The sequence below is a fragment of the Phalacrocorax aristotelis genome, chromosome 3 (genome assembly GCF_949628215.1).
Source record: "Phalacrocorax aristotelis chromosome 3, bGulAri2.1, whole genome shotgun sequence".
Classification (NCBI taxonomy): Eukaryota; Metazoa; Chordata; class Aves; order Suliformes; family Phalacrocoracidae; genus Phalacrocorax; species Phalacrocorax aristotelis.
The window spans coordinates 44,394,746-44,466,834 of record NC_134278.1 but is presented as its reverse complement, the minus strand read 5'-3'; the positions used below and the strand labels follow the sequence as shown (position 1 = coordinate 44,466,834).

The 72,089-nt window shown below is 40.2% G+C and overlaps 1 protein-coding gene across 2 annotated transcripts; it reads right to left on the bottom strand.

Moving 5' to 3' along the window:
* Positions 1-40,823: 40,823 nt before the first annotated feature.
* On the bottom strand, positions 40,824-69,824 carry FHL5 (four and a half LIM domains 5). Of its 2 annotated transcripts, none has more exons than XM_075087310.1 (7): positions 69,595-69,824; positions 64,481-64,677; positions 53,586-53,767; positions 51,244-51,418; positions 46,196-46,365; positions 43,901-44,087; positions 40,824-42,671 (listed from the first exon to the last, which is right to left on the bottom strand). In XM_075087310.1, exons 2-7 carry the CDS (start codon positions 64,524-64,526, stop codon positions 42,520-42,522), a joined length of 912 nt encoding a protein of 303 aa, XP_074943411.1. In that variant the 5' UTR covers positions 64,527-64,677; positions 69,595-69,824; the 3' UTR covers positions 40,824-42,519. The 2 variants fall into 2 exon arrangements, with proteins under 2 accessions (XP_074943411.1, XP_074943410.1); XM_075087309.1 differs by having other exon boundaries at positions 64,557-64,677.
* Positions 69,825-72,089: the final 2,265 nt, after the last annotated feature.

The following is a 72,089-nucleotide window of genomic DNA, read 5'->3' as shown; positions in this document are numbered from 1 at the left end:
ACTTCTGAGCAGAAATTGGCACTATAGATTCTGTCTGGGTGGGTGCTAATGATGAACAGATGGATGCTTTTTGCCACATTTTATCTTAAGCATTGAATAAAATGGTAATGACGTATCTGACTGCGCCAGTTTCTGTAACTGGAAGTCTCAGAAACAAAAAATGTTAAATCAGTGCATATCTCGTCCTAACTTATAAGCTATTCTGGTTTGCCTCTTGATGACTGAACTTTTCTGCTCTACATGCAACTCTAAATTTACTCATTATTAATATCACCACCTAGGCTGGACTTGGAAAGGACTAATTTTTCCTCTGCTTGAAACCCCAGGCATTACACTGGAGTGATTTATCTCCCTCAGATTAAACTGCATACTTTGGGTGAACACTGGGTTGTCACCAGCATCCCAGTCAAAGACGAAGCAGTCATGCTGTCCTGAAAGTTGGTGGGTCTTTGTGTTTTGGGGTTGGCTTTGTTTTGTGTGTTTTGGGTTTTTTTAATGTGGTTTTGTTTTTTTTTTAATAGCAAGTGAGAGTGCAGAACTTCCCAATGCATGAAAGAGAAAAGCAAACGCTACATTGATAAGGAAACATCAAGCAAAATTTGCAGGAAGGCTGAGCAACTTTTAAAGGAGGTGAAACTTTTCTCTGTTAAGATTGTTATGCATAAAAGAATTTTCCAATGCTTCATTTGCTTATTTTATTATAGAGTTGCCTTTTCATAAAGCAAATTAACAATAAAAAACCCTATAGAAATTCTTAGCCTGTTATAGTTTTTTTTTCTCAAAATTGTGTTCATTATTAAGTATGGCTGCCATCAATTTTTAATGATGTCTATTGCAATCTTTTACGATAATATTAATGAGATAGCCTTTAATGCTTGGTTTCCTGGATTGCCAGTACAGTCTTAGCACATACAGCGTGTCAGTGTCAGACAGATGATACAGATGATGCAAATTGTGCAAAAACTGTGAAGGTACAAAATTAGCTAACCTCTACTCTTGATATTTTTATCCTCCATGTGTCTCATTTTTTAAAGAGGTTACTAGTCTTGTTAGAATTAGCAATGACAGAGGGTGATACCATCACTGAAATAGAGGAGGTGAAAAATATCTGCTTATTTTAGCTATCTGACTATGTGTTTTTTCTTCTGAGGTCCATCTGCTACCACTGGCTCAGAAATCTGCTTTAGATACACTGCAATGCCCTTCCATCCCAGAAACTGCATAAATGCAGTACTGAATCACAGTCTTAAATCTAAGTGGGTGGAAAGCACATTTCATTACACCACAGCCTGAATTCTTCAGTTTCCTTTCCCTTGCTTCTGGGAAGCTTGAGGTTCTTTGCTATTCTAGCAGTGGGATTAGAGATAAACCTTAAAAACCCTTTTTCATTGAAGGGGACACTACAGGTTGCCTGGCTTTTGTTCTGGTCTCCGCTCACTTTAGACACAGCCATTCATCTCCAGCTTGCTTCAGCTGAGTGCAGAACTTGGCAGAAGTAAATTCCACCTCACTGTCTCACTGGCTTTTCATGTCTCACCGACGTTGGTTTCTCTGCCCACACTTCTCCCCCAGTTTGTCTGCATCACCTCTCTGACACCTCTTGTATCAACTCTGCCTACTCTTGCTGGCAAGGGTTGCAAAATCCTCTTGTCTTTGACACACTGTTCAGGGGCCTGGTACCCAGCTACAAGGCAGAAAGGCTGTGGCCAGCCTTGAGGCATCCATTCAAACTTCCAGGAGCCCACCGTCATTGTCTGGAGCTCAGTGTTTATCCCCTCAGGGTAAGGAAAAGGGTCGTTATCAAAAAAGTTTCTGTAGATAAGCAAGGGCCACAGACACCAGTATAGCCAGTCTCCTCCAGTGGGTAGCTGCATCAGTTATGCAAGCAGAAGGAGCTGCTATGACAGTGCTGGCACAGGAGCTGGGTGAACACCAGGATCAGCTTGCACTGACATCCCTTGGCCAAACGTGAGAGTCGCATCTTCGCAGATTCAGTGCCAGACTAACCACCTCTTCCTACCAGCAAAGGAACACCGATATAGCCAGGCTATCGACCTGTGATGCTGCAAGTGCCACATACCTCCCCATCCCTTTTTCCTAGTTTCCTGTTGTAACAATGTGGGCTCTACAACCTCTCTGCCTGGGTATCAGCTCCTCAGTTTGGAACATGCATCTGGATGCTTACCTGCAGTTTGGTGGATTTTCCCTAATGTCCTGGATGCCTGGATACCCTGAACATTACGCGTGCTGCCACAGAACCAGCCCATGGGCTCAGGGCGCCCTGAAGGGCCAGTATCCCTCTGTATCACCCAAAGGCAAGGTTACTCTATTGTCCTTGCTCCCAGAATTGAGATTGGCTGCTGTCACAGACAGCGCTATCCAAAGGCAGAGCCAGCAGCCTCTTCACGTTTTTGATCCCTGCCTTGCACATATGCCCTCAGAAATGTCCTTTCAGGACCTACAGTCTGGGCCACAGCAGAAGTCTGTGTGGGAGGGCTAAAGAAAATAAGCGCCTAAATATCATCTCCTCGATGAGTGTCTTTTATGAATTTCAGGTCTGGTTGGGGAGAGGGAACTTTGCTGGTGTCCAGAGGGGCTGTGGTGACCAAAACTAGTAAGAGTTTTAAAGGGATTTAGTCTAGTAAGAGATCAAGGGATCAAGTCTAGTAAGAGATTTAAAGGTATCTTGTAACTGAGAGAATTAGATTTCCTGTCAAAGACTTCTCATAGAGATTGCATTGGGACGGTAGATATGGTGTGCATCCTCAGAATGGGAAATGCACTCCTAGCTCTTGAGATAGGACATACTGATCTTTTTACAACTTAAATATCCTTTGTCTCTCTGTCCTCGTGTGTCCTACCTGGATTTATCCCAGCTGTGACCTCATACTGCTGTCCAGACACTTTCTGAGCAGAAAAAATGGTGTTCTTGGTGAGTTTCTTGCTGGCAACTGGTATAGCACTGGAAAATACATGAGTGTTACTCTGTGGCTCTCCTCAAGTAACAGGGAGCTGGGAACAAGCATGTGTGAAACCATGAAACTTGCTGGAGCCAGCTCAAGCCACGTGGGTGCTGAAGCCTCCCCTTTGTTTGAAGTGTTGGATCTAAATACCAGCCAGAATACGCCCCTGCTAAGTTAGAGCTATGCATGGGCTGGCTGGGCAGATGGCTACTACTAGCCCGTAAAACTTACCACATATGAGCGCTCTGGGCCCTCTTTTCAGTGGGATTTTTTTTCCTGGGTTTCTCTCTAGCATATCTCAATGCTTTTCAATATTTCTAAGCCTAATTTGAGTGCTTCTTCCTAAAAAAACTACAAATAGTGTATATAATCTGATAGATTGTGTAACAGATTTTCTGAAATAAAATGCTGATGCTGACTAAAGCCAGTCTAATCCTTTCTAGTGCATGTATTATTAACGAGGTTTACCCCAAACAAATTGTGCTTGCCCCTTTGCTTTTTCAGGTCAGGCAGCTAACTGGTTTCAGTAGAAACCAAAGGATAGTAGTTAAAAAAAAAAAAGATTGGCAACTTAAAGGCTGTATCCTCCCACAAACATTTAAAAACACTAAAACAATGAAAATAAACATGGCTTCTTCATGTAAGAAGTCCACTAGGAGGATGACCTGCCTGAAGGATTATTTGAAAGCATTGGGAAAAATCTTTTAAATATATGCCTCAGTTTGTCCAGCCTCTCTGAGAAGCAGGAGGGAGTGGTTGTGACAAAAGGCCACCAAACTCGTTATTTGCATTTCCCCTGGGCTTTCCTGAAAGTCAGAGCCATGTGCCCATGGCCTCCTTCAACTTATCTCCAACGCAGTCTTTTGTAGTTTTTTTTTTTTTGTTCCTCACTTTCCTGCAAAATGAGAGCAGGTGAAATTACAGATGCAGTACAGTAAGTCGAAAGATAAAATGTGAATCACTTTCTGTTATAAGTCTAACTCTGGCTGCTTCATCCCCATCCAATCAACAAATGATTGCCTTTTTTTTTCCTTTTCTTTTTCTTTTTTTAAGCCTTTTCTATCTGAAATCGGTGGGTAGAGTGGAGCCTTAGCCAGAGGAATATTTTTCTGGAAAAGTTTCAACATAATTGGACTATGTCTATTTTTCAGACAAGGGACTCTAAAGCACCCTAGGTGTTTCATTTTTTTAAATGCCTTGTGGTATTTTCTATAAAAATCTTATCTCAGAACCAGCTTGACCTAGAAATGTCAGTATATTGGAGATCCTTGCTAGTGTGGATTTTGGCAGTGCAGAGTGTCTCAGCAGGCTTTAACAACATTGCCAAAAGTCCTGTGGAGAAAATTAATCTCTAGCAGAGCCAAGTTGCTTCAGAAAATAAACCAGCGCTTAGATGATTTGCCATTGTGAAGCATCTTCAGCAATTATAAATAACCTGCCTTGCTCCCTCTCTCATGCCTTTCTGGCTGTGCACCTGACTCAAAATTATTTCCTATGTCTGGAAACCTATGCCACCATCATGTCTCTTGTATGGTGTGTGCGGTGGCTGGAGGTAAGACCATGAAGATTTTTGGTTAAGATAGGACAGGTTTCACTACAGAAAGGTTACAAAATTGGACAGACAGCTCTTAGCATTTCATTAACTTGCTACAGTAAAACTGAAAAGAAATCTAGGTCCCATTTGGCGTTGCTGGGCTTAGGGAGAAAGGTTGAGGCAGTCAGTAGTAAATAAATGGGGTATGTGGCAAGGCAACAGGTGGCTGTATCAGCAAGAATATACATGACCTTCTGTTGTTCGTCCAAGCTTCTGTTTCACAGCAAGCTCCAATCATTTTGAGTAAATAGAGCTATAAGCTACAGATAGACAAACAGGCATAAGAAGGAAATTATTCAGCAGGCAGAGGAAGCAAGCCTGCTCTCTTCAGCTTTTTTTCCCTCTGTTGGTCTCCATTGAGAAACTGAAAAGGCAGCCGCTGGGGAGTCCTGAGCTGCTAGCAATCCAAACTGATTATTTGATTTGCTTTCGCACAGTTGCAGTGCTGAATCTGTGTTCCAGCAGGAGCTGGGTTTATTTCAAGGCTTCTTTAGCCTTCACAGCCATTGGTTTTCTCCTAAGGCTTTAGTTTTCAAAATATGCTGTAATCTAACGTAGTGTAAATCTAAAGATTATCCACATTTAGAGAACTTTAAGCATTGGTGGGGGAGGGGAATGATACAGCAGTTTTTAGTTCATGCTAGTTTTTTTGCAGCTTTGAGTTGCAGAAATAATAATAGTGTTTAAAGGAGTCAGCAGGAGGCTGTATTAAGAACAACGCCTTTCACAGCTATGAATGTGCTGTCCATGTAGTGTTGTGTGTGATTCATTTAGATGCACCATGTGAAGCATTTTTTTCTTATTATATTTGTTACTGTTTGCAACTGTTCTTTGTGTCAGGGAAATCCACATATTTACTTTTCCTGAGGCCCTTATTTCTGTGGACCTCTAACACTGAGTTGAAGCAGACCAGGCTGATCTGACTGATGTTAATTTGACCTTTTTCTGCTCGTTTCTTACACTGCAATAGTTAGAGCACAACCCCGCCACACACGCCAAGCAAAGATATAGTAGAGAGCCACTTAGAAGGAAAATATTGCCTTCCCTTCCAAAAGACATCTTATCTCCTGAATTCCTACTCTTAAAAATCAAAATCAGAACAGGAAAAGTTATTGGCCTTATTTTCACTTATAATAGGTGCAAGGCCCCGGAATTCATACCAGAGGTCACTGATGTGACTGATGTGATCCCCACTAAAACTGATGCAAAAAGCTCAAGCCTCACTATTTTCTGAAATCTTTTTGAGGTACCTGATCCTGCCTCTGACTGTCCTCACGATACCTGAGCTTGGAGTCAATATGCAGATTGTCCGACATGCGGGATAAGCTGTATCACTTTCAACAGATCATCATGCCATTAAGGCAATGACTGACCAACACAACCCAGGGCAACCGGCAATAACTATAATGCTGGACTGTTGTTCATATAGATCTTTTGAAGATGAACAAAGAGCAGAACAGAAACTTGAAAAATAGGTAAAGTAAACAAAAGGGGGGAAAAGAAGCTAAGGAAATCATTGCTGCAAATACATGCAGTAGAAGACTGCCAGGCCAGCAGATCATTCCTCTTAGAATACAGAGACTGCCAAACAAGCTGTAAGAAGAAAAATGGAGGAGTCACCCTGACAGATGTTTAGCAATTGCAGCAGCATGTATAGTATAAATATTTGAATAGCACAAAATACAGTAGGGATATCACGTATGGACCAAACATTCTTCTACTTCCATATTTTCCTCATGGTCAGGGTACAGAAACCAGTGGTTCAGCTAAGTATTATTGTCGTTTTTTAGACAGATATGAGGGAATCTGAAAAATATTTCTAGGCTTTTCCTCTGAAAATGAAAATTTGTGGTTTTTTTTAATATACACTGGAATATTGTGAAAGGAATCAATGGTTAAGAAATGGGTCAGAAATGTTTTTCTTTTAATGTTTGAAACAGAAAAACATGAAAAATTTTCCATCCCTATCTGAATTATCAAGTTCTGCAATATTTGACAATCATCTAAGAAATTCAGAATGAAAATCCATAACAAATTTCAGTTATGAGTAATAAACTGAGAAAAATGTTGGTTGGCTCTTACTATTAAGATATGTGATAAAAGAAGTGAAGAAGAATAGAATAGCTCCTGGCAGTGCTAACAATAACATCCTCTTGACTCATAATGCCTGAAGGGGAGCCTCATGTTACGTGGTGGGCTTTGTAACAGGTTCACTCTTAATATATGCAGAATCTTGTTAGCTGGACTCAAGCTGTGTGTGGAGATGCCAAGCAGGGACTTTGAAAATCACAGGCAGCCGATTTGAGATGTCTATTCAAAGTGACCACGGTCTTCTCATGAAGGGCAGTCAGTGCTGAATTTTGCTGTCTCCTGGCCAAGGACAAACTAACATGTCACTTTTGGACCGTGTGGTGTTGGTGAAGATTACTGGTAATAAGGAAGGTGCTTTTCTTAATAATGCCAGATATGCCAGGACCCTAGAGAACAGCCTGTGCATTAAACGAGGATCGAAATGCCTAAATTAGAAGCTTAGTCACACAGCCTGTCAAATTAATTGGCGTAGAAAGACAGATGCCTCCAGAGAATGGTATAAATTTTAGTGCAAGCATATCCTAAAAATAGTCGTGAGGAATCCACACCTGAGTCTGCTGTGTGTAAGAGTGGCTTTCCTAAACTGGACAAAGGAAATCTGGTGAGGAATTTAAAAACACATGACAAGAAATTACTGCACATGCTGGGAAAAAGATAATAGCATATTCAGAACCTCCCACCCCCATTATTTCTGCCTTAAGTAAATACACAGATGCATAATAATTAAGAAATTTAAATAATATAGTAACTAATAATGCAGAATAATAAATTCACATAGAATAAATGCAAGCAAACAAATACTCAGACTGGAGCAAAGGAATAATTATTTTTTATTTTGAATTTAAGAAGTAATTAAGTATGACAGCTGTACCAGAAATGGGTGAACACCAGAGAATAAAAATGATATATATATATAAACAAGAGTTAAGGACATGCACACGCCTGCAGGTCTATGATCTTATTGGCATCACGGAGACGTGGTGGGTGGCTCCTATGGCTGGAGGGTTGGAATGGAAGGACACTGGCTCTTTAAGGAAGGACAGGCAGGAAAGCAAGCTCACTACCCTGGCCTTCAGGAGAGCAGACTTTGGCCTCTTCAGGGATCTGCGTGGTGGAGTACCATGGGATCAAGCCCTGGAGGGAAGACAGGCCCAAGGAAGCTGGTTAATATTCAAGGATGACCTCCTCCAAGCTCAGGAGCAATGCACCCCGACAAAGAGGAAGTCAGGCAGAAGTGCCAGGAGGCCTGCATGGATGAACAAGGTGCTCGTGGACAAACTCAAACACAAAAAGGAAGCCTACAGAGGGTGGAAGCAAGGACAGGTAGCCTGGGAGGAATACAGAGAAGTTGTCTGAGCAGCCGGGGATCAGCTTAGGAAAGCTAAAGCCCTGATAGAACTAAATCTGGCCAGGGACATCAAGGGCAACAAGAAAAGCTTCTGTAGGTACATCAGTGATAAATGGAAAACTAGGGCAAACGTGAGCCCTCTCCAGAAGGAAACAGGAGACCTGGTTACCTGGCACATGGAGAAGGCTGAGGAGGTACTCAATGACCTTTTTTGCCACAGTCTTCACCAGCAAGTGCTCAAGCCACACTGCTGAATTCACAGAAGGCAAAGGGAGGGACTGGGAGAATGAAGAACCGCCCACTGTAGGAGAAGACCCGGTTTGAGACCTTCTAAGGAACCTGAAGGTGCACAAGTCTGTGGGACCTGATGAGATGCACTTGCGGGTCCTGAGGGAACTGGTGGATGAAGTTGTTCAGCCACTACCTATCATATCTGAGAAGCCGTGGCAGTCTGGTGAAAATCGCACTGACTGGAAAAGGGGAATCATAATGCCCATTTTCAAGAAGGGGAAAAAGAAGACCCAGGGAACTACAGTCCAGTCAGTCTCACCTCTGTGCCTGTCAAGACCGTGGAGCAGATCCTGTGGAAGCTATGCTAAGGCACATGAAAAATAAGGAGGTGACTGGGGAAGTTCAACAGGGCCAACATGGCTTCACTCAGGGCAAATCGTGGCTCACAAGTCTGGTGCCCTTCTACGATGGTGGATAAGGGAAGAGCAACTGAGGTCATGTGCCTGGACTTGTGCAAAGCATTTGACACTGTCCCACACAACATCTTCGTCTTTACATTGGAGAGACATAGATTTGATGAGTGCTCCACTCAGTGAGTCAGGAACTGGCTGGATGGTCACACTCAAATAGTTGTGGTCAATGGCTCAATGCCCAAGTGGAGATCAGTGGCAGTGGCCTTCTTCAGGGGTTCGTATTGGACAAGCACTATTTAATATGTTTGTCGGTGACATGGACAGTGGGATTGAGTGCACCCTCAGCAAGGTTGCCAATGACACCAAGCTGTGCAGTGCAGTTGACATGCTGGAGGGAAGGTATCCCATCCAGAGGGACCTGGACAGGCTTGAGAGGTGGGCCCTTATGAACCTCATGAAGTTTAACAAGGCCAAGTGCAAGGTCCTGCACAAACACAGGCTGGGTGGAGAATGCATTGAGAGCAGCTCTGAGGAGAAGGACTTGGGGGTGTAGGCTGATGAGAAGCTCAACATCAATGACTGGAATAGAAATCAGTAACACAGGGCAGCAAAACATCTCCTAAGTTGTTAAATCCAGTCCTCTGCTATTGCGGGTAACCATCTTATATAGTTTCCTTCAGAAATGCAAGACTCTATAGCTGTTTTGTCTAAGAAGTTAAACTAGAAAATCTTAGGTTTAATGTTCTTGCAGAGGAATGGCATGGGGAGGCCTGCACTGCTAAGCTGAAAATGGAAAACAACAGGACTGCTAAACTCAGAGGAAAGTAAGCTATGCTGTGTGGCGAATGTGAGAGAAAGCAAGTTTTGATAAGTGTTATGCAACTCCAGCTGTTTCATTCACTGTATTAATTTAGTCATAGCTGCAGTATACAAGAGGTGTGTACAACCTGCAGAGGCACGTGTTTTAAATACTTGTGGATGGAAGAACCATGAGCATTTTTCACAGAGCTATATCAATTAATCCTCACTCACATCTCTGAAAATGCCTGCAGAGAAGCAAATACCACCCTGCAAAATTCCAGAAACAACACCAACTAAAGTTATAAAAAGTCAGTACACACTCGTTTTTAAAGTAACACCTTCTGGAGTGATCTTCTTCACAGGAGACTTCAGGTGATGAACTGCCTGTTAAATTTGACTGAGCTTGTAGGCATGAATCCTTTCTGAAATTTAGTAGGTAGGAAAAAGTATATAAGAGCTCTTTAACCTCAAACCAACAGGATATTCATCATCTCTGGATTAGTTTCTTTGTCTGCAAAGTGCAGGAAATTATATTAATGTTGATCTTCCAGGTCTGTTTCCCATTTGTGGTAAAGACTATTCGATGTCCCTGATGCTGGTGTGTTTGTCATTTGGTTCCTCTGGCAGGAGCAGCATCACAAATGGAGGACACCACCTCTTGCTGAAATCTCAGAGGACTTAACCTCTGCTCTGTCAAATCAGCTGTTCTCTTTTTCAGCACAGAACAGCCTGCATTCCTTCTTTAGGCCCACATTTCCCAGCTGGGGAGCATTTCTTCATGCAAAGTGTAAAGCAGAGAGAATGCATCAAGTGATCCTTCCTGTTTATATTCTCCCAGCTGTTGGTACCAAAAATTGAAAGACCACTCTCATTGGAGGCTATATCTGAAACATGGTCTTCAGTAGCACTAGACGAATCCAGTTTAACCACATGATGTGAACAAGCATTGTCTTCAGAGCATTTGCTTAATAGTTTCAGGTAGTGCCATCTGTATTCTGGATTATGGGATACAATGAATAATTGTTTCTGATTCACCCACTCTGTCTTGAAAGATAGTAATTTGTATCCTCTCTCAGTTGTGTCCTTTCAACTAAAGTGCCCTAATTCAGTCAGTATCTCCTTGTCAGGAATCTATTCCAAAGCTTTCAGGCAACCGTTTCCTATCTTCCATCATCTTCGACAGCCCTTCCTGCACCCTATCCTGTTGTTTTCAAGATGAAGTGACCAAAACCATATGCAGTGTTCAGGAGGAATTTACTAGATTGTTTTTCTTTTCTTCTCAATTCTTTCTATAATAATTCCTAATATCCTATTTTCCAAATGCTGCATTGTTTTTAGGAACATATCTCAAATGATTGATAGGTTTCCCTGATGAGCATTGATAACTTATTAGAGTTCATCGCTGTTTATTTATAATTAGAATTACAGAGAAACCACTCCAGCCTACATGCGCCTTTGTCAACTCCTCTAGTATTCATGTATATCCCTCCCAACCATAGTCTTCCTCATTGTTTAAACCGATCTTCTCTACATGGCTTAAGACATGGATTAAAATATCAGATGCACGTTATCTTTGGACAGATCCATTCATTCTGTAGTAAGGTTACAAGGTAGGATCATCAGAACACCAATACTTCTCCAGTACCCTTAGGTAATTCCCCAGAAAAAGGAAGATACATTTCCCAGTCCTTGAAAAAATAGTCTACAGCATCTACAACAGCATCATAGCAGATAGCTAGAATTAGTTTAGAGCATAATACACATAACCAATGTCTAATCCCTCAGAATCTTACTTGCTAATGCAGAAAAAAAGGGGGACACAGTTATTAGGCAGGACTTTGCAATAAGCATCCGTGTGGGCTAAGCTGAATGCTTAGATTTGTGTGCCAAATACAAATCCTGCAATTCAACAACTCAGCCCATTAAATGGTATTTTAAGCCGCCTCAGTAGCTCTTTAGATGGAGTTCAGCAAATGCCTGGTGTCTTTAACTTTTTTTTAGAGACTTTCAGTCTGGATGTACATATCCCAGTGATCTGTAATTTGCAAGTCATTAACACTGTTGAATTTATATGGGATTTTTGGGTGGTGTTTTTTTTTTTTATTATTTTTTTTGAGGAAGGAGTTGTTTTTCTCTCTGTAGGTCTTATCTGGGGCTTACTTTAGCTTTATGCAGAGCTCCTGTGTGCCTTGCAACAGCATCTTTAAACTGAGAACTGAACATTGATTTGAACATGGGCCAGCCCCTTGCCTTTGATTTTATGATAAAGCCCAAAACTTTTCAAGTCCAGTAAGGTCTGGAGTATGGAATCCAATGAAGAGCTCTCTAGGACATCCCCAGGATACATGTAGGAATTCAGAGCTCTGTTTTCAGGTTTTCCAATATATAATGTGTCTTTCCTGAATCACAGGAGGGTTTTGTGTATCTCATTCAACTTCTTACTGCCTGTGAACCACTTGCCTCTGTACAAATCAGTCCATTTTATGAGCAGATAGATACTGAACACTATTTGTGGCCCAAAAAACTGACTGGAGCAATGTTGTCAATATGGGTTTGATATTGCCAGACCTTCCATAGCTGCTTATCTTAGGAAGCTGTTTCACAGAATGCAGGTGAACAGTGTAAGCGTCATGAAGAATCATATGACAAAACACTGCGAACATAAATTGATAAATGATATAGATCATACTACTTTGGGTTTTTGATTTTCTTGTACACCCACAAAATACATGATTTGGAGGAAATGGTACGGTCTAACAGAATTGGGAAACAAGAGTTATTTTTTAAATAAAAAAATAATCTAATGCCATTAAAACAGAATCTGTGTTTATGTGCAAGTTTTGGCTTTGATAAGTAGGAGTGGATTTATGTCAACATAAGTGCTTTACATTCTCTTGCAACCCTCTTTTGAAAACATCATATGGTTTTGTTAATTACTTTGAAAGCAAATTGCTTGTTTGAAGACATCTGTCATAATATGCATAGGCAATACCTATACCTCTTAAAAAACAATCCTTGTCTGTCGGTGGTCTATGACCTGCAAACACTGAGGCAGGCTGTTGCAAAGATTTTGTTTTGTAGCTTGAAAAAGGCATTTCTTAGTATAGCATCTCACAACAATAATCCAGATACCTGGATCTGGAAGGTAGCTGACGAAAATTTCAAACTGATGCTTTTAAACTTAAGGCATCAGAGAAAACTGGGCATTCAAATGCCCATGGTGGCTTTTTCCTTTGTGAAAAAAGGTCGCAGAAATTTTTACAGCATTCTCATGAAACATGATCTGAGAATTTCCTTGGTGCAAGCCCCTGCGGGGGGAAGATACTGAACTGTCATTATTGCAGGTGCATCAGTGCAGCAGATACTAGCACCACAGTTCTGTGACCCTCAGGATGGGAAGAAAAGCAGGGTATGAGGCTGTCACATCAGGACAAGTTTTATAGCTATTTATGTGGCAACAGATGCAGACAAGCACCTGCCATGATGGTTAGGAGGAGTCAGGCAATTAACACCTTGACTTAAAAAAAAAAGATTTAGGCATATCTGAAAAGCTCAGTAGGTGCCTATCTCTATACTTTTAAACCTTTATAATCCAGCCCTTGGTCTGTGTGTTTCTTCCCTACCTGTGCAATGGGGATGATAACACCTCCCCACCTCAAAAGAGGGCTTTTAGACTGGCCTTTTCAGTCTTTAAGCTGGATAAACAGTGGAGCGTGACACTGCAATACAATATCAGCTGTTACATGTATCTGATTACAGCAGGATTTTCTCTAGGTCTGTTTCCTTTACTGAGATTTATGAGCAATCACTGACATTTAATTGAAACTGAGACTGTGAAGTTTGTGAAGTTTTTTGCAATACAAAATAACATTTTCCTTTGTATTTTATGTAAGTATATTGACATGTCTTCTGGCAGATAAGCACAATTCCCCTTATGAAAATATTTTTTTAACACTGAAGCAAGAACTGTGCTGGTTGTATGCCCCAGAAACATGCACTATTCTTCTTCTCACTAGATGGAGGTCCAGTGCCATGAAAACTGTAGCTTTCTTGATTCTTCCTGTTAGTGATGAGGTTGAAATGATTGCCAAAGCAATCTAGACAAAGCTTAACAGTGTATCTGTGTTCTCAATAGAGGACACAGACAAAGGCATGCATATTTATAAACGTGTTAAAGCCTATAATACCCTCTGGTGATAAAACATTTAGAAAAGGGAATGTAAGAAATGCCATAAAGTTGTAAAGATTTCAATGCAGATGTTTAGGTGCAATAAAGATTTTATAAAATCCAGTTGTACTGAATGGATTTTTTTTTTCTTTCAGAAGCAGAGCTATTTAATAGATCACATCTGCTAGGCTGATGCTGCGTTAAGCCTGACAGTAATTTGCTGTAACTAATCTGTTTTAATTAGGAAGAGTAAGGACTGCCATTTATTTTGCTTTTCAATTTTTTCAGTAATCATCTTGCAGTGCCAGTCCATTTAACACTCATCAGTCCTGGTACCAGAACTAAAGGAGGTAAGACCTTTCTTGAGTGGTACTTTCCAGCTGCACAAATGAATACTATTTAACCTTCCCCAGTCTTGCTGCGGCTCTGCCTTTCACTTCCCAGGAAGTCTGTAACCCTTTGACCTCTTTAAACGTACTTTTTTATTGTCATGTTAGACTTCTCTGAGAATAATTTCTAGGATAGAAAGTATAAAAACAGAATAAAGAATCAAGCAAATAGGTACTGAGTTGGAATTGCTACATTATTAGTTCTCAAGCTGATGTGCTCTTAAGGGCGGATGGGCCACTGCTTTAGGTGATGGGAGAAAGGGGTCCAATTTCTCCCTGTCCTCCAGACTTTATAAGAGACCAAATCATTTCAGCGCAATCATACATAGGATGTTAGTGTCTAAAATATCATTTAGGGCTGGCATTTAAGCAAGCCGAGTTCAAAATCTAGATCCTGATGATCATGTTTCTTAGCCTGGCAGTGACTGTAAAGTCTTACAAAATTCTTCATGTTTACAACTGTCAGTGCTTGCAGTATTTTCCGCGTGAATGCTGGGTGAAACATACCAAGTTCATACCCAATCCCTCAGAATTTTCACAAATTTTGGGTCCTTCAGTATTTTGCCTAATGCTCCAGCCTATTCTGGACTTGTTCATTTTTTTAAGATCTTTCAATCTCATCCCTGCAGAGGGTGCCGGTTATTGTGAATTTCCTTGTAATCAATCTACAGTGGGACTTAGATACATACACATAGGTGCTTAGTGACACTGGATTGGCCCTTGGTTACCAAGTCATTGATGTGGAGCAGGCAGACACAACACAGTACATTTGGAGATGTGTGTCTTCCTGGAGTGGCATCTGGAGTCAAGATGGGATACCATACAACACCTAAACAGCACTGTCTACCTATGTTTGGGCACCTAAATTGTTTTCCTTTGCACAATAAAGAAGATAATGTATTTGGCTGAGGGGCCTGGCATCTGAAAATTTATTGCAACAGTGCTAAATGCTTTTTTAGTCCTCTCCCATGGTGGGGGTAACTTTAGGAGTTACCTTATGTGTAAACTAGGGGCCACCATACTTCAGAGATATAAAAAACATGCAGTGTATGAGGTGCTGAGCTACCAAGGAAATATTGGCTGAGTAAATATTGTCATTAAAACAACCTTGGTAGGGAGCTCCACATCTCTGTCCAGGGCATTTCAAGCCCCACACAACCCCATGGGGCTTGCAGCAGACTCAGCACTCACTGCGGGATCAGGGCTCAAGTTATGAGCTGTGAAAAGTTTGTTCACTTTGGAAATTAATGAACATTTCATTTTGCTAAATTTGGGATGGGTAAGAAAAGCATTTAATAATAACAAGGAGCATGGATGCTTCAACTTATAATCCATTTAGGTCTGAATTCCTAAAAACCAAAAATATTGTTATATAATTTTCTCATTGATCCCTTTGCCAAGTCCCTTCCCACTGTTATTTTTGATGCTGGCTAATTTTAACCAGGTTTGCAAAAGTGTACCCAAGGATGTTTGTGTTCCTACTAGTCTAATGGAAATAAATATCAGGATAAAGGAGAAATTTATGACCCCTCTGAGGAAGGCACAGCTCAAACATTGTAATTCTCTTTCATAACAAACTCCTAGCTAATAAGGCATGCACATAACAGGTTGGCCTATCCACACAGACCCAGCTCCAGATGAGTCATAGTCACTGATTTCATTTTCCCAGTGGGTGTATTGTAAGTGGATGTGGACAAGCTGGGGTGAGAAGCAGGACAGGGGGAAGAGACATAATACAAATTCAAGTTTCCAGGCCTCTTCTGTTTCTCTGTTCATGGAACATTTTATTTTGTTACTGCTTTAGCCAATTACTCTCACATTTACTCATAAATTTTCTCCCTTACTGATTATACCGTATTTACTTATAAAAAGTGGTTATTTTCCATGATGTAAAATATACGTCTACTCTCAAAAATGCAGATCACACAGGAGCTACTTGACTATGAAGGCAGGCTTAGAGTTTTTCTAGGTAATAGCACGGTTATTCTTAGTGCTATACGAATTAACTTTGGCACATACACCTAAGAAAAGAGAAAACTTCTGAAGTTTTTCAGAGATAGTCAAGGTATCTTAGTTTTATGACCCATTTCCAGTTGCTAAGATTACATTTTTCAAAATTATCCTGGACCCACCCGTTATGTCTTTTTCCAGATTTATACTTTAGCCAATGAATATGAATTATAACATTATCTTTATTAAATAAATCAGTCATACCTTGCCAGTTATTAATTATAAAAGAATCAAAATTTATGAAAAGCAAAGTCTTAATTGTTTTTGACTCTGCTTAACAAACCACTTGCTCAAATATGAGAAATATGAAGTGGGGCAGCACATTATTGAGATTAATATTAAAAAAATCACCTTAAATAAGTGAAAAAAATTTCTGCACAGTACAGCAAGAGTTGATGATTTGAAACATGAGATTACAGGATTACTAATTTTCAAAATCCCTTTAAAATATACACCTAGTCTGAGCTGTCTGAAAATTGTTGGAACTGTCTCAAAACTCAGATAAAATGTATGATAAAAAATGGGAATTATTTTATCAAAGGTCATCTGAGATAAATACACCCACCTCCACAAATCTTTCTCTATAAAGACTGTTAATAAGCTTAAGAGGCTTTTTTTTTTACATAGGAAGGAGTCATTGTACAGGACACATGCAGAACTTACATTACCATCTCCTGTTGATATCTGGAGTCCAACACAAAAACCCAAGCACCTAGCTCCTATTGCTGGAAAGCAGCTGGACTTCATTTCTGGTTTTTATGGTGTGGGTCGCCAGACTCCTATGAAGCTAGAGGGAATTGCCAGAACAGTGAGTGGAATCCAGTGCTGAAATAGTACGGCAGCAATAATGGAGAAAACTGAGAGGTTTTTCTTCCTATAGTGGCACCCTGTCTCACACATAAAGGGGAAATCTGGGGTCTGGTCCCTAGGCCCAGGCAGTTTTGGAGTCCCAGATATTGGAATACCCCTTAGCACACTCTTTGACAGACTAAATTCTCTTAAATGAACATAATACATTTAGATGTATAAAAGAATGAAAGAAGACAAAGTTATTGGGAATTTAACATATAAAAATTGTTGTGCAATTGAAGTAACACTCTATATCCTGTGCTCCTTCAAACACCTACCAGGGAAATGTTAAAGTTGGAAAACCAGAAGAATTCAGCGTTCATACCCCTTACAATCCTGTGAGAGTTACAGTAAAAAACCTATGAAATGTCTCATTAAAAAAAAAAAAAAGTAGTTACATGATTCACATTTAAAGAATGTTTTCATTATACGTTCTGTCATGCTGCTTCCTACTCTTCCGTGGTTCACTTTAGGCCAGAAAGGTTTAATTTTCTCTGTTGACACAGAAAGGGAACTAGCCTGTCAATGAATGTGCAAGGTGAATCTCCAGGGAAGGAAATGCAATTATGTTGAGTAACATTGTTTTAGTTTATTTGTGATAGAGAGGCTTATGATGCCAAAGGTCTGCAGTATAGCTGCATAAAGAGTATGAATGATAAAAGAAACAGAAAATATAGCTGGAGTATATAATGAGCCTCTGTTTTTCCCCAGTTGCTATAGTAATGTTTGGCACCTTTGTTAGTTATTCCAGCACGCTTTCTTACGCTACGTCCCTGGGAGATTTGTCAGTTCAGGAAGATTGAGAACAATGAGCCTGCCTCGGATCTGGAGATAGACCTCATTAGTTCTGAGGATTAGACACAATACCTAGCACAGACACGGGTAAGCAGCATACAAGCATGGAGAGGAATCCCAGGATGCTTTTAATGAGGCCACCCAGCCTGGATATTGGGTTACTCTTTGGCACTCCAAAAACAGCCAGCTGTAAGGCTGGTGGATGACCCTACTGAAACTGCCAATCTAAAACCAGCTGTTCCTGTTTAAGCTTAGACTAAACCAGCTCAAAGACTTCTACGACTCTGGGGGAGTTGCACTGAAATTCAGAGGACCACAAAAGATGTTAAGTACGAAAAGGTTGCTTTTTGCTACCAAATCAAGTCTTTAGACCACTTTTACTCTGAGAAGTGCAACTTCCAAAGAACCTAAACAGGAGCAGCTCTTTGCAGGTATTTGTTTCCTTTTGTCTTTTCACTGTCAACTAAATTGTCAGTGTTTCTCTGCTGTTCTGGGAGGGATGAGAAGGAAGTGGCATGCAGCACTGCTGGTATTCTCCATCTTCCTGCCTAGCTTGTGGTGTAGATTTTTTTTCTTAATAACCAAGTGTTTGGCTGATTCAGCGAGACTGTCAGGTCTTTTACAAAAGATAAGGCGTGTTTCAGTTTCTCTGTGCTGTAAGGAAGCATCCCCCCAACGTGAATTAAATTGCTGGAGACTTCGAAAGCTGAATACTAAAAAAAGCTACAGTAGTAACAAAAAAGGTCTTTTAGTTCTTGCTGTTGTTTTTAACATTTTTAATCTCATGACCGAGACTTTTGGACTCTCTGCCATTGGCCATACTCCCTAAATTTATATTTTTTAACATTCCTTGGCAAGTTGACAGGAAGATCAGTGAGGGAAAAGGGATTTTGAAACCTCTCTGTCAGCGTTGTCTGCAGTTCACTCCTTCCTCCAAAAACTTTCGCTCCCTTGTAATGTTTTTTGTGTGTGTATACAAACCTGCCTGGAGCCCTAATAAATCTCTTGAGAGTGATGTATTTATAATAATTGCACTATAATTCTGAATTAATTAACACTGCACATGTGAAAAGGTGAGAATCTGCGAATTCACAAATGACAACTTGCAAATGGGTCTTTTTTGTTCTTGAGAAGGATGTGCTCAGTGAGTTGGAAGGTTATAAGTCTGGTAAACCCTTGATTGCTTTGGGTTTCTCTATTTGTGGCCTAACCAAAGGTTTAGGGAGCAGTTGAACAGAAACCAGAGATTTCAGTTAGGGCTTACATTCCTTCTCAAGTGTGGTTAATGGTAACTCTGTGCATAGAGAACTGTTTTTAAGACTATAAATTAGCAGAGAGCTGATGATTATAAACTTTGTCAGGAGCCATGACAACCCCTAAGATTTCAGGAATGCAAAACTGACTTTAACTTGGACCTGTCTACTTGGATCTCTCTATTTTGGATCTGTTTTATGTTGTGCTGGCCTTTTTCTCATGCACATTTTCTCATAAGAGGTAGTCAGTCAAGATATAAATACAAGTAAGGGTTTATGCAGTCTAACTGAAATGATTTTTTTTTTTATTCTTGCAATGTTTTCAGGATATGCTCCATGATATAGCTGTCTGATGACCAAAGGAGGTGTTAGTATTGGTAAAAGGAAAAAAAGGCAGGAATGTGGGGTTGGCCCTTCTGGTGGAGCAGCATAGACTTTAAAATCTAGTTACACAGGACCCCACAAGGAAAATGATTGATGAATGAAGACTGTTAGGAAGGAAACTAAGTAAAAGGTCACATGGGAGAAGCTTTCTTCACTATATGAGCATGATACAGACATTGCATGGGGAATCTGTTATATAGAGAGTTGTAAAATGAAGGGTCTCTTAGTAGCTATGTAAGGGAGGAGGGGAAGTTAGAGAAATGTTTTATAAGATAAAGCACTGGGGAGTGGACTGTAGTCCTGACTGCTCCAGATCAGCATTTTTTAACCTGGAAGTTGCTAGAAAAAGCTAGTGAGGTACAAAACACCTCCTGTCATCCTAGGCAGCACTTACAAACTGAGGTGGGACAGGTTTCTTGACTGACTGAAAGGAAGTAGTGCCTTGGAAGAAGTTGATCAAATCCCAGCGGATGCTTCAAAGTACTGAAGCTGAGATGTTCTGTCTGAACAGCTTTATTTTGTATGCTATGCGTTTTGGATCCCTCTTCCAAAATGAGTATCCATTAGTTTTGATAAGGGCATATTCCTGCAGAAGGGGATGGTAAATCAATTCAGGCCAAAGTGTCTTGCTGAGGTGGAATATGCTTACTGCATTCTAGAAAACTGGGGGAACTATCACCAATTTAGGGAGCCTTGTCAGTGTGGGTATCCCAATTACGGAGTGCTCAGTGCTTCTATCAGGATCCTCTAATGTGCTTTCCATTATCTAAAACTCAGACGTATTTGCAGGATTTTCAGATAATTATAAATACACAGATTTTAAAATATTCCCTACCTGCACCTCTGCCCTCTGCTCTCCATGCTTTTCATGTTTTCACCTGAACAAGTACCTCTGTTTCAAACTGGCACTGTTTACAGTCTTGGACTTATTTTTATCTTTAATCTGGTTATATTAGAAAGCTCTTCCTTTCAGCATTTGCTTTCTGAAGTTGCACAAGTGGAACAGATATTGTCTTTTTTCTATCTTTAAAAACCATTGCCAATTACCTGCACATCTGCAGTCCATACTGCCTATTACCAGAGCCTGCTTTCATCCTGACAGTCAACAGAGTGCAACGTAGCCCAAGGTAGAACACTTGCCTGTGAAGGAACCTAATTTACTCTCCAGAAAATGTGCAATAAATTCTAAGACTGTAACTAAGATGTACTTGGAATGCTGCTCAGGAAATATTTTTGTTAATAGTTTACTGATTTCATTAATAAAGATTTCCTGCTTAACTGCCTTCTTTGTGCTCGTATTATGATGGAGAAAGTCAGATTATCTTGTTGATCTGGCTGGAAATAAACTTTCTTTTAAAGTCAGTTGATGTGTCTTACAGCAGAACTGCATTACTTTACTGCCAGCTGCGGGGAGACAGCGAGAAAAAAAGGCCCAATAGGGAAGGGGAGAAGGCAACATAAACCACTCATAAAACTGTCCTTCATGCTCTTTAAACACTCCCTCTGATGCTGTCTGTCTGTCTGAAATAACCAGTTTGTAACAGAAGCTATTTATTATAACATTAATAATTTGTTCTTACCTACAAACCATGTAAAAAAGGCCACGCTCAGTGCAGCTCTATTAATTGTAGCTAGATCTCATAATCTGAAGGGGAGGCAAAATGAAGAGTTTAGTATGCATTCAAGAAGTGAAAGACCTGCTACAGAAGAGTGCTGTGGTTAAAGAAATCTAAAAAGCTGTGTCAAGTCTTGACTAAGCAACACCAGTGTGTCCTGTGTTTCAGGACAAAGCCTAACATGGTACAGGTCAAGTCCCTCCGCCTGCACCCAAGCTGAGTGATGAGTGTTGACCTATCTGACTCGAGTACATGGATTCCCTTCTGGTGTGGTTGAAAGTGCAGGAAGAAAGGGGAAGGGGAAGGTGAGAAGGAAGATGATGCACTTGTCTGAATGTCATCCTGACATGGGGCTGGGTACAGGTGTGCCTAAGGAGCTCACCCAAACAGAGAAGCTTAGGGTGCTGCCTGAATCTGCTCATTTAGGTAGAACTGCTCAGGTCCACAGGATAGTTTGGTGACTGGGCTAAACAGAGCCGTCTCAACAGATATGATTGCAGAAGAGGAGCGAGGGATTAAGGGAGGGATCTCATGTGCCTACATTTGATGCCCAACTTGTGCCTTCATTTCAGATGCCTAGTGGTGCAGTCCTCCTAGGGCACATACATAAGTTCTCCAAGTTGTTAATGAAGGAGACCTCTTGGAAGTTCTCCAGAGGCCAGCCGGGGACCTACAAATAATACTGGTGATTGCAACCTTAGATTGCCAATAAGAACTTGCTGTAAATGACTGTAAATTCTAGATCTGTACTAATGCATATTTGTTCTCAAGAACAAAAAAACCCCCAAGTTTTGGGGAGGTAGAACTCTATAATCAGACGCAGCTACTAAGCATGCAATCACTTACAACAGTTTTACAAACTCTTCCAAAATGTAATTTCTGCTTGTTGCACAGCCTGTTTAAAAAGAAACCCAGTTTGGCAATTGAATGTTTCACATGCGTTGAGATCAGTTAGCTCTGAAGTTTGTTAACACTTGTTTGGAATCTGGGTTGGATATGGCTTGGAGAGCATTGCAATAAGCTGCAGGAGAAATGAGGGATGGCCAGTTATGGAAAGTCATAGGAAGCTTAAGACCACCTGGGAGCAATTAAGCTGAAGCTGGAAGAAGATGCAGGAGGAGGGACAGAGAACTATTGTGGATAATCAGAGCCATCAAGGCTTTAGGTTGAACATATTCAGTTGAAATTATTTAGTATAGTCTGCTGTATTTGGTATAACTGGATTATTCTTTAAATTGTCTGAACTTTTTAGGAAGCCCATCTAATCTAGAAGGGTGTGCATTTGTTCAGTAGAGCTGAATAAAGTACAGAATGAGTTGTTTGACTGAAATGAGATTTTGTGTTCTATTTAGGCCTTTCCCTAGAAAGGTTGTGAAAGCAAAAGCCTTTTTTTTTTTTTTTTTTTTTTTTTCCCAAGCTAGTAGCGTTTGGATAGGGTAGAAATATGCAGGAATGATATTAACCCACTGCAGAATTAGAATCCAGTTAAGAAGTTGGGAAAACACTTACTGGCAGAAGCAAATGTTCTCATATACAAAAGGAAAAAATGAAAATAATTATTTTTCATTTTAGTTCAGTTGTGTTTGAAATGTATTTTTATTATTGTATTTTGTTGCAACTTTCATTAGGAGCTTTATAATAGAATTCCTGTACTTAAAATAGAAGAAATGTCATTGGAGGTTAAAAAGTACAACTTTCTGAATAAGTGGCTTGAAATTGGTTTTCATTAATTTTAATGTAAACTGAACATCAGTTGCCTCTTTAAGTCTTGCCTGAAGCTTGGTTATCCTTGTCTTACACATCTCCTTGAGTATATTAAACTTTTTAAAAAATTTTTCAGGCAATAGTCACCATTTTTCCACTATTGTTATTTTCCTATCGTTACCATTACCTGCTTTTTTTGTTTTGTTTTGTGTTGTTTCCCTGCATGCCAGAAAATCCTTAATTATATCAGACTTGGAAGGGGAAAAACATAGACCTCGGATTTTATGATAAATATACTACTGCACTGCCAGTTTTTTTCTTCACGTAATCTTTCTTTTCTTCTCGATGATAATGCCAGATCTCTAGATGCCAGATTGTAAGTTGGTCCTACTGGCTCTAGAAAAGGCCTTTTCTGCGCTATTAGCAGTAAACTGGCAGATTTCAGTTAGAGCATGTTCTGTTGCCTGTTTTAGAGCTTTTCTGCTTTTCTTCCAAGACACCTGGGCTATCGGCTTAATGAGAGGTACTGGACTTACTGTTCTAGTACACAGAAGATTAACCACAGGAAACTGTAAAAATTATTTTGGTGATGATGTAGTCCAGTCTTTCCTTTAATGAATACTCACGGCCACTGAAAATCCATTTTTCTCATCCACTTTCCAATACATTGCTTTATTTTGGCTCAGTTTATGTAATTCTTAGTGTTAGTTCCATCATCCACCAGGCTTCAGATGTTTATTTCTCTGCAGTTTTACATGGGATATAGTGATGGCTCCAAGCTGTAATTTAAGCAGTATGATCCAACCAGACAATGGGATTTTTCTTTTGCTCTAGTAAATACATGGGTTTGTTTACTCAATGCCACATAAACTGCATCCAAGTAAAACTTAATTAGATGCTCTGCCAGGAAAAATCTATGAGAAGAGAGGAATGGAGCACAGCTGGTTCTGTCAGCTGTTGCAGTCCTTAGACCTACAAAGGTAAGAGAAGCGCGTCTGGCTTGTTTCCACCAAGAGAGTAAATAGGTGAACAAACGTGTATCTTTCACTCGGGTTATCTTACCTAATAACACAGGAGGGAAGACAAGCTTATTTAGTGGTAAGTCAACCTGAACTTGAGTGCTGGGTCCAAATTCCTTGCATTTTCATTATATCAACAGATTTCTGATCACAGAATTTCTCCTATGCCAAGAACATGTAATTAAAAAAAAATTCTTAACACAAGTATATTTACTAAACCGGTTTTAATGTTTTTTTTTTAGTTGTCTTTGTTCATGCAGTCCTAAAAGGAATTGTATTCAGGGGTGCCCAAGTCTTGATCCTTCTACTTTACATATTTTTACTACATTTAGATCTTGATGACTTTATTTGAAAGAGCTGTTTATGTTGCAGACCTCCCCTTCCTCTTCTCCCCCAGTACTCACAAAGGCAGCTGCTACTTCAACTTGCTTTTTGCATGGGTAGACATTGGTTCTTGGTATGTGGTACCTGATCAGGTTTGTTGTGGAGTATGGAATAAGCTGGAATATCACCAGCTGAGAGGCAGCTGTGCTTTGTCACAAAGGCAATTTGTCACCTGAGAAATACTTCAACTTCCTGTCCCATCCCAATGTACCATTATCTTGCACACGAGTATTCTTTATTCATGACCTAAAGGAAAACGTTGTGTGCTTCAGCCAGTTCTTCCAGCACAATAGAAAGCAAATGGCTAAACTGCTTTGTCCTTTTTTTTTTTTATTACTCCAGAACTAGCATTAAAATCAAGAGACCTGTAAGTGCTGTTCAGCAATGAGAAAACGAGTAGTTAAAACTATGTCAGCTCTGGTGCGGTAGTGTAAATACAGTATTGACATGCTGGGCTGGTGTAGATCAGCCTCTGAGGCTGGCATAGCTGCAAAGCAAATGTCTCATATTGACAGACTGGCTGTCGCTGAGATTACCCTGTGGATGACATCTGAGAACATCCAATGCAAACATGTTACACTGGTCCAAAATGGATTTACTTTGTAGCTTGCTCCATTCTTTGGTCAATCCTATTGTACTTCCATCCCATTTTGGTTATCACAAGCCGCCTCTCAACTGAAGTTTAAGCCTATGGTAATGAATTGTTTTCTCCCATGTGTTTGTGCAACTGACTCACCCTACAGTGAGGTTTTACATGATTCTGCAATGGGACAAATATGTTAATGTATGCAGAACAGTGCTTCCAGTCCTGGCAGACTTCTGCTGTGTCCATAACGTCAATAAAGACGAACTTCTTGCATGCTATAAAGTACTCAAATACGACTATAAATGCTACAGCTTGCTGAGCTTGCTTTAAGTTGACTCTCTGCCTACTAATCAGACTATCAAAACCCAAAGAACTGCTCCCTTTGCCTTTCTGTAACAGTAATTTAAGAAGGTAAAATACCATTAAGTTCAATGAAGCATGGTTAACACTCAAACACACAGAAGTGAGAAGCCCATAAAAATGTGATCTTGCACTTAGCTATTATGTCTCATGGGTGTTTAGGTGGCTTGGAGATAATGATTAGGGAGGTAGAAATTGGATTTCTTTCAGCTTTTCTAAAAGAATGTCTAGCTGACATCCCTTTAGTGGCCAAATACTGTATTCACTTATAGTGGCAGCATAACAGTTGCTGAGATTTTCTATTTATGGCCATATGGATTTATAATGCCAAGCATGATTTATATCCTTGCATTTTGAATATTTAAGAGAAAATTAAGTTGACAAAGCCTATGAAAAAAACCTCAATCAAATTGTGTTTCTATGTTGGTAGAATAGCTCTGGAGGAGACAGAATGTTCCCAGAAGATGCTAAAACAAACATGCAAACAAATCTCTAAATTGGGACCAAGGCAAGAATTCAAGTGCTTTATTTTCTTTCTGAGACAGGCAGCTTAACTGTTTGCTTCAAAGATACAGATCAAATAAATCCAGAAAGTTACATTGCCTTGCTGAATCACTGTCTGAAAAGTTATTCTAAATATGTTGGAATACAAACTTGAGGTCCCATTCAGGGTAAGCTTTTCAGTGTAGTGTTAAAAAGGTGAGGCTAACTAATATATTAGTAGAAATATTAGTAGAAATAAACCAGAAAAGTTTAAACATGAGAGAAAGAAATTACTGTATTAATGGACATCACCTGGCATAGCTTCAGCTTTATCAGTGGTGTTAAGGAAATTTTTATTATTAAAGGGTGCAAGTACAGTTTTAGATTATGTTGGGTGAGTTAGCTTTGCAGCAGCAGACCTTGAAAATGAGGTAACTACATTGCACATGCATCTATACGTATGCGTGCAAGTATTTTGGAGACAAGAAACTGTAGATTAAGTTCATCACAGAAGCAGCTTTCATGGGCTGGTTTAGAGGTCAGAGTTAGAGCAAAAGGTTTAAAAAAAATACAGGGAAGCAATACACCAGCCTGCAAGGTCTAATATCATCTATAAAAGAGGGTCATAAGCCAGCTGCTAGCACATTCACACTTGTTGTATATGCCTAAAGCATATGTACAGTGATTAATCTGGGTCAGTCAGGCTGTCTGGCAGAAAACTGAGTGCAGCTGAGCTGACCACACAGAAGCCATTTCTCAAAACCTGGGCTTTGTGCACAGCTTCTTGAAGGTCATGTACTCCTGCCTTTCTCAATGGTTCCTCATGAAACAATCAGCCCCAAACTGACCTAATTAAATGTCTACCGTGGGAGACTGCTGCCTCTGAGATGTAGCCGGAACGAGCTACTAGAGGAAATGATTAATTCTGTGTGTAAGCAGAATGTTGTGTGACATTCACCGATTTGTCAAAGCTTTCCTGTAGTTACGTGTGGCTACGATCAGTGTTGGTGCTTCTTCCAGTAAAAACACTGGTCCTCTCAGATCACAGCATGGTCTCTTAGAACAGATCTCTCTACACTGTCCAGGATGCTTTCAGTTTAGCTGTGGTAACCACAAGCAGAAAGATGGACATTCAAATGGAAGGGTAATAATATCTTCAAACCCAAAACCTTGTCTGTCAATGCTCTTACAAGGAACTTCCACATAAAAAAAGATTTGTTGTAGTCTGGGACAAACAAAAAGCAAACCAAACATTTTCTGCCTATTTTTAAATGAAAATAAATATTACCAAAATGTTACAATTAATTTGATTAATTCTTGTTGATGTTTGGATGAATTATTTTTACAGGAAATAATCCTAGTTCTTGTACTTTCTTTTTAGGAACATATACAGTAGCCCTTGTTTATTTTAAAGGAAAGATTTACTAACAAGTTTTGAAACTTCTCAAGGGTTAGGTTAGGGTTAGGTTAATGGAGCACTGTCACCATCATTGCTGTGACAGTGTGTTTGGCTTGGTCTGGCTGACCAGAAGAAGTAAAGTAATTCTTCCCTTCACTTTCACTTACTCTTCTGGCAATTCCTAAATCAACAAATGGGGGATAAGAGAAGAGCTTAACTGGACATCTAATCTAACAGTTTATTTCCTGAGTCTCAATATCTATTATGATTATACAGACTCTGGGATGAAGCAATCTAAGTTCTGACCACTTTGTTCTGCCAATTCAGAGCATGTAAAGTCCTTTGTATTTGAGCTGTTTTGCTACTTACATGGCTATTGTCACTTATCAGAACAGACAAAGAAAAGCATACTTGTCTGGTAGGAAGAAAGAGAGGAGAAAAAAAAAGAGCTACCATTTCATTGACCTTGAGGTAGCTGTTGATGCAGTTGTTTGGTAGCATCCCCTGGAAAGCCATCTGTGGACACTGGTGTAGCCAAGCGTCACTGAACGCTTCTGTTGGGTGTGGGCTCTGCCCTGCTTTCCACTCCCAGGGCAAACTCTGCTTTTGGGAGGGCTTAACGTATTTCCTTCTTTTAGATGGATTTGAAGGAGTGTTGGTAGGAAGTAGGGATGAGTTTTGTGGGGTATTTTACTTTCCTTTTTGAAAGAACAAGATAACGACATGAAATTATTTTTTGTTTTGTACCTAGGAAATGTCTTTTTTCCATCAGCCTTTTGGGCTTGGGTTACAGGCACCTATCTCGTTCTTCTTTCTGAAATATTTTCTTCTGTCGTATCCTATTCATTTCATTATGCGATATTATAATTTTTTTTCTTTGTGTAGAGGGAAAGAGTTGGAGTTTTTCCATGCTGTTTCCAGTGTCTTCCTTTCTAGCGATGACACTTGCGCTCTGATTTGGGCCCCTTCCAGACCTTGGGCTTCCTCCTCTGCTCAGCCAAATGAAGCAAGGCGCAGCTCTCCAGCACAGCAGGAATCTCTTGCTCCACCACACACATGTTGGAGCGCTATCTTACTGTGCGTAGCAAGCATGGATAAAATATGGTTGGGCGCAACCTGCTGTCTCTGTGCACTACTGAGTTACTTTGTAGCTGATGAATTACAGGATCACTCTTGTTTTTATTTATTTCAGAGTTGTTAAGCGCATTCAATGCAGTAAGTCAGCCATGAAAATCTCCCCCATCCTGACTTGCTGGAAAACTCTGTTTAGAAAAGATTAATACTTCCCCCCATTCTGTCTGCTCCCAGCACCTTTTAGAATGTATTCCTCTGAGGACCAGGGTTACAAAAAGAAGACAACAAGTTGGAATGTGTTAGCAATACCATAATTTCAAAGGAAAATAAATCATGTTTATGAAGTGTGTCGGCTCTGTTGTGGGCATGATTTACAGTTATATACAGACAAATATATCACTGCAAACTCTGATAGTGCTTCTAAAGTATTGCCTAAATGGTTGTGTTGCACAGTAGTGTAAGACCCAAGAGTAAAGCAATAAACTCCCCCAAATCCTCACAAGTTTTATACAGTGTAATACCTTCTATGCAGCAGTTTTACATTAAATAAGATTTCACCTTTTGTACTCCTTTTAGCCAGGCAACGAGAACTTAGACAAAGTAATTTATGCTCCAGGTATGCAGTGAATAGGGAAGTCTTCCAGTGGGGTTCTTTTCGTTCTAGTGCAGCTTGTTGAATGCACCTTAGCAGGTTGTTATGAAGTATGGGCTTTTTAGAAAGAAGAATGTAGCATAACTGTGTCTAATCTGGGAAGTTTCATAACCAGCTGTAATTTAAAACTGTTGGCATGACTGGAGTCAAGAGGTTAGGAGTAAGGACCAATTACAGTAGAGTCATAAATATTATCTAGGAGAATAGAACTGTGTTATCAGTGGGTAGAAGAAATCTGAACCTTTTCAGTCATTTGAGTTAGGGGTGCATCTCCTATTACCACGTTCTGTGTCTTTTTTTCTTCTCTTGGAGGCATGATTAAAGTTCACATGAAGTTTACCTTTGCAGTTGCTACTCCCATAATGTTGTACACTTCTCTGCACTTGGAGTTAATTAATTGCATGTTTGTGACTGCTTCAGAACCACCATGAAACAGTGTTGATACCAAATACATCACCATTGTGTTTAATGTGGTTTCCCTCAGCCCCTGTGGTATGATGTACACATATATTTTCCTCAAAGGGGTGCTATAAGGATCATAAGATTGCTAACAGACACAAAGGCTGTGATGGTTGGAAGGGCTCTCCAGAAGTTCTTCAGTCCAACACCCTGATCAGAGCAGGACCAGGTAGATCAGGTTGCTCTAGGCCATGCCCAGTTGAGCTCTGAGCACCTTCAGGGATGAAGGCTCCCCGGCCTCTTCAGGGAAAGCCTGTGCCAGGCTTTGACCACCTTCATGGTAAACAAACAGGCAAATTCTTATAGGGACTCTGAGTTTCCCTCATTGCAACATTTCCCCTGCCTCTGATCCAGTCATTGTGCACTCTGAGAAAAGTCTGGCTCAGCCTCCTGTATGCCCTCCCGTTAGGTGGTTGTAGACAACAGTAAGATCTCGTCTGTCTCTTTGCAGGGCTGAACAAGCCCACCTCCACCAGCCTCTCCTCACCGGACAAGTGTTTCAGCCCCTGACTCACTGGCCCCCTGCCTGCTGAACTTGCTCCATTTCAGCAAGGTCTTTCTTGCACTGGGAATCCCAAAACTACACAGGCCTCTCTGCATGCAGTATCATGAGCGCTGAAGCAAAGGCAAACATGACATCCCTTGACCTGCTAGTAATGGTCTTCCTAACACAGCCCAAGACTTGGAAGGTGTACTGCTGGCTCATATTCAGCTCGTTGTCTGCTCAGGACCCCCAGGTCTCTTCCTACAAAGCCATAGTCTGGTCCCCAGGCCGTGCTGCTGCATGGTGTTGTTCCGGCCTATTCTGCACTTCCCATTGCTGATTTTCATGAGGTTCCTTTTGGCCCATTTCTCCAGCCCATATAGGCTCTCTGAATGGCAACTCAGCCCTCTAGCATATGAACTACTCCCTACAATTTGGTATGGTCCACAGCTTGCTGGTACGGCATTCTCTCCCATAACCTAGGTCATTAGCAAAGTTAAGCAATACTAGTTCTAGTAACTGTCTCAAAATATGTCTACATGATTAAGACAACTGTATTTTTGTGTTTTGTCTTATTCCCACTGTGCTTCTAAAGGTTTTGGGTTTTTTAATGTTGCTTGCTGAGGTTTTTATGAAGGTGGGACTTCTGTTCTACACAGAACACAGAATTGCAACTATGTGCCCATTTCTCCCCTTTTCCTACCTGCCCATGACTCTATAAATACATCGATCATTTTATTTAGCTGCTCTTCTTTACCTCTAAAATGTGGTTAATGTTTCCAAAGCACTGTGAAGTGCTGTACTGAAAAACTACCAAATATTATTAAATACAGATTTGTGCTTCTGCAATTTAAAAATAAAAGCCTAATGTCTCAGATACGAAAAAGGGAAAATCCCAGTTAAAGAATTGAGTTTATGAACATAACTCCAATTCTAAATGCATCGTTATCAGAAAAGCCTCTATTATCTTCTCTCTTATGATGGTCCTCACAAAGCATTCTCTCTCCCATCCCAGATGTTAAACTGATTCATTAGCATTTGTTCCTGATGGTCTTCAAAAACAAGGCCAGGCCAGCTAACCAGTACTGGCAGGCCTAATGTAGAACTTTTCTTGACCCTGAGTAGTCCTCATGGCATGCCACAAGTCTGCAGCTTTTGAGGATAGCCTCAAAATGTATTTTTTCCTTCCTGAGCAGAACATGCAAACAGAGCTTAGGTGTGCTGACAGACTGTCAGTAAGAGTTCAGTCTCAAAGAAACGTGCTACTACTCAGTATTAGCAGGACCTTACCTCCAGGCAAAGGAGGAACTCATGGCTCAGGATGGTTTGTATTTGATTTTGGCATTAAAGGTAGTGAACGCTACTTACCAAGTAGTAGTGGTATCTAGGATGAATTACTGGCTTGCAGACAATTGGTAGGGAAATGAGAAAAATAGTTTAGTTTTTCTCCTTTCCACAATGTCATGTAGTAAACTTTCAGGTAACTGGCAATGGCCTGAGATTATAGGTGGTCTTGGGCTGATGGACATGCTCTGACAGGCTGTCTGTCAAGTAACATGTAGCAACACTAAGCAAATCTGTTTGAAAAGAGCTGAGTTTCAACCCCAGAAAAGTAGAAAAGGCAAAAGTGTGTCACATTGAACGCTTGTTTCCAAGGAAGTGACAGTGTGTTGTGATGAACTTAATCCCAGCTAAAACCATGACAATGGTGAACTTAATGAGAGTTAGATACAGTTGTCTAGATGTAAATGACAGGCTCTATGAAAAGCCCTTTGCGAGGGGTACCATAGCTGATCTGACTGACACATAAAATTCAGATTCCTGTGGTAGAAGAGAAAACTACTGTACTGTACTGTACCAATTCTAATAGACCAGTCTATCAACAGCTTTCTTTAGTGAGTTTTGAATTTGTAAAGGCTAATGGCAAATGACCTGCATTTCTGTTTCTTGATGCTGAAAGGTGAGTTTCTGGTCATTCCTGAGGGCTGATGTGAAAAGCATAAAAGCCACTTGCTCTGGTTTTCCATTAAACCTGTCAGAGCAGCCACCTGTCTTTTGTGATCTGACAAAACAGGTTTTTGAGTTCACTGGAGAATGCACTCTGGAAGACTTGTACAGCACCAGCTTGATGTGCAGGACAGCGGGGGGCTGCTTTGTGATGAGGTCGAGACGGGTGCACTCACCTCTGAGCCATCTCATGTGGCTGGCACACACTGTGACAGACTACGTCTGTAACTTCAGTGGTAGATGGCTTGTTATCGACTCATTTGAAGACAGTAGGGGATGGATTGTGACCTGGTGGATTAGAAGTAACTTTCAGGCTTCTCTGTGTGCTGTATAACTGCAGAGAAGCTGTGCAAGCTGCTTGCATCCTGACTAGTCATACTTGCATGCAGTGAGGTAAGACAGGCTTATTGCTGTCCGACTGAGATCTTCTGTACATGAACGAAGAAGCTAGATCCCCTAAATATTGTGGGTGCAAAACCAGCTCTCCTGACTTCTTCCATGTCACTGAGGATGGAATTTGTAACTGAGAGTGTGGCCATAAGGTGGTGTAGCCAAAGCCTCTTTAAAATTTTGTCCTATTTCTACTGGGCACAGGACTAAAAAAAATTGACTTGCTTTTTACAGATTCACTCGAACAAAAAGAATTCACTTCTTTGTTTATGAAGGCTATGGGACAAGCAAGAAATAAATGCATACACACACTTACCTATCTCTCCAGTTAACAAGATAAGGAAATCTGTGTGGTAACACAAAATTTTTTCATCAAGTGAAAATAATCTTATCTAGCCTGGATTATAATGATAGACATCTGCACAGACTCTACTGTATGTGGCCTAAGTGATGCAAATACTATGTATGCTGAAAATATCTTGATGATTTATAGGGGTAAATGCATTTAAGGTTGTTACAGCAGTTTATTGCATTAAGTTGTCACTTAGGGACTGTTGTGACAATACAATAGATAATAAAATTATATATAAGATAGTTATATAGGAAAATAGGCTTTGCTTTTTAGATATTTATTTCCTTTCTGTTTTTTTTTTAGCCAGCTGACTGATTAACGTGGAACATCTTTAGATTTAACATCGTATTTCCATGACTAAACCACTGCATCATTTTAATATAAGGGAGTTTTGCTGTTAATATTGATTGACGCATTATCGTTATTTTCCTATATTTTGATCCCTTTCACTTTTCTGTTACTTTGCTTGCCACTCTTAGAACATGGTGTGCATGTTTAATATTTGATATTCAGAGAAATTATATATATACCTTTCGTTTGGTACTTCCAAGGGTTATTCTGGTAAATAAAGCTGGACCTAGCTACAATAGGGCTATTTATTTTCTGTGTCATTGTGATAGTTCTTACTGGATTTTTTTTTCAGTTAATACACCCTTCTTTCATTGCTTACACTGTACCCTTGTATTTGGGAAGTTTTCATGCAGCTGTTACTAGTTATATCCACCTTAGTACCCACCAGGGATATTGTTAAGGACAGTCTATTTCTATTTTATCCAATCATACAATAGAGTAAAAGTAATCCTTTTTAACCTAGCAGTTCCTCCAGGAATAGACCAATTGAGAGTTATTCTTGACTGTTTCCATTCTATGTAATTTTGAAATGAGAAGCAGAAAGTAGATATGTTTGAAAGGTTTCCCAGTTGCCTGATAAAATGTATGAATCACCACCTCCAGGGCACCTATGGGAACATGGTGCAAAAGGAGCTCTCAGGTCGTTTGATGAGAGGTAGACCACAGAAAACTTCTACCCCTAACAAGGGACCCACCACCCCTTGGCTTGACATTGTCCCAGCCTCTGGGTGTCCAGCAGCATCTCTGCAAACCCACTTCTCTACTACTCCTCAGGAGGCAGATGGTTCCCATTGGGGCCAGTATTTGAAATCATAATGTTATCCGTAGTGTCTATGAATGAACTAAATTTCCTGGTTCCCATGTTTACTGGTCTAAGAAGATGAAGCAAATTGCTCAGAATATTACAGCCAATATTACTGATTAATAAACCTGACTGTGTACCACCATGCTGGAACTGGTTCTGTGTTGGTTTTGGAGGGGATCTCTCAGCTGAATCTGTACCGTGATGTTCATAGTGCAGTCCTGAGAGGACAGAAGCTAACAATGCCTTTGCCCTATTGTATCAATGTCTACTGAAGCAGCCTTTCCTCTAGAAAAGCTGCATCCCAACAAACCAGTGTCTGACTCAGGATTAGTTGATATAGTCACATAGTGGCTGTTGTCATCTGCTGCAGCTGGAAATGGATGCTTCAGATTGCCCAGCTAAGCAACCTGCCTATGTATGATAGAGCTTTTCTCACATGCTTGAACCAATGAATATTTAATTATACTATGTAATATGAAAATTTATTCAGCAAGAAATGTGCACTTTTCTTGATTCCAGAATGCACAACTAACCAGTGCTTAGGACAGAACACTTTCTCGAGGAAGTTTAAATCTTTAATCCAAATTGGATAAAGAAGAGAGTTGAAGCTGGGTTTTTTCACAGCCATGCTCGCTGCTGAGGTCTCACATTTAGAAAAGTGGTAATGCACAAATGTCCTTCTGTCAAGATTTATTTGCTTGGTAGAGTGCTTAAGTATCTTAGTAGAGCTCTCACAACTTTAAATCCTGGGGTGGGGGAGACATTTGTTGCTTTCCTGTCCTTAATTAATTCTCCGGAAGTGAGTGGTGTGACTGAGCCTATAACCTTCCCAGCAATATTTTTTTTTGGATAAATGAGATGTTCCCCCACCTCAGCCCAATGGCTTCTGTGAATCCTGGTTTTTGATCAAATAGCCTCCCTGTGCCTCCTAAAAGGAAGCCTAATCTGATTCCTCAGGACAGTGAGGTTCTTGCAACATAGACTTTGTAAGACTAGATAAGGTGGCTGGAAAAAAACATCAGTATTGGAAGGTATGTTTTTTCATCACATCCATTGCAGATGGCAGGCTATTTAGCAGTCTTTACCATTACACTAACTGTCTGTTAGACATTTAGACATCATGCTTGAAAAGAGTGTGTGCTGTTCTGCTGTTGGTATATTCTTGTTTTAGACGGTAAAAAGAGGTGTAAGACAGTAAGGTGCCTACGAGTTACCTTCCCCTGGTGTGAGTTCTCTGGTACAACGTGCAAATCCCAGCTTGGTGAATGCTCCCACTGTAAGGCAGTAAATGTGGAGGGTAGATCAGGGACCTGACCTTGTTTCCTTCCCATGTGGAAACAATGGCATTTCTTTCTGTACCAGGAATGCAGCAGACTACCTAAGCTTCCCGGCAAAAGGAAGGCAAGGCAGGAATCCTGTTTATCCTAAATTCCTCTGTAATAGCTCTGGCAGGTCTAAGCTACTCTTCTTTAGCTATCAGACTGTAGCTGCAGCTGAATTTCCGCCCTTGACCTTTGCTTTTCATCACACAGAATGACTTTAATTTCAGTAATGAGAACGAATTAGATGCCCATAAAGAGCAGCATCACAGCCTTATGTTCTGACTGAGTCTTTCCTCCACAGTCAACAGCCCTGCGGTTTGCTTTCTGATGGGAAATCTCTGTCTCCCAGAAACAGTTCTGTGGAAATCAGTGGGGGTCACCTAGTGTGGGAGAGGGAGCTGGGTCCAGTGCATGTCCCCTCTCTGTCTGTCAGCAGCACATCAAGAGGAGGAGCAGGCAAGCGTTAAATGCAGAAAATAAGAATCGCTGCATTTCTGAGGCAGTGTGCTCTAAGCTGAGTCTGCAGAGCACATCCCTGCTTCAAAAGTGAGGGGAAATTTGTTTGGATTCATGCAACTATAAGGATTTCTGAAGTTTTGTGGTCGGTGGCAGGTTTGCAGGCCAGGAGGCCACCATGCCATGCTGTCTAGAAGGGCCGCTTGTGTGCTGTGGCCAGCCCTTCGCTCCCTCCTTGGCACAGGCAGAGGGCAGAAATCCCACTAAAGCCCTCATTTGAAAAGCCTTGAGCGCTTTGGCGGGCTGACAAAAATATTAAATGAAAAAGTGACTAATCCTGGCTAATTTGGGTTAGACTTTTCAGAGCTTGCCTCTGATCCTGGTGAGGAATCACTGGAATTAGAGCTGTCCCTGCAGCACCCTTACATCTCCTGTGTAGCACAGCCTTGAGGTAAAACAGCTCATAATGATTATTTTCCTAGTGAACCCATTCCCCAGCCTAACATGCTTGTAAGTGGTAGTCACTGAGCACATACTATCTGGACCACACATTTGCCCCGTGGGAAATATTCCTGCAATTTCCTAATGCAGAAGATATGTAACTGGGACAAGCAGATCTTTTGGGAGTGGCAGGAGACATCTCCATGAGAGAAAGTTTTCCTTTTTGTTGTCAATTATGTTCCTGGGCCAAAATCATGTGCAAGACCTGAACCCCTCATAGAAAAGATTCAGGGTTTTTTAGTATACAGCAATCATATATTTTTCTTGTGTTTTGTTTTGTGAAAAGTAAGATGACTTTTGACTGAAACCTTGGATTAAAGGGAAAAAGGAGAAGAGGAAAGCGGGAACTTGCCTGAGAAAGTTTGGCACAAAGCTTGGCTCAAAGCATTTAACTGAAAGTGTTTTATAGTCAAGTGGAACCATGCTTTAAATCGAAGATCTTGGTAAATAATAACAAATATTGCACACACACCCCACCCCCACCCCCCAAAAAAAAAATCAGTCAGAGTGGGTTTACTTTCCAGTGAGTTAAGAGCTAAGATTACAGTAAGGATTTTCTGGCAATTAAAGAAAAAAAAATCAAGTTAACAAGGAATAAGATGGCTATCGTGAGAAAGCCAGAAAATTCAAGAGTTAAAGGTTAAAGAAATCCAAATGTTTAAAAACATTGGAATGTGATGTTAGGGTCACCCAACTTGTCACTTTGCCAAGGCCTTATGAGAACAGACTGGCCCCCAACAGGAGACTGGTGTCCTGAGGTTGGTCCTCTGTCACAGACTCACGAAGTACATGCTAGACTACCGTTTCTGTTACAGATTTGTAACCAATTTTTCTATTATTTGAGATAAGTCCTATTCCTTTTATGGCCATCTGCTTTCATAGCCAGAAATTTCTACTCAGATTGCTGTCCTTCCAATGAAAATGTTTGACTAAGGGCTTGATTTGCTTTTTTTATAAGTAAATAGCTTGTTCTCAAGAAATAAGTAGTCCTTTTTTTTTCCTTTGGGAAACAAGAATAACAAAAAATGTAATTCAGCAGAACTGGATAAACTGTTTACATTATTTTGCACTGTATTTTTTTTTAATCCAGGAAAGCTGTGTTTGGATAGAAGAGATTATTTTTATTTATTTATGTATTTGATAATTAGGCTAGCAAAATCTTATGCAAAGTCTAAGGTGAAGACAGAGATGGTGAAATGAGGATCTTCATCCAACAGCAATGTGGATATGGCTACCTGCGGTAAGCCTTTGCTACAAAAGTGTTCTAAGCTGAGCACTGGGGTTCAAACGTGAGCGACTATCTAAGGCTGTTTGGATTTTGTTACCTCCTGCTAGGCCAATCCTGTAATTAATAAGTCACCCAGGAGATTCCTGAGGCTGTGCTGTTGTGCCAGACAGAGGTCCTTTCCCAGTAAACTGCTCTCCTGGTCACACGTGGAAATTATGGCAATGCACCTGAGGACTATGAGGACATGAGCTGTCAAGCGAGAGCTGAGAAGTGACTTGAGGGGGAGCTGAGATACTGGATTGAAACATCTGAAACCTCCAAAAATTGCTCAATTGTTTCTTGATTTTGCTAGGTAGTTTTCTGCTTGACTTAGTTGCTTAAACATATGAGGCTGTGCTCCTTTGCTTGCTCTGTATATGATCTTGTCCAAGTATTTTGGTGGTTACCTTCATACCTGTGCCCAGGCTACTGGTAGGAGCTGAGTGTTTCTTTGTTGTTTTAAAGTGATTCATTCTCAAAGCCTCCCACAGATATGCATGAAAGGGACTTGTGGCTCCCTTTTTTTCAGAGATGTGGTGGTAGCTCAGTCTCTTATATGCAGTAACCTATTAATTCAGTTAGTGCTAAAAAAAATCTGCAGTGAATCAGTGAGCGTCTACAGTCTTGAATATCTTACTAGAGAGGACAGTAAAAGATGTACAACAGAGACACAAGCTGATAAAAAAGGATACTGGATTATATCCAAGACAGATAGAGGGTTATTAACTTGGATGTAATGCTGTACAATGGTTGTTTTTCTGACATTGAATTAGTTTTCACTGAGCAAATCCAGGTTCTTATGTGCTGTATTTGCTAACCATTTTGGATGTCTGTGTGACTGTGCTGTAGAGATGTCTTATCTCTGTCTGGCCTCCCTACCTGGCCTCATCTTCAAGAAGCCCCAGTAAGGACTTGAGTGAGAAATGCAGGATGAAAGTCTACAGAAATGTTTAAATGGACACTATTGGACAAACGTTCTCTCTAGCAAGCTAACACAAGCTTTCGGATCAGGCCAAATCTGATATCTCTAGTCCCTCCACCACAGCTGTGTATTGCCAATTGGATAACATCCCCATGTTACAAAAACTGCAGCCATATCTGGTCTCCAAAGGTCTTATTGCCCCCCTTTAATGTCAAAGTACTTGTACCTGGTACTTCTGAATATGATGAACTGAAACTTCTGTTTGGAAATAGCAGTCTATAATCGTGCTAGGTGTTTTGTACTTTGGTTTAATTGCCAGGTTTCCTGTGACTCAGACCATTCAAGTTTTGGCAATTCGAGGGTGAATGAGCATGCACGCACACACACAATTTTTTTTTTTTTTTGAGATATTATTAACAAGAATGTAGAGCACTTATTGCAGCATTCCTCCTTGATTGGTAAACAAGTTTGTTCTGGTTATAGGTTTGAATCCCATCCAACATTTTTGTTTACAGAAATGATGTCCCAGTTTCCACTTAGCCCATTATTTAACATTACTTTCCTTCAGCTATTGATATATGTCATTGTATAAATGTCACTGTGTTTTTACTTGTCTTCCTAATACACTGCTCTACATCCATTCTATTAAATCAAGTGAGATTCATAAGAACTTTGACTAGGTGCTGAAATTGCTGGTCAACTTCATGGGGTATAAAAAGGTACCTCCCCTCTCGTGATGGGGCCCATGAAGTGCTTGAAACCACAGGTTCAGAAGGCCTTGCAAAGCCTTACTGTTCCCTTTCTAATGCTCCTGTGGTTGCACTGAGCCACTCTTACCATGAGGAAAGCCTGGGATGATATCCACCAGTAGAGTAAAAGAACCAGTTGAACTTGCATGTGCTGAGTTACTGCAGAAAAACTACACTATGATGTCATGCCCACTTCACTGACATGGCCAGACTATGCCCTAGCTCTTCCCCAGTCTAGGCTCACAGATTTTCTTTCCAGAAAACCAGGGAACAAGGAGAGAGAATGGAGGATGTCTGGGTTTCATCCTAGGCCTAAGTCATGAGTCTGGAGCGTGCACCTCCACTTGTGAAATGCTGGGAACTGATCCTGGGTTTCTGAGTTACTGCTGCTCTATGTTGCCTGGTACAACATTTACTGAAAACATGCCTGAATTTTAAAAGTCCAGGAAGAAGTCCAGAAAAAGGCTGATATCTTGTTCTCACTATATGACCTTGTCTCAGAGTGAAAAATGTGAAATGTGGCTAGAGAAGGGTCATTTGGTGCCAATACTGCAGGGCTTGTCTTTGTATTTTAAGAACTCCTCTGGGAGTTCTCTGGCAACTAGGCAGTGGTTGAAGAACCTAAACTTCAGCCCTAAGCATCGAGGGAGGTAACAGGGCACCCCCTTCACTCTTCAGAAATTAGTCCCAAATGGCAGCCTCCCTCCCAGTCCCCTGGGATAACTATGAGTACAGGGGACATGTGATCTGGGCATTAGACACATCACTGCACCTTAGGATATTGAGCTTGACCATAACAAAGGCAGTGTGGTTACCTTAGAGCAGGGCAGCTAAGGAAGACCTAGATATATTTTAAAATAAAACAGTACAACGTTAAAGAAAACACATGATGTTAAAGAAGCTTGACTTTAAATCTCTCAAACTTCCATCCTCTGAAGTTTATTAAATAAAATTGAATTGTACTGGAGTCTGTACCTTGACCACCCTGCAGCAAATCAAATGTTAGCAACAAAGACTGAAGCTGACCATCTGGTTCATTTTGCCCAGTGCTTTGCTAACCCAGGCAATCATGTTATATACACACCACTTAACACACTCAAGCGTCACTTTAAATGTTCCCCTTTTGGTTCCAGAAAGAGGCTTTCCTGGTGCATCGCTGCCCAACAGCAGCAGCCGTCCACGAATTTCCAGTTTCCAGTCCTGAGGAGTTTACTTGCCTTTGTTCTTGAACCAAATGTAGTCTCTTGTCTTATAGCAGCTGTCTAATCCCCTCCAAGATCTACAGTCCTCCACAGAAACACACTGTTCCTTCTTGCAGCCCTTCTCTGCACCTATTGAACTTGTCTTTCATCTACATGAGCATAGCTGACCCAAATTGTGCAGAGTGTTACTGTATTTATGTTTATACATTGGTAGCTGGTGATTGAGACTAGGAAGTATCAACCTGCTATCTAGCATAACTTTTATTCAAACTGTTTACAGCAGTCACATTTAGTTATTATTACTCTGAACTGAAAATGTTCAGTTTCAGATTTGACTGTAGTATATTTACTGTATTTACTGCAGGAGAAATAAATAATTCAGTTGGTATTTCTAAAAATATAATTAGTTGATGAATCAGAGAAGAATTTAATTTTCCTAAATGTTAACACTTGAAGATTGGGATTATTGTGATCAGTGTGTCTGACCTGTGACTCTGTCATGTCTTGGGACTCTGCCCAGTAATTCTTGTGTCAGTTTGTAATTAAGCTGGAAGATTGTTCAGACAAGACTGAATAAAGGGCCCAAACCACATTCTTGCAATCTGCTGAATGTTATTTCACACAACACAAACAACAGGTACACCCCACAGACAAGCCTGCATCTGGTGATTCATCATTTCATTTAAAAATTGAAGACAATTAACATTTACTAATGGGCTAATTTTTGATAACTCTGTGCACATTTTAAGAACATCATACATAACTGTGAACCACCGTATGAGTGTGTGTATATATATATTTAAGGCAATGAAACATATTTCTATTTATGGGAATCCAAGTCTCACTAAGAACCTGTATCAGCCATGTGAAATGTGAAAATAGAAAAGGAGGCAGCTGGGATAAAATGAAAAGACATAAACTAATCAAACTCCAGACTGCAATAAAAGCTTCCATGAAAGAAGAAACTCAAAACCAAAAATGAACACGATGTAGAGCAAAAGATCAATATTTTATTGACTGGAAAACAGACCGCTATGTACTTGTTGGTCAGTCATTATCCATATTGATTTTGTGCCACCACAGTTCAGCTCTGGCTTAGCTATGCACACATATTCTTTTTTTTGGTGTTTTTCTTTGTTTTTGTTTTTTTTCTCTATTTTGTCATTTTTCTACCTAAAGTACTGGTTGGCTTCAGTATGAATAGTCTGCTCAAGTCAGCCAAATAACACCATGCACTTAAGGTCAGAGTCTAAAGGAGACCGTATGACTTAACATCTTTAAGGACTAGAACAGTGCTGAGTGGTGCAGAATCTGCCTTCCTTAATATCACTGCACTGTTCACAACAGCCTGGTACAGACACTGTAACATGAATCAGGCCATTGTAACATATAGTGTGGAAGAAGTAAGAAGAGAAATGCTTGTAACTCAGCTCTAGATTACCTTTAATAATAGACACTTGAGTGCTGAAGCTCAAGCAAGCAGATACAACCTTCTCAAAGCCCACTAGAAACTAATAGAACTACAAGTGAGGACTTCCTAGCTTGCAATGACAACATTACCAATTCTTGACAGAATATTGGCAAATGCATGTGGCACATGACAAAATGAATCGGGTATTGGTTCTCAAGAGCTTATAGCCTGCTATAGACAAGCAGGCATTTACAAGTAAAGGGGTGGAATGTGGATCAAAGACCCGGCAGGGTGGAAACGGTAAGGCTATTAACAGTGTTTTTATTGCTGGCAAAAGTGCTCTGAGAGGAGGAAAGTGCAAGGTTAAAGGGACAAATACGGGTTGGCTTTTGTTTCTACTAATAAAAAAATAGATTTTTATGCATGTATACGAAGGTCTAGTGAAGACAACAGAGACAGAGTCTTAAAGTATAGTAGCTATGGGAAAGTGTACATTAGCACTATCCTATGTTGGGCAATCATTCCCTGTTACAGTAGCTCAAAATACAGGTTTATTTATGTTCTAAAGCAGTTATGCCTGAAAAATTAAGTACAGTTAACCAATTTTGGGAAAGGATCTGTCACGCAGATTTTTTGATGACTAAAGACCATGTTTCTGAGGAGCAATCTCACTAAGGGGAGGAAAATGACCTTTTTTCCCTTTATCTGGCCCTGGAATGGGCCTCTCCAACTCAGTGGCCCTCTGTGTAAAAGTAGTCCTTCCTCCCACTTTCTGCCTGCTTTGTCAGCAGCTTTTTTGCCCAAAGTATGGAGGAAGTTGATATTTACAAGTTGTTCTCATCAACCTTATGATCCAATAGAAAAACGCATGTGCCCAGCTTTCCACACCAAGGTCTGCACCTGTGAAGCCGTGCTAATGCCTCATCATTAGTCATATGCCATGCAGAATTTTCACAATCTTCCTTGGTTCATGGGAAATGAAGTGTAAATTTTTAAGCGTCTAACAGCAGAGTGCAGTGTGTTACAAGGAGAAACATGCTGTAGTTAGATTTAAAATATATACAAATCTTTTCTGCATTATTTTCTTAGCCAGTATGGGGCTGTTTAAATCTTTTTTACAGGCAGTTGAGAACTATGATAGAATTAAACTGCTGTTGGAAAGTTACTTGAATGACTAAATAACTGTTATACCTTTTAGATAATTTTCTTACTGCAGAGTAATGAAGTACATGGTTACAGAGCGAGCATAATGCATTTGTACAGCTCTCCACAGAACTACGAAGCAGAGCCACATTCATGACAAAGGACATCATCCTGCCAAGTGAGGAATCCTTGGCCCACCAGCGAGACAGAGCATTTTGCGCAGTTAAAGCATTCCCCGTGCCACTGGCGCTCTTCAAATGAGATAAATTTGGCACCTCCGAGAGCTGAAAGAGATTATGAGAAAGAAGATGTGAGTCCAGTATTTCTGGACGTGGTTCAGATTGTTTTCTGATGTGAGATCAGGTTATCATTCATACAGCAAACAAACAAACAAACAGAAATCCATAGTCTGAAATATCCTTTGTTGGCTGAATTGAAAAAAAAACCACTTTAAAATTAAATGCATGAAATTAAATATGTGAGAAATATTTTAAACAAAGCCACAAGTCGCTTGTTTTCATATCCCATTATGAACTCTGAACAGAATGGGTTAATCAGAATGTCCATTCAGGTTTGCTGATCTTCTTAACAAACTCTCACAAAAATTATTTGCAGTGTGTTGATACATATAGTTTCTATACAACACTGAGTGAAATTTAATTATTTCTACCTAAGTTTCTTCAGGATGGAGTCTTTTGTAAAACACAAGATCATGGAGTCCCTAGCACGAGTATGTGAAATAAAACATTGGTGTTTCGTTGGTTTGTTTTTTTTGTTGTTGTTGTTCTTGTTTGGTGTTGGGTTTTTCTTGTTTGTTTTTGTGTTTTTGTGGTTTTCTGTTTTGTAAAAGAGTGCCCATTTGGTTGGGTATTCATAGTTTTGTTTGTCCACTTACATGTGCAGCATGCACCTGTAAGAAGACCTCTTCAATAGCTGAGTTCACACATAATAGAATTACAATGCAGCAAATGCTTTCAGAAAACTTCAGCTATCATAGACTAGTGACCTATATGTCTAATTATAAATCACCTAAGTACACAAAGATGCACACAGTAGAGCTTTGTTGTGCTTGGCAAGTTTTCTAATTTGACAGGTATGCCTAACCAGCAGGCAGTTAATTTGTGTCCAGTTTGATCATATTTGCACTTACAAGCAAAGCTGAAGAAATTACAGACATGAGGGATTTGTGTGCGCTCTCCTGGGAAGACCCAAAAAGTGCCTTTTCATATATTCTTAAGGACGAATTTTAGGGCAGAAAGCACTAAATCCAGCAATGGAGGAATTCTTTTTGGCACATAAAAAAGCTCCTCAGCAGTCAGGGAACACATGTGATCAGCATGTCCTAGCACGACACATTACATGCGATGGAGAGAAGGTCCCTTTAGTAGTTAACTCCCTCAGTCCTTCATTATGCTGGGACTGGTTTTAATGCTGTTTTCTAAAGTAAAGGTCTGATTTGAGAGAAGCCTGATGGTTCATGGGTGCCTGGGCCCTTCTAGAAGATGAGACTCACCTGTGATAGGTTTCCTGCAGGCAGCACACTTCTTAGCGTACAGTTTGCTGAAACAGTCTACACAGTATGGATATTCATCTTTGGAAATAAACCTTTGTCCAGACAGCTGGGTTTTACAGCCAGCACACACAAAGCATTCTTTGTGCCAAGGCTGGTCATGGTAGGTCACTCCCCCAGAAGTTATTACCTAGTGTATTGACAAAAAGGACAGAGCAATGAAACAAAGATGTGAATCTTGAAGTATTATCCAGTTCTTCTCAAGTTATTCCACTTGTTTTCACTCTTCCCATATGGACAAGAGAAGAGAGTGTGGTCACGTCAACTGTTTTTCATCTGGAATATCAACTTGACTAACTGCAGTTGAGCTGAACATGCCACTGGTTTGTTATTCTGTTTTCTATCCTAGGATAACCTCATGGTTTATAATAAACAGGTTAGCTTGGTATGATTTTTTTCTGTTACATAAGTGAATTAAGGCCTAGCATCAGGCATGCTCCCAGAAGAGCAATTCTCAGTGATCGACTGTGAATGAGAGAACCAATGCTGAGATCACGGCTAATCTCCAGCTGGAACTGGCATTTTGCTGTCTCACAACTGAAACAGTATTTTAAGTAGGAAGAAAAGAGACAGTAAAGAAGCAGAAGTGAGACAGAAAGGAGATATACACCGCCAAAAGAAGAAAACGGTGTTTATCAGTGTCATCAAACTTCATATTCCCTGCAACTCACTCACAGCTCTTCACTGGTTATTTCTGAAGAGGGAAATTTCCAGTTGCTCTATGGCTTCCATATACATGGTAAAGAGCTGGTTTCATGGAAGCTGTGAAACACTGTATAGAGAAATTTCTGAAGAGGTAAAGAAGAGCTGTAAGATAGTGTTTCTACTGTCAAATCACATGCACACAGTGAATGAATGGATGAATGAATGAATACAGTTGGCACATGAGAAAAAGTTGGAGAATCTTAATTAAATAAAAAGAGTGGCACCATCAAATTTCCCTAGGGAATACAGTTTCAGAGAAATAAAGAATAATACTGGGTAACGTCAGACAGTAAAAAAAAATTAAATCATTCCTGATCCCCTTAGCATTCCAGTATTGGGCTACTTCTAACTCTCATTTGCTTTTTCCATTAAAATCTCAAAATCTCTGGCACAAAATTCAAGAATCCAGTTTGGCAATTTAACCTCTTTGGGTTCAATTCTTATTTATGGGAACTGATGCAAATTTAAGTAGTAAAATTGTTTTAGCTACTATGTAGGGGGACTCTTGGCATTCCTAGAGTTTTAAGAAGTAAATTATTATTATTTCACATAAATGCTCAAAGCCTCTAATAAACATAGAGCAGAATTACTATATTTGCCATGTGATTATTTAAGGCAAATTAAAAGCTAGATTTAGACACATGGGAATATATAAAAGTACTTTCTAAAGTTTAACTACTGAAGAAAAAAATAGGCAGCAGATTTTTCTTAAATTGAAAGCTTTGTTAGGGGTAGACGTTTACATATAAACAGCTTTATAAATTATAAGTTATTTGATGAAGTGAAAAACAAAATAATTACTTCCAGACTGGTACAGGTACTAAAGAATAAGATAAATTCTGCCATAAAAAGAAGCTTAAAGGTTTCCCTAGAGAACAGTTTCACACTAGAATAGTGTGATATTTTGAGTATTTTCATCAATCAGAGACAATTTTAAAACGTGAGAAAACAAGGCAGGGATGAATTGATTTATTTGTATTCGGGGAAAAAAAAAAAGAAAAACTCATTTGAAAACAAGCTTTCTGGTACCCACAGGGGAAGCATCATGTATTGAAACACTAGGACTCTTGACTAGTATTATGACAACTGAATATTACTTAATCTGATTATTGCCTGATACATTTCAAGACAAAAACAGGCCAGACTCTGAATGCTTTGCTCAGCTTAAGTGGCTTATTATGCATATGAATATACCTGAAAATGTTGGAAAGGAAGGCATATTTATTAAGGCAAAATCAGATATTACCAGGAAAGAAGGTTTTGATATAATTTTCAGTGAAATTTAAACCTTTGTTAAAAAGTGCAAAGAAACCCCAAAGTGTTTGTTTTGGTCTATACATTTATTTCAAGGAAGGCTTATATTAACGTTAACTAGAAGGGGACGGCAGACACTGTTGCGTTTAACTTTCAGCATCCAACACCAATACCAGTGCTCCTACTCTTAGTTCACCAGACTTTTTATATGATCCAGCCCCTTCGCCCATGAGCAATATCGCCTCATTAGGCCAATTTTCCCACTGTACATTTAATTACCTTTTTGCAGGAGTAGCAATGGTGAGCAAATTGCTTCTCAAAACAGGGCACGCAGTAATTCTCATTGCCTTTGGTGATCAATGGTTTTGTTCCCAATGGCTGCCGGCAATACTGGCAAACGAAACAGGATTCGTGCCAGGAACTTCCCTTAAATTCCATTTTACGGGAACCTGCAAAAACCCAAAGTGAACAATCCCCTGCATATAGCCTTGTAACGTAAGTTTCAAATGTTGGGAAGACTCTTGTTTTTAATCTTCTATCTCAGTATTGTATTACCCACAAAAGCACTTATCCTCAATTTAGTAGAGTTTCTAAGTGTACACTTGAAATTTCAAGAATGCATTCAGCACCTGGCAAAAGATGTGCTAAGTTGCCTAAACTGTGATATTTAGAATCTGTCCTTACATGAATCTTTTAGGGTTACTTCTCTGTGATACACTTCAGTTGCTCAGAGCTTCTCTCAGGCCAGCCGGCTCAGTGATGGTGTTCAGGTACACAGCACTTTTATAAATTAAAAATTAATTTGTTGGATGTTTAGTACATCTACTAATATTCTGTCTTTTGTCTTCCTCGAACTACGGCTCCTTCACTTATAAATGCATTATTTATCTTATTCAGCTTCAGTTGGCAATTTTTTTTAAAGTAAATACATTTTCTGTGATAAAGCGCACTACACTCTCTCTTCTTGTAGCTCATCATTTCCATCCTAGATCAACAGTTCTTCCTATCATGTTTAACTAGTTGGTTTTGATGCAGTGCAAGGACAGATGCAAGCCTAAAAGAAAATCACTCAGTTAAATGTCTGCCAAAGAAGTTTCAGAACTCAGCTCTGTGTACAGGTACCCTGTACAACTTAATGTAGATTTGTAAGTCTAACATGCACATATATCTGAGAACAATTTTTCCAGTGACTCTCCACTGTAACGTCCTCCCCTGCTGGTTGCATCAGACTGCAAAGAGAGGTGCCAGGTGCTTTACCATCTTTCCACACAAAGAAAATTGCTGACGTAACTGATTAATCCCACAATACGTGTTTCCTGGACTGTGGGGCTAGTGGAAAGAGAAACTACTGGTTGAGTTTCAGCATAAAAGGTTTGCAGCTTCCTCCCAGTGACCAGAAGGCTGACTTCACTGTCTTTGTCTACTGGGTCTTTTCAACACAGAGTAGGCAAGCTGATGACAAAGATGTTAATGATTTAGAAACAGGTTGGTATCCCCACGCCACTTCAGTTCTCTGTTCGCGCTGTTATTCCTACCCTTGGCACTTGCTGCAAGGATTTAGTCTACTAGGCTCTGGGGCAAAATCTGCATGGTGGCTATACACCAGAGGATAATAATGCAAACCCCACCATATTCTGGTGCTCTTCTTATCACATCTAGTAAGGCGTGCCTATTAGAGAACATTTTTAAACTAAATCAGATCTAAAGAGTATGTCATCCTTAAACTGAACACAACTATATTGCTACAACATTTGTTTCCATTAATACAGCTTTTACCTGTAATGAAAAGGAAATAGACTGTAGAAGTACATAGCTGCATCAATGTTACTATTGAGAAGGATCACAGCTCAGCAGGAGAGCACCTGAAGAGCAGCAAAAAGGAATTCCAGCCACACCAGCCAGTAAGTCAGCTTCACCAGGGGCCCAACATAAATGCCTCTATACAAATACATGTAGAATGAGGAATAAAAAAGAGGAGTTAGAGACATGCCTGTGCCTGCAGGGCTGTGATCTTATTGGCATCACAGAGATGTGGTGGGGTGGCTCCTATGGCTGGAGGGTTGGAATGGAAGGACACAGGCTCTTTAGGAAAGACAGGCAGGAAAGACAAGGAGGCAGGGTCATCCTCTATGCCAATGACCAGCTGGAGCACATGGAGCTCTGCCTGGGGATGGATGAGGAGCCGAGAAAGAGCTTATGGGTCAAGATTAAAAGGAGGGCAGGGACAAGTGACATTATAGTGGGGGTCTGCTACAGGCTACCTGGCCAGGAAGACCGAGTGGATGAGGCCCTCTACAGACAGATAGGAGCAGCCTCACATTCACAAGCCCTGGTCCTCATGGGGGACTTCAATCACCTCAATATCTGTTGGAGGGACAACACAGAAGGGCATAAGCAATCCAGACGTTCCTGGAATGCATTGATGGTAACTTCCTGCTCCAAGTGTTAGAGGAGCCAACAAGGAGAGGTGCTATGCTGGACCTTGTTCTCAGGAACAAGGAAGGGCTGGTGGGGAATGTGAAGCTCAAGAGCAGCCTTGACTGCAGTGACCATGAAATGGTGGAGTTCAAGATCCCTAGGGCAGCAAGGAGGTCACACAGCAAGCTCACTACCCTGGCCTTCAGGAGAGCAGACTTTGGCCTCTTCAGGGATCTGCATGGTGGAGTACCATGGGATCAAGCCCTGGAGGGAAGACAGGCCCAAGGAAGCTGGTTAATATTCAAGGATGACCTCCTCCAAGCTCAGGAGCAATGCACTCCGACAAAGAGGAAGTCAGGCAGAAGTGCCAGGAGGCCTGCATGGATGAACAAGGTGCTCGTGGACAAACTCAAACACAAAAAGGAAGCCTACAGAGGGTGGAAGCAAGGACAGGTAGCCTGGGAGGAATACAGAGAAGTTGTCTGAGCAGCCGGGGATCAGCTTAGGAAAGCTAAAGCCCTGATAGAACTAAATCTGGCCAGGGACATCAAGGGCAACAAGAAAAGCTTCTGTAGGTACATCAGTGATAAATGGAAAACTAGGGCAAACGTGAGCCCTCTCCAGAAGGAAACAGGAGACCTGGTTACCTGGCACATGGAGAAGGCTGAGGAGGTACTCAATGACCTTTTTTGCCACAGTCTTCACCAGCAAGTGCTCAAGCCACACCGCTGAATTCACAGAAGGCAAAGGGAGGGACTGGGAGAATGAAGAACCGCCCACTGTAGGAGAAGACCCGGTTTGAGACCTTCTAAGGAACCTGAAGGTGCACAAGTCTGTGGGACCTGATGAGATGCACCTGCGGGTCCTGAGGGAACTGGTGGATGAAGTTGTTCAGCCACTACCTATCATATCTGAGAAGCCGTGGCAGTCTGGTGAAAATCGCACTGACTGGAAAAGGGGAATCATAATGCCCATTTTCAAGAAGGGGAAAAAGAAGACCCAGGGAACTACAGTCCAGTCAGTCTCACCTCTGTGCCTGTCAAGACCGTGGAGCAGATCCTGTGGAAGCTATGCTAAGGCACATGAAAAATAAGGAGGTGACTGGGGAAGTTCAACAGGGCCAAGTGCAAGGTCCTGCACATGGGTCAGGGCAATCCCAAGCACAAACACAGGCTGTGTGGAGAATGGATTGAGAACAGCCCTGAGGAGAAGGACTTGGGGGTGTTGGTTGATGAAGAGCTCAGCATGACCCAACAATGTGTGCTTGCAGCCCGGAAAGACAACTGTATCCTGGGCTGCATCAAAAGAAGCATGGCCAGCAGGTTGAGGGAAGTGATTTTCTCCCTCTACTCTGCTCTTGTGTGACCCCATCTGGAATGATGCATTCAGCTCTGGGGCCCCCAACATAAGAAGGACATAGACTTGTTGGAGCAGTCTAGAGGAGGGCCACAAAAATGACCAGATTAGTTGGAGCACCACTCCTGTGAAGACAGGCTGAGAGTGCTGGGGTTGTCCAGCCTGGAGAAGAGAAGGCTGTGGGGAGACCATATAGAAGACTTTGAGTATCTGAAGGGGGCCTACAAGAAAGCTGGAGAGGGACTTCCTACAAGGGCATGGAGTGATAGGACAAGGAGTAATGGTTTAAACTGAGAGTAGATTTAGATTAGCTATAAGGAAGAAATTCTTCACTATGAAGGTGGTGAGGCACAGGAACAGAGAAGTTGTGGCTGCTCCATCCCTGGCAGTGCTGAAGGCCAGGCTGGATGGGGCTTTGAGTAACCAGTCTAGTGGAAAGTATCGCTGCCCATGGCAGGGGAGTTGGAACTAGATGATCTTTAAGGTCCCTTCCAGTTGAAACCATTCTATGATTCTAGAAATGCTGTAGGTTAAACACGACATCAGTAACCTAGTATTTATACTAAGACAATAATTCTAGACAGCCCAGACCTTATTGTTTGGCATAAGATCTACTAAGAAATAAAATTCCTATGTCACTGCCAAATTTACTGATGTTCTTGGCCAAAGGTTCCCAAACTAGTAGTCATGATGCCATGGTGGATAGTTTGCAGCTGGTATTTGGAGTTACACATGTGATCCATAAAAAGGTTCAAGCACTGAGGGTTCACTGTTCGAAAAGTTAGGGACCCACTTTCCTAAGCAAGCTCCTTAATTTTACCATAGACAGTGCTGTGGCTTCTCTTAGATGCCTCTGAAGAGGCAGCTTTTAGGCAATCTCTGTGCTATATGAGTTCTACTGTGTTGGTAGCAATGAAAGGCCTAGAGGATGTCCTAATTGACACGATCAAAAGCTGAGAAGCAGTTTAGTGGAAAGTGCAGAATTTTCAAGGTTGTCAATGGCAGGAAATAAATCTAATGTAAGCATAAATGTATTTGTATTCTTTTTAGTACAAATGCTGATAGTGATTTGAACACAGAATGTCATGTTTTGACACTTTAAACAAAAAATATTTCTGAGTGAAAGAAATGGTATAAAGAACATGAGCTCAAGGTCTGGTCGATGTCACAAACGAAAATGCAGATGTCTTGTCTAATCTGGCCCTCCTGCTAACGATTGCTCTGTTTGTCTACATACACTCGCAGTGGGATATGGTTCCTAAGAACTGCAACAGAATCAAAGACTCAACATGTACACGTTCTACCCTATCTTGAACTCTAATGTTCTTTATAAGGATTCATAAGCTCTAGGTAGGATTCATAAGTCAGTGCTAGGCCAGACGTATCTGCCTGCCGTCTCCTCACTGCTGGAAGGAGTATACTACACACAAAGGAGAAGCAGCCACCTGAAAGCTGTTCTGAAAGTCAAGGCCCCTGTAGCTCAGTTATTTAAGGATGCAGTCATAATTAAAAATGCAGATCCATTATTCACAGAAGGGTCCCTGTTGTCTTACCAGGCATAATGGTCTTCTGGCAGTGGAAACACTTAGATGAATACTCATCAGAGTAGCATTCAGTACACAGCAAGAGCTCGTCTTTGGCAGCAAATGGTTTCTCCACCAGTGAGCGACTGCATTTGGCACACTTGAAGCACCTCTCATGCCAGTGGCGGCCTTTGTAGGCCAGATCCTTGGAGAAAGTAAGAAAATAAGACTTTTTTTTTACAGTTTTTATCCCTCAGCTCCTCCCAGAAATAAAGTGAAAAATGGAGAGCATTGCAATCGGGACTGGAAGAGATGACACATACATCCGATGGGAGGTGTGCTCAGAGGTGACATAACTATTCGGTGTCACTGCGTAAGGATATTTTGTAGATCTCTTGTAGAGGCCATTAGGAGCTGCCTTGGTCAGGCAATAGTCCTTCCTTATGTAATATCAGAGATATGTTTTCATTGGAAGAACCATTTTATATTTTGCAGTTGGCCTTTAAGGGGAAAGAGATGATCAACATTTTTAATGTGCACAGGCCACCTGACAAGAAGTGCATTCTTTTCAGACTTTGAAGCTAACTTCATGTATTTTTTAATGTTACTGCTTTTTCTTCCAGCAGACACTACATAACAGTGAAGAAGGATCATGTTATTGCAGAAAACAAGCAATTAAAATCTCATTGAGAACAAAATGATTCATAGGAAGATTATTAAAAAATCATTGCTTTTGTTTACACCTAATATAACTCCTCCTAAAAACTTTGCAGAAAAATGTTTTTTTAAGACTCAGCAGGCTTAGGGGATGAGAAAGCTAACAGTGTATGTACGAGACCTCCACTAGGAATTCAAAAAAGATCAAACAGCATATTTTATTTTTCCAAGGTTAAAAAAACAAGGGGAAAATGCACCACCAACTCCCTTCCCCCCCTTAAAAAATAAACCAGACCCTTCCAGGACTCCTTTATAAGAAAGAAGCACAAAAGGAAACAAATTCAGTATAATTTTTTCTCCCTTGTCAGATCCCCACCCTTTAAAATGCTAAAAATGAAATACATACCATGCTTCATTTCAGGAAGTGCTGAGCGCTTACCACTTTCATCTGTGTTAGTTAGCACTCTAAACTTTTTAGAAAATAGGCTATCTATCCAGAGCATCCTGAGGCAAAGACTGGGTAAGAAGGAGAGGCAGAGGGCCAAGACCTAGCAGCATGGCAGAGTTGGGACAACCATTTGTAGATCTCTGTGGGCCACTTTTCTATCTGACTCTGGCCTGCTGCAGTCCCTTCTTGTTACTCCTGCTTTTTTTTCCCAGTTTTTCCAGCCACTCAGTCCAAATACATGACTTTTTGTTAATGATCTTTGACATCGATAGTCCTAACACTTAATTTTCCATTTTAGAAGTGGAATTAGTGAGCTCAGAGCACATGTTCTCCAGGTCACCCTGACTGGAGCTACGTGTACAAGTTTGCTGTTGAAAAATGCTGATGAGTGTTTGAGAAGAGTCTTCATCCAAGTCAGCAATTTCCTTGGATGGTTCCTTTATAGCACTGAGCTGTATTGAGACAATGAGCTTTGAAAACCATGAAGTGCTTTAGCCAGGGAGGACTCCTGAGGGGCTTAGTGTAATAACTTTCTGACCTTTTGTTTCAAAAGAACATAAGCAAAGCGAGCATGGGTAGAAGGTGAGAACTACATACTGAACTTGGCAAAACAAAGACATTTTGACAGGCTTTATGTGGACTTAAAATTCAAAGTCAAGTGTAGAGACTGTAAAACACTGCCACTAAAATGTCATCTATAAGATGAGCAAGGTAAGCATGGAATTATGTTAAAATTAAAATAGAATTCATGTCCAAAAGACAGGGGGAATACTATAAAAATCATAAACATGGTTTCCTTTCAGGTTGACATCTGCATGTCAAGCCTTTACCTACAGTAAAAGTAATTTATCCAATACTCAAAATACTCTTTTCAATGGATTTCTCTCAGAAATTCCAGTTTCATTCAACCTGTTCTACTGAATTACACCAGCACCCTACCATCACTTAAGCACTGTGCGGTCCCTGGAGCTAGTGAGTGACTGGAGGTGGATCATGGAGTCCACTTGCAGTCCACACATTCGCCACAGTATTGATATACATTTGATGTATACATATGTGCAGATTTCCTAATCTTTGGCCCCAAAGCTTCCCTATTCTGGGAAAATCACACTGTTTCTCTCCACTGTGCATGGATGTACGATGGCTGTGCTTAGGTCTCTTCACCAGCACAGGGACATGCAAAGGGTCGGATACAGAATCTGCCATTAGAGAAATGGGATTTGTGTGTAATTTAGCAAAGAACAAGAAGTGAAAGCTAAATCTTTACCTTGGAATCACACTCAATAGGTTGCTTGCACTCTTCACAGGGGTTGGCAAACAGCCTGTCATAACATGTAACACAATAAGCGTTTTCTTCTCTTAATGCGTACTTCCTTCCACGAAGAGACTGCAGGCAGTAATGACAGTCTGTGTGATTGCTGGTCATTCTGGCTGGATTCTCTATGTGGTCTGGAAAGATGGAAAAATCATGTAATTCAGTGGATGACCATTTGCTTGCGCAAATAACACATAATGCTGCTTTACCTGTGAAAGTTAAGACAGGTGCTTCTTAGTCATTTGCAGTGCCCTGGATTTCTAATGCTGTGCTGTTCCATAATAAAATGGTAGTCTTTAACAACATACACTATGTATTGTGTTACCTACATAATGGGCAGCAAGAAGGCTACTTCAGCTTAATTTAATGGTATTGACACTGATAGGTCAGTTACCTAAAAATGAAGCCATCTTCACATTCTTTATGTACAAATACTGACATTATAAGCATTATGTACTGGATTGTGAGGCATGGTTTATCCAGAAATCAGGGAATGGAGGTAGAAGCTATAGTTCAAAAATTAAACCAACTGTAGAGTTAAAAGGTCAAAGAGAAGTGGCAAGCACTTTGTAGCGTGTTCCTGGCTTTCTTTTGCCATTCCTGTCTTTCTGCTCGTTCCTTCCTTTTCAAAATACCCCCACCTCTACCTGACTGAACAGATGGAAGACAAAACTCCAAGATATATGGCTGGTTTTGCATAATCCCAGCTGTGCTGTTAGCATTTGGTAGCAATGTAAGGTGACACAAATACCCCTGGATAGCAAAATATAAAGAGAAATAAACTACATCATAACTCAAACAAAATCATAACTCAAAGTAAGTTTCCTGTGTGGTTATTGGAAAAGATTGTCTTTTCTTACATATTTCTGTATTGCCAGGTTCCACGATGGCAGTGCCAGAATACTGTGAGATAGATTACATTTCTGTGCCAGACAAGTGCAGGAAATACCACAAACCTATTGAGAGCCAATTTATGAGTTTCCCATCCTTCAGTTTTCCAGGCTAAAGAGGCTTGGATAAGGATCCAAACCTCAGCTGCTTATAGATCTGCAATGCTGAATGTTTTAAGGATTGTGGAGTTGAAGACTTATTTCTGTCTTCTTGTTGCTGGTTGGATCATCAGCACTTTGCTAAAATTGGATCTTGATTCCTGGGAATGAAGGAAGAAGAATCCAGAAAGTTCCCAGTGAAGCAAACCCAGAAACATCTGCTGGACTCATTGGATTCATTAAACTCCTCGAGTGTCACTGCAGTCAGTGCCAGCAATCATAAATTTTAAAGGAATTGAGAACAACCAGGGAAGGCCTCCTAAAATATTTACATATCAGTGACTTTTGGCAGCTGAAACCTTTGCACTTTGAAAAAGAGTGCAAATAGTTTATCTTAACCAGATGCAAAGCTTGGAAGTAAGGAAGCGAAGCATATGAAGAACAAGCTTCGAGGGAGTACTTGCCATCACAGAGCTTACATCCAGTCCATTTAGAACTACTCCCTCATACTTCTTTTCATACACTCACTGCCTGTGTCATAACTATGGTTCAGTTTTAAAAAGGTATTTCATCTTTTTCTGGGTTTCTGTTTTGTGAGATGTAATCCAGTATGATTGTCTGAACTATGAGAAAGAACAATTACTGCAGGTCTCCACTGGCACCAATGCATAAAGTCAGGCATTTGTTAATCTATTCCCGGAGGGAGAGTAGTAAGACAGTGAAAAGGGAGCAGGGAGGGAGGCTATAATGCTTATCTTAGACCCAAAGTAATGACTTGATGGTTTGGCACAAGCTATGGAAAACTTGTTCCTGTAAATTGAAAATCTTTTGAGTTGAACTGATTTACTGTATTTCTGACTGCCCTAAATCTTTGTGCCAGCCAAGACAGTGTGTAGTAAGGAAGTAAAATAATCTGTAACTTAAATCAGTTGGAAACATGCTTGCTGAAAAATATTACAGCTGTGTTTTATATGATATCCTTGGAATAATAGTATAACAGGGCTTGAATCTGAACTTCCTTTTCCTTAAGATCAAACAGAGATTTGAATGTGAAACGAATAAGCCCATGTATATGAGAAAATGACATCCATCAGCTTGTACATTTACACATCATGACATATAAAACCAGACACAGAGCATTAATTCAGTGTATGATCACTACATAGACATCACCAAAATCAAGGTTAAATTTTGCTCATTTTCTATATTGGGGAGCTGTATAAATTGGTGGCTAGGGAGACAATGAAGGAGTGTTTGTGAATAACGGGGCTCCATAGTCAAGGTCACAGGACAAGCTTGAAATGGGTTTCAGAGGAATTTTAATTCCTTTTTCTGTGGGAGTTAGAGTTATTAACTGCCTCTGAGGATAACCCTGAGCAGACTACCTTTCTGATTTCCTCACTGCTGAATCAGTATCCCAGTTTCCCAACACAGTTTTGTCTCAGCCTAAAAGTGGTGACAGAAAATTCCTAACAGGGAATGCATGAAAAGCTTATCTGTTACTTATAGTGCTTTTTGCTGTACAAAGCTCACCAACAAATAGCTTCAGATATCTGCAGATACATCTCTTACATCTCTGTTTTTTCATTCTGCTGGATAGCGATAGGTTTTTAAGTTACTGAAAACTTTGCATACCCAACAATTTTCAAAAAGTGGTTTTCTTAGGTTTTTGTTGTTGTTTTATGTGGGTTTTTTTTTCCTTCCCAGGAAGCCGATCTGTTCCAGGAAGCCCGGGTTATATACACATACAAGACCTGCTATTGTAATACTCCAGAACTTCTGAATTTGAAATGTAGTTATCTTCATAAAAACCTATATGGATATGGGAACAAACTGCCATTACTCCTGTTTTACAAATGACAGTGGTTGCTTGAGAACATGAAAAGAGTACACCCAAGACCACAGTTGAAGTCTGGGGGTGTCCTTGCACTGCTACTCTAGTGAAGTGCTCCAGTCACCCAAGGCTTTGTTTTAGAAAATGTCTTCAGAATTTGACCGTGATTATATAAAACCATATTTGGGAATGAAGCAATGATGGTATGAAAAAGTATGATGAGTTTGCAAAATCTTTTGGCAAAGGTCTAGGAAACCTTTGTGAACTACTTTTACTGTTAGACAATGCAACAAAAAAAGTGAATCTCATCTCCCCTATCACCACTTACCCTTGCTCCAATAAATAAGTAATGGTACAAGCACCACGTAGTTAAGTAGAATGTTTTGCTTGTGCTTTGATCCTAATCTCCAGAGAAATATGTTTACTTTAAGTTTGCTGGAAGCTAGACTTTGTGTTTTGAAGGTCAGTTAAGAAATCTCTGGAGGTCCGATGCTATTCAGTCTCATGGAATGAAACGCTGACTCCAGCATTCCAGCTCCTAACTCATGTCCTAGGCACAGGGAAAGACTGCGATGTCTTCACTCCTTGGGAAAAGAGGATTTCATCTAAATTGGAACAAACCTAAATACCACTGATTCTTATGTATCCGGTAGGCATAGATACGTGATACCACTTGCAGTGTTAGAATATTCCAAGGGGGAGCAGAGATACTGCCAAAGATGCGAGGATATTGCAACTGGAGTCCCTGGGGTCAGATCTGAGAATGCAGCAGTCTCATGGTATGAATTATAAAGCAGACAAAAATAAAACAACAGAGCTGGCTAGTCTGCCTGCTGCTCCAGCAGATTAAGATAGAATTTAGCTACAACAAATTAGGAGAGGGACTTTCTGTAGAGCCAAATGGTTTGCTGTAAGATGCAGAGCACTAGAAGACTTCCAGCAAAGAAAGCCATAAGAAAATGGTTGTGAAGTTGTAAAACCTGACAAATGTGAAACCATAATGAAAGGAATGCTTGTTTTCTCACTGTAGATATAAAGCACAGCCACAATGTTAATATGCCTCTTAATAATTTATCTTGATATTTTCTATAAACGTATGTTAATCTCCCTTAGGTTATATAAATACAAATGCCCAGAAACATTAATCCTACTTAGATGGGAATGAATATACATAGGCATGTAGGTATATACATATGTGTGAAAATATTGTACCTTTTGCTTTACTGCAATTCTAATTCCCAATCTAAATAAGCCTGACATTGAACTGCATCATCTTTTTTCTTAAGAACATATAAGGAACGGAACAAGGCTCTTTATTAGGGAGGCATAAAGGAAGAAAAATGATGGCAAAATAAATCATTGCAACAACACCAAAGGATAAGAAAAACGAATTGATCTGAGGGGAACACCCCTGCAAGCCATCCCAGACACCTGCCTATTTTCAGTTAAGTACTTTTATTTTTTTTTAATCTTGGAACTTGGTTTTGCATGAATTTGCTAAATTCATTTTCCCTATTTTTTTTTTGCGAGACCTGCTGAGCAATTAATCACATACATTTGCAAAGTACATTAGTGACTGAAGGTTACAACTGCATTGTAAAGCTAACATTATTATAAGGAAAAATTTCTAACAATATCATTATTTTATAAGTAAAAGTTTCTAACAAGGTTCTACAAGGAAATATTTCCTCATTTCAGAGATCACAGTTTCTTGATTTCTCTAGTTGGCTTCTACCCCCCAGAAATCTGTTATTTTGTTATTGTGACTACACCTAATAAAAGCCCCGACCCACCAAGAAAAATTAACTCACAAGACAGTTAAATGTATGCTGTATTCTCAAAATACTGGCAATACCCTTGCTTTGTTGTTTCCCTCATTTAGAGTAACTGCACTTTTCCCAGTGATACAGAATCACAGAATGGTAGCGGTTAGAAGGGACCTCTGGAGATCACCTCATCCAACGCCCTCTGCTTGAGCAGGGACACCTAGAGCAGGGGGCACAGGACAGCCTCCAGGCAGGTTTTGAATGTCTCCAGGGAAGGAGACTCCACAGCCTCCCTGGGCAGCCTGTGCCACTGCTCTGGCACCCTCACAGGAAACAAGTTTTTTTCTCATTTTGAGGTGGAACTTCCTGTGTTCCAACTTGTGCCCATTGCCCCTTGTCCTGTCCTTAGGCACCACTGAAAAGAGTCCAGCCCCATCCTCCTGACACCCACCCTTCAGATATTTATAGGTATTTATGAAATCCCCCCTCAGTCTTCTCTTCTCCAGGCTGAACAAACCCAGGTCTCCCAGCCTTTCCTCATAAGGGAGGTGCTCCAGACCCCTGATCATCTTGGTAGCTCTCCACTGGACTTGCTCAAGCAGTTCCACATCCTTAAGTACCTTTAAGTTATGCTTGAGTGTTTAAGGATACTAGAATTTTTCCTCTTCTAAAAATGGCTCAAGAGGCAATAGGAACCAAGAGCACCTATTGCAGATGAAGTTAAAACAAGAACCTACAAGAAAGTAGAGACACAGGTGTTAACTTCGGACAAGCTGTTTTATCTCCGTGGCACAGCACAGTAATACAAAGTCAGGTCTGGGAGCATGTGACTGGGTGCAGAGCTCTCACTGATGAACTTCTGCTTTAAGCAGCCAGGAAGGATGCCAGCTGGGACTGGGCTGTAAGAATACGACTATATGGCTTCAAGCTTGACGAATGACCTGGTTTTGGTGGACTGTCTATGCAAAGCAGCCTGTTTAGAGGCTGATCTGATAACTGCACCGCACTGCATTGTACCGTGTTTGTGCACCCCACAACCATGAGCAAGAAGGGCAAGAGCTCTGGCTTAACATTCCAGGAGCATTCCAGGAATTCTGTTTTGCCTTAATTGGCATTGCTGTCTGCTTTGTTTACACCATGTAAACTCAAATGTTGCTGTAGCCATCTAAACTCTTCCTTTACCCCCAGTAGAGCAGAGTTTGCTACCTACCTGAGGTTGAATCGGTATCGATTCAAGTCTCTCCCAAGCTATTACCCAGGAACACAAAACCTTTTCATCTGCTCAGGTTCCTGGGTGCTGTCAATACCTTCACGCAAAGCAGTATATGAAAAAAGTAGGGTTAATGTTATGGCTTAGCTAATTTCTTTTATTTTTCTGAAATCATTCTTACCCCCATTTTTTATAGGTTTTCACATAGTCTGGTACAGTCAAAAATTTTCTTCTGTTTTCATTATGGAGCTCATTCCTTTCTGACTACTGTCAGATTTATAGAATCAGATGAAGCCATGAATTATTTCAACTGTGTATTGGTGTACTTTTTCATGTAAAATCCTGGCTGCATTCTCAGTCATACTGCGTACATTCAACCACAAAACAGGTTAGAGAATTGCATCTGGTACAAATGGGCCATGCGAAAAAGTATATCCAAATAAGCGTGTGTTCGATTGCCCTGGTCAATCTGCTTTAGGTGATCCTGTTTAAGCAGGGGTTTGGCCTAGATGCTCCCTGTTGGTCCCGTGCCACCTCAACCATTCTGTGATTCTGTGATGGACAACAGAAAGGTTTATCACTGTTAAATCATAAAAGATGGAGGGTGAAAGAGTCCACAACCCCTCAGTATTCCCTTACGGGCATTCAAGCAGGAGTGGGGTCATTCCCATAACAACAAAACAGGCCTCCTGTAGATGTCTCACTGTGAGTTCCCACCTAAGCTAGACATGCGTGTAGTCTAAACACATGAGAAATGCTATTGCTTTCAGCTGTAATATTTACGTACTTGAAGCTGAATGCATACTTTAGAGCTTTGCTGCCTATATCCTTGGAGCACGGATTTTGAAAGATATTTTCAGAGATAACAAAAAAGTGGGATTTAAAAATATATCTAAGCAATTATGTTCTTCATTACAATTAATTTAAATGTTTCCTAATATTTCAGATCTGGTAAGCATAATCTCTAAATCCGTCTCAACTGAAATACATTCAGTGGAATTGCACAACATTGGTTACAGAGGAAAGAGCAAAGGAAACTAGTGACTCCAGATAATTTCTGTCAAAGAAAAAACCAGTTTCAGTAGATTCAGCATTTCCACAGGGAAAAAATAATTTCCAACGTTCTCAAGTGAAATTGAGATAGACACATGTTATTTTCTGCGTTGTCACTGAGTGTGAAAAGTGATCAACATGTCCTTTGTCAACCAGCCTGATACTCAGCTATGAGTACTGCCCAAAGCTGGGCCTTTTCTGATGGAAAGGAGTTCGTGGCTTGTCTGTGGTATCTGGTTTACCGCAGTAAAGAAGATTTTGTTATTTTTGTTTTTGCAGGCTGGTGCAAGTCAAAACTCTTTACAGATCGTTTTAAACATTAAGCTGGTGTTAGTTGTTACAGACCAGGCTACAGAAGAGATCTGAAGGTCCGGATGCCTTCAATAATCCTGGTTATTTCAGTGACTTGGCTCAGAAGGAAAAGTGGTCAGAGCTCTGCTCCACCGCTCAGCCCCTGCCCTGTACAGAACAATGAGGAATAAAGGAGTGTCTGGGGCACTGACACCTACAATAAATATACTCCGTACCAGAATTCAGCAGGGAAAGGAGATCTAAAAATCATTTTGCAATGACATAAAGATTGTGCTAAGGAACATTAATATAACTCTACATATCTTTTTTTTTTCCCTCAGTTCAGCAGGCAAAACTGTCCTAAGGAAGATGCAAGAAACGCTACAAAGTAGGATAGGCAACAACCTCCTCATGGGGAAAGTTTCCTAATCCCTTTTAGAGGATTAAATTCACGCTCTGAAACTTGAGCGCTTATAAGCTTCCAAAACTAACATAATAAAAAAAGGAGTTATTGCGTCAGGGTATTTTTGGAAGAAAAAGGAGTTTTGCACTAAGCTTGATCCAAAATATTGTAATGCTTTTATTTTTTTAAATTTTGATGTATTTTAATAGAAAATATTTGTGAGTTTAAAAAACCCCACTTCATCAAAAGTTTCAGTTTGTTTTAGAAAAGTAGGATTCAAAAAAGTGAAACTTGACTGAAAAATATTGGTCAAAAAAATGGGTCTTAAACTCTCAACATAAAAATCTGTAAACACTTAAATTTTATTTTTTTATGTAAAGCTAAAAATTTCATTTGAAGAAGCAATTTTATAGCTAACTGTTTATTCTAGGAAAAAAAGATGTGAATCTGAGTTAGAGTGATCTCATTTTAATAGAAGAAATTTGGTAGCAGAAGGATATTTATGTCGGGTTACAGTTTTTTCAACTAAAATAGTGGGAGCATAGGGAATAAAATGCTGTACTTGCATGGAAATGTTAATGTATTTTCCTTCTATCAACCTACAACCTAGCAAGTATTAAATGTCTTTGAAAGAGAAAAGGAAACATTAAATAATTGGGACTGAACCTGTCAGGATGAGAATTGATCACTGAGGTCACAGCTCATCTCTGGCAATGAATACAAAGTCTCCCCCACCACTCTTTCTGCCTGGCTTTTCCAGTTCCCTTTCCTCCCTGCACCCTCGGGAGGCAGGAATCCCCTAATCACAGAAAATACTTTTGATATTTTAAGTCATGGAAAATACTTTAAAACGTGATTAAATAAAAAGAAGAATGAAGTTATAAAAGAAGACGTGCTGAGCCCTGATCTGAGACTTTTACCAGTGAGTTCATCCTCAGTGTGCAAATCAGAGCAGCACTTCTGAGCGATCTCCGCTAGGACAGCGTCTGAGCATCTGGACCCTGATTCCCCTCTACACAATGTACTAAAGTCAAGAAGCTTGCACAGCTGAGCAGAAGTCCACCAAGGAAACAGCAGCACCTGAGCAATACACTAACACCACCAGGCAGGAACGCAGCTACCTGAAAGCAAAACAAGCTTGCCTTCGGGACTGAAAGCTTTCCTGGGGAAAACAACAGCAATAGGAAAGTATGCCTGTGATAGAGCGGGGAGTGAAGTGCTCACAGGCCATGAAACGAAACAGCCTTGCCACTAACAAGAGGTAACAGAGCTTCAATAGGCAACACTGATGCTGACTGCAATCTTTAAGAGCTTAATAAAAAATAGGTCATTTCTTGTCTTTGCAGATGCACCAACTGCAGAGACTGGATTTCCCCCACCCTTACACTTCAATTCAGGGACAGAAAGGCGGATGAAGAGCAGTCTGTCTTGTAAGAATGGGTACCGCACATGAGATAAAATCCTTTTAAAAAAAAATAACTACAACTGACTACGCAGTACAACTTTTTCTAGCCAGGTTCTTTAAAAGTCTGTGACCTACTTTACAACTGCTTTAAGAAATAAAATGAGCAATAAGAAAAAGATGAGCAGCAACAATGTTAGCAGCAAGCTAAAATTGGAAAGAATTTTCATTACCCTATTTAAAAAAAAAAAGACTTCCTTCCCCCAAAAGCAAACATAAAAACCCCCAAGTGGTAATAAAGTGTCTGCTGCAGTGGCACAGCCTTTTTCTTTTCTCTCCCAACTGCTCTGTGGCAACCTGACCTAGTTTTCCTAGGGGAAAAATAAACCGAGCTGCAGCACTTCCGTAATAAAAATATGACACCTTATCAAAATGAACCAAATCTAAAGATTTCTAATCTCAGCCCTGTTAAAAGATTGTCATGAGCTAGGTGGCATTAGGACTTAGGAAAAGCAAAGCCAATCCAAGGAGTATTGGTATGTAAGGTCCCTACTTCAGTTATCACTGTTCGCAGGTGTTTAGATTTTTAGGCCCAACGAACAGCCAGTTTTGCTGCTTGCAGAGTGCCATTGGTCTTAGCTGCCACCTCCTTACTGAACTTTTCATTGAGAACTGAGATGACATGGTTCTGCAGACAAGCCCTGGACTGCTTATTACATCCACAGGAATCATAGTTTGTGAAGCCAGTGCTATGTTCAGTCTAAGAAATGCTGGCAACTGCTAATGTAGCATATATACCCTCTCTTCACATTAGATGTGAGCTGTCTAGGGTGGCCATTGCTGTGTCAGTCTCCTTTTCATGCGGAGGAACTCCATGACGTACCTCCATGGACCTTCCCAAGGGAAAGAAGCCTTCAGGATGGGCAGTCCTAAAGGGCAGGATCAAACAGAGAAGGAATGGCCAGAAACATCGAGTAGAACCAATAACAGCCTGATCTCAAAGCAAGGACTACCTACACACTCTGGATTTTTACCAACGATTAATACAGTAGGTATTGCTACAACACCTAGCAGTAATGATCCTTTGCAGTTGCAATCTCTGTGGACTACAAGGATCCAATCATAACACAGCCTTATTAAAATACATACGCATATATTGCATTTGCTAGGTAGACAGACCTGAAAGGTCGAATCTGGTGGAGAAAACCTGAAGGATGTGGTATTCCTTGTATTCTACTGCTTTTCCAATAATGAACTGTACATACACAATATAACAGAGACAGAGGGTGAGAAAGGTTTCCAGGAAAGTGTACAACAACCACCCAACATGAGAATACACTGTGGGTGGTCTCAGGCAGACTTACTGAACTTCCTTCTGCTCCCCACTAAGTGTTACATGAATGCCTGTGTTGCCTTCTCTTAGAACAGGACCCCAGGAACACTTGCATATGTATGTAAACTAATGCCCCTGAATAATTTCACTCAATTGGAGTGAAACTCATCATCCGTTCAACTCATGGATGTCAAATTAGGCGATTTAGTATTTTCTGGATTACGTTTGTAACTCTGCATGTTGGGGTTGATGTCCTCATATTGCGGAGCACTAGGCACAATTCACTTAGAAATTCTCAACGTCTGCACCGAAGTTGCAGGAACAAACTGGTAAAATTTGGCTTTCTGTGCATTTCAGTAAAGATCTGGAATTACAGCAGGGTGATTTTTTTCCTTTTATTCTCTGCCCTGAATTTGTTTTGGACATACTGTAAAGCTGGAAAACCTTATTAGTTTAACTATGCAGGTGCATCAAGGGCAGGCTGATGGTCTTTGGGCTGGAGGAAAAAAAAGGTAAAGTATTCAGATATACACATTCTTTTATTAAGTATTCACTGTCATACTCACATTCATAGTCTATATTCACTGTTGATAGTAAACCAGCACATCTCATTCCAACACAGCAAAAGGATATATGACTCACAATGTAAGAAGTTCTTGAAGAGAGCTGACAACAGGACTTCTGAAGGCAGTGAACCCCTTTTGGAGCAGGGCTGATGGGAGAAAGGGCAGGAAGCGGAGGTGTTCAGCTTCTTGTTCGTCCTCTACCAGGGAGAAAAATAATGGAATATTACTAGGACTGAGTATAGAAAAAAATTTTGATCTTGTTCTTTTGCTTAAGTGTTATTTATTTATTTATTTATTTTCTTTAAATATCTGGCTTTGTGCATCATCCATTAACGAGAGACAAAAAAAAAAATGTTAATTGAAGTCCTCTTGAGAAGTTGAGTAGATAATGTCCTGTCAAACAAGATATCATGGCATTGGCTCTATTTTAACTTTAATCCTCACATCCTGTGAGTAGCAACATCGACCAGTCCTTAGAGAGACACAGCCCTGGGTTCTGCTCATGTCCTGTCAATGACCTTTGCCATGTACTTGAAACCTTTGTGTCTCTCATGTTACCTGTTCTGCCTACTTAGGAGATAAGGTCTGCTGAACAATTATGCGACTGGGTATCCTAACATTTCCCTTAAGCCTCTGTGCCAGACATTAAACATATTTCTTTCTATTTTAACATAGACTATCTTTCTAAAAGTGGCTATGATTTAAAATTAGACCCTGCAACGAGTAGACCGTGGTATTCCGTTTTTTTTTATTATGATGTGAGGTTACTGACCCTTCAGTTACTGCCCTGCTGGGATTTTTGTAATGTCCTGGCATGTGAAAAGGTCCCTTTTTTGGCTTTGTCACTATGTGGATTTCTTCAGAGTGGATTTCTTTCTATGATTATAAATGCACACTATCTGAAAGGTGGTTCCAGTGTAGGATTGCCCTATTCCAACTGAAGGAAAATCGAGGCTAAAGTTTATCTGAACACCCAAGACAGGGAACATTTGACTCAGACAAATAAAAACCACCAGTAAAGTCTTTCCTGGAAGAAATTTGGAAAGAATTAAGAAATTCCGTTCTGACACTTAGGAACATTTTAAGAACATGCTATTTAACTCAAGGATATTGTGGAACAACGAGTCCACTAAAACCAGCAAAGACTATTCAAGTGCTGACGTGAAGCCTGACGTGTAGCAATAGCAGAGCAACCATCGCTGCACACCTAGAATGGAATTGACGTGTTTCAACATGAGATGATGCTCAGCGTCCATAACCCTGATCAGCTGTGGGGGATAAGGTCAATCTGAGGAGGAGAGTGGTGAGCAGCAGCAGAAACTGCATCCAGGAACAAATACAGTTCAAGTCCTTTTCGCTAATTTATGTTAAATTTGGTAAATGTTTTCAGTAAAAAGTCTAAGCAAGTGATTAAACAAATTAAGAATTCTGCCTCTGTATTGGAAAAAACCCAAAATGTTTTGAGCTTTTAATTTGAAATGCTTCTCAATGCTCTTCAATTTTCAAGCACCAAACTAAACAAAGATTGGCAATTAGAAGATCAGCATGAAACAGTTTTCCCTCTAATCTTTTCGCTTTTTTAAAAAATGCAAATAGAATCCCAGACTCACAGAACTCTAATTATGTCACAATTTGGCATGTTATAATACATAAATGAATCATGATATGGCTGAATTTGAAACTTGAAGAGCTCACTTGAGGAAGACTGGGCTCCTGATAAATAGATTTACAGCCTAATACTGTTCTGGGCTTCTGATAAATAGAATTATAACCTAATACTTGGAAGTATTTTACAGCCTTCCTTTCAAAGGTTTCAGAATGCTCTTCTAACAACACTAATAAAGTAATCCTAAAACACAGTTGTAAGACATTTGTCTACAGAAAAGGTTAATACTTGTCAGAGCGAAGTAATTGACTTGCTCGAGGTGAGAGAGCAAACCTGGAGGAGTGGGAAGAGAAGCAGCGAGTCACTATACCTTTGTCATTAGATGGGTCCACTCATCAGGCTGTATCCATGGCACTGGCCTGGGTCAGTTAAAAACACTCTACGAAGGTTGCTGGGTGGTCAACCTCCAGTGCTAGAGGTAGCAAGCACTTCTAAAATTAGCTGAAGCAATAAAATGTTCTAGTTGTGAACTTTTCAGCTGTCCTTAATTGCTCTTAGGTTATGATTAATATTCTTACGCAAAATGTTCTGGGTGGAATTTTGTCAGTTTTGCGTCAAACCTCGTCGGGCTACAGCAGTTGAGAGAGTTCCTAATTATGAAGGACTTTCCAGTCAATTTGTGTTGTTTCCAGACAGTTTTGGATAACATGGGTTTGAACTGAGTTTTTCCTCCCCAGTGTAACAAACCCGGTTTGTGTTCCTGTGCCCCCTGCTCTGGGAGTCCCTGCTCAAGCAGCGGGGTTGGATGAGCTGATCTCCAGAGGTCCCTTCCAACCCCAACCATTCTGTGATTCTGTGATTCTGTGAATTGAGGCACATAACGACTTGCAGGAGGTGACTGAATTCTGGTCTCCTGCATGTGTGCTCTGTCAACAACTACGCTGTGCTCTGTCACTCGGTCATTCTTTCTATCAGATCTGCTATTTATGCACAAGGACACATTACAGGAAAACAAATATTTTTTCTGTGTTATAAAGCACCCAAGTGTGAGGCCAGCAATGAACTAGGGCAGCCTGTTCAGATCCATTATCCATAATACGCTGAGATGTGCAAGAATTGACCAGCCCTTATATATGGACCTAGAAAAATTCAAACTCAAAGGCGACCATGGCTGAGAAGAAAAGTAACCTACTAGCATGAATGAAGTAGAATCAAAGAAGACTCAGTCTAAGAAAGGGAAACAAGAAGGGATGATAGCTGATGCATACTGTACAAAATCAGAGAAGAATGGGGATATTCATAAAAGCTAACCTAAGCTTACTGAGGCTAATGAACAAGGCACTTTTTGTCGTTAAAAGACAGAGATAAATTCGTCTCCAGGGTGATTACCAGCAGAAACTTACATTAGCTATCATTATAGAGGCAACCAAGGGAGATTAGTTAGCCTTTGTAACAGTCTTGTCCCTCACCATATCTGTGCTATAGAAGTTTATTAACTTATTTTTAATACATGAGTTCAGTGGTTTTGGAGTCATGTTTGCATAGTTCTACAAAACCATCCTTATTTCATCCCTCTTATATTTTACAGGAAAATACAAATGTACAAGACAAGTTCACAGCCTCTTTTCCCACTAGAGCTGCATGCCCTGTTCCCAGGAGAATGAATTCCACTGCAGGAGCACAAGTGGAGGAGCATCAGCAGTGTTTTGCCATGCCAACTTCCAAACCTGGGGCTCTAGAGATTTTAATAGAACATTTGAACTGGAAATCATTAATTTTATGAGAATCCTAGAATTAGTCATAAGACATCTTACCCTTAACTGGCAAGGAAGATGTGCAGAAAAACTCATATCAGTTTTTTTATTCCCCAGGTGATCGAAAAGACTGAACAGCATCTAGAGCTTGTTTAGTCAACAGGAGGGCTGCTCATTCGAACAGGGTCAGAATTTCACCCTCTGATTTTGGGCTTAACATTTGGAAGCACACTAGGTAAGATTTTCACATTTCTTTCTGTCTGTCCACGGTTAGGCAATACTAAAAGTTTTCACCTTTTTTTTTTTTTTTTTGAGAAATAAAGCTCGGATATGGAAAAAAATGAAGAAAACTGGGCTTATTACTATACAGCCCACAGAACATATGTCTTACCAAGTCAACCAAAAATATACACTTTGTAAAATACGACTGCCTGCAAATAACCTGGAGATACCATAGGTCACAACTGATCAGAATCTCTTTCAAGCAGCTTTTGATTTCATTTTGCTCTAATCTCACAAGAAGGTTAGTATTTCACCTTAAGTTTCTACCAATTACACAACTTTGGATCAAAACGACTTTTGTGACATTGCTATAAAATTACAGGGCAAGACCATCAGCAATTGCTCATAATGTTAATATATTAAATCCGTTACAGCCTGTTCTGCTAAAATACTCTAGAAATATCAACTCGTCACACAAGCGGAATAAAAATATGGGTGAAAATATTGACCACAAACAAAAAATGGCATCTGAAACTTGTTTTCTAAATATAAGAGATTTTGTGCCCCGCTCCAAATATAAAACCAGATCTTTTGAAAACAGGGACATTTAAAGAAATACATTTTCGAACATTTATATTATTGAAATGGAAATGATATTTGACAGTTTTGTCAAAATTTAATCGGAACCTCATTATCAAAAAGACTGCCATTATGAAATCAGGTAGCAGTACAATTAATGTGCATAGACTTTAATTTAAGGAATATTTCCACTGTTACCCATACTTTTTTATTTCTGCAACATAGGCACACGTTTCCAGCACCATTTCAGTAAAAAGCAGTATATCCTTTCAATACGACTCTTTTCCTTCAAATTCCAAACCAAAATTATGACCCTAAAAATATGATAGCTAAAAGACAAAACAGTGTTTTACAGAGGGAGAATTTGGAGATACTTGATTTTTATAACAAGTCAAAATCTTGCTATAAACACCAGCTTGGGAACTGGTTTTACTTAAAAAAAAAAAATCAAGAACAATCCGTGTTAGGCATTAAAATTAGTTATGGTAGAAACAAGTGACTTACCTCATCAGAAAAGACGCTATCTAGAAAGTTTTCTTCCGATAGCAAATAGCTATGAAAGCTTGCTAAGAGACAAAAATGGTGATTCAAATGTCACAGGAAACAGCACACACTTTTATTGTTGGCTTGTTCTTTGGAGTAAACAAAATTAATCCTCATCTCGTTACAAAGGAAACCCCAAACAATCTTCCAGTAAATTAATGATTGAGCTAATTAATAAAATGGGAACAGCTGCATCCCAAAAAAAGTGTGGTATTTCTTTTGGTCAAAAAAGTAAAAAAAAATAAATTGATATATGTGTAGAATTTTCCATCTAATTTAATTAGCAGTTTTGTGTCTGAAGAAAAATGTTCCTGCTTGCTTACTCAAAATGTTAAATTAGGTACCGTGTATACTACCCCATTGAAACATTATCAAATAAAGGAATAATGGAAAAGAGCCTCGATACTCACATTTGGTTCTAAGCTGCTTCTTCTGGTAACTTGTGCAGCAAAATAAAGGAAGAAATAATTATGTGTCTTCACAGAAACAAGCATTCATCAAGTCCAAAAGAAACAGAACACTTTGCCAGAGCTATTTGAGGGTCCCATCAGAATTTGGCTGGATGGAGGAAGGCTGAGGGTCAGTTTGTTTCCCTTAGACCTCATGACATGCAAATAGCTGTTTGCCTCACCACTGAATCAAATCATTCTTTGACATATTGTGTTTACAAATTGCAAATACATACTATGTAGGAGGTTCTTAAAGGAACATATTTCAGACAGTTGTCAAAAGGAAAAAAGGCACTTCTGTTAAAAAACTAAAGAATCAAAACCCCCCAAAGCCCCAAGCTATTTAGTACAAGGAAAAAGAGGAAAAAAGAAAGGAAAAGAAAAAAAAAAAAAAGGATCATTCATTCCCAGGTACACTTTTGTCCATGCATAATGAATCTGAAAGACGCCACGTGGGCTCGTGAATCAGAAAAGAAATAGAAAAGTCATGATTACTGAAGTCTGACTGTTGTGTACAGGAAACGGGGGGCAAGGAGAAAGACTTCACATTTCAGAAAAGACTTTTGGGGACCCAGCAGAACTCCTCTGACACTACTAAAGCAACTTCTGGGCTGGACCAGTTTGCTGCTGTTCCAGCAGGCAGGAAAGCGTTCACATGGCGTTGCCATCAGAGTGGCAGCAATGGCCTCCTCTGGGGTGTCTATTGTTTGGTTCTGGCCTCCTCTGAATTGCCATCATCTCTTTTTGCTTTGTGCTTGGACAGAACAGGGGCCAGCTGACTTTCACAGACAGCCTACCGCATGCACGGAGCATAGAGAAGTGCTTATAGTTTACATAAGACTCTGTGCAGACATTTAACCGACCGCAGCTGAAGGTAAGGGTGTTGTGTCCGTTTGAAAACGCAGGCTGAAGTTAAGCGGAGTGAAAAAAAAACCCAAGGGTGGCTGCCTGGGGTATGAACCACGACTGACCTCCAGGCAGATTTTTCCACAACCAAGAGCCAATAGATCTGAACCATTTAGTCTATAATGTCAGGTGGGTGGGAGCTGTTTTATATCACAGATAGGAGAAAGAAGGAAATGTTTAAATGGTTTAAAGATGTATTACATTATCTGAAGACTTTGGTAAAATTGCCAAATCTGGACATGTTCTGGAGGTTATGTATGTATAGGTAGTATCTTGCAATTAAGACTGATCCTCTGATTATTATTGCCAAGAACTGACCATCTCTATTTGTGGGTGACTGGTTTATTAAACCTCTGCAGACATTTATTTTGTCATATACTTAAACTAGACTGAATTCTCTTCTATTTTTATATGAGCTATAAGCTTGATTTATACCAAGCACTTTTCAAGCTCATCAAGCTAGGTGTGAATTTGAGTCCAGAATGAGAATCATTAATAGCTTCCTCTTGCATTCACTTGCAGAAAAACTGAAAGTACAGTTCTTGACCAAGTACCTTCTGAAGTTCACAAACCAGAGCGAGACAAAAGCGTTGCCCAAACAGATCTGTCAAAAGAGCTGACGACACTTAGGAACACTTCTGAAGCAATACGTTCTTTCCAGAAAGGATGAGAGGTACAGACACCTCCTCCAGCATATCACTTTCCTTAAACTTCAAGGACTATCCTCAAATTTTTCTAACTGTAGATCGAGACCATAACTATGTGAAGAGAAGACATGCCCAGAGAAGCATTTAAAACAAGAGTTTTTGCCAACAGGTGCAACCTGAGTACAACTGAAGAGGTCAATAAAAATTCTGCTGCTTCTTCAGCGTATCAGTTAGATGACGTCTCCTACAGCTCGCACATCTCTTCCTGAACTTCCTGAAACAGAGAGCAGCTTATTCCATCTGTCCCCAGACATGACCTCTCTTGACCTGGCTTGTTCTTCATATTGAGGATTTGGGAAATTCATCAACCAAATGGTGTTTCTCTTTAAACTGCTCAAGTTGCTCTTCCCAATTCAGATTTTTTTTTTTAATTAAGAATAAAAAAATATCTCATTCCTTAACAATTCCTAAACAAATAAACAAAAAGAATTAACTTCTTGTTTTTCTGAGAAAACTTCTTTGGCACTTACTGAATATGTTCCATTATTTAGGTCAGCAGAGAAAGGAATTCTGCTCTCACAAGTATCCTGTTTATCCAAAAGCTTCAGATAACTACCATTTTCTACGTTTAAAGTACAATCATTGTTCAAAAAGTTTGACGCGCAAGTATTTGGAGGCTCAAAAGCACTCAAGGGAAAAATCACTACATGCCTTGTTCTTATATTCCTCCCTAGGCATCCACTTTAGGCCCCTGCTGGAGACACAGTACTAGGCTACACAGACCTTCAGTCTGACCCAATACACTCCTCCATCCTCTGCAAGAGTACTAAACTTATTAAAAAAAATAAAACCCACCCAAATCTACCCAGTTTTGTAGAAATTTCCATTTTCATGGCCTAAGGA

Coding starts and splice junctions, on each gene's coding strand:
- FHL5 (XM_075087309.1), bottom strand. CDS start 69,678: ATGCTTGTTTCTGTGAAGACACATAATTATTTCTTCCTTTATTTTGCT. Junction 51,419..53,585: donor CTATTGAGTGTGATTCCAAG/GTAAAGATTTAG, acceptor ACTTTCTCCAAG/GATCTGGCCTACAAAGGCCG. Junction 42,672..43,900: donor CTGCAGGAAACCTATCACAG/GTGAGTCTCATC, acceptor AATCTCTTTCAG/CTCTCGGAGGTGCCAAATTT.